Consider the following 72,089-nt stretch of genomic DNA (forward strand, 5'->3'; position numbering starts at 1 on the left):
TGACGTGACCCGTAATGGGATGTCCTCAGATCTTTGTTTAGCGGTAACGAGAACTAAGATCTGATGTTAATGAGATTGATATCCACCATAACCATCACTTAAGTCAAAGTATTAATTTACCCGTGAAGATCCGGGATAGAAAAGGTCTCCAGCAACCCGTGCTGGCTGTAAAAGGCGACTATGCCTGTCGTAAGAGGCGACTAACGGAATCTGGTGGTCAGGCTCGCTGACTTGGCTGATGCATCCAAATTGCGTGGATCGATGCTCTTGATGTCAATCACTGGATTGTCCGGTCCAGACTCGATTTTTTACAGACCGCCGTCATATAGCTGGAATATGGCTGAGTGCGGCGTTAAACAACCAACAACCAACATCCTCATGGACATCACTGTTGTTCTCGGTTGTTTAACGCCACACTCAGCAATATTCACGCTTTATGTCGGCGGTCTGTAATCGAGTCTGGACCAGACAATCGAGTGACATCGTAAGCATATCGATCTAATCAATGATCTAATCGATGATACGCATCAGCCAAGTCAACGAGCCCGACTACCTGATACCGTTAGTCACCTCTTACGACAAGCATAGTCGCCTCTTACGATAGTCTTAGTCGACCCCTGAAGATCCGGGGTAGGATTTCAGAAACCCGTGCTTGCTGTAGGAGGCGACTAACGGGATCGGATGGTCAGGCTCGCTGACTTGGTTGATGCATGACTTCGTATCAAAATTGCATGGATCGATGCTCATGATTTCAATGACTGGATTGTCTGGTCCAGACTCGATTATTTACAGACTGCCGTCACATAGCTGGAATAATGCTGAGTGCGGCGTTAAACAACAAACAACCAACCAAACAAACAGAGAATTAACTCGAACCTGTTGATTCCGGAAGCAGAACGAATGAGACCCGAAGGAAAGATTTCTCCTCTACATAAATTAAATTTCGTCGATGACCTCATACCCAAATACCAATACCAAGTCAAAGAACTACCACTCACGAGTCGTCGTAAGTAGCACAAAGTGCCAAGTGTTCAAGGAACGGAAAAGTATGTCCTTCCCCGACACCAGTCCTAAATGAAGGTCAAGGTCACAAGTGTGTAAATGTACTGTACTGTGTTCGTAATCTAGTTCATTCTATCAAAATACTGTTTGATAAGAGGATCGTGATCTTGCCCTGAGAGGCGTCCTCAGGGTTGTGAACACAGGCATTGTCTCCCTGTTATCTGAGTCCTATATCCTGGCCAGGACTGTGGCCCCGCTCTCCCCACTTCCAAGGTGTATTGAGGTTTCTGATCCCCTGAATGTAGGTCTCCGATCTCCCGTGAGCATCTCCAAGGAAACCTGTCCTTGGGGCTCTGATCTCCCGAAAGTGTCTTCATGGTAACCTGAGGGTAGGTCCAAGGTCTCTGATGTCCCCTATCTCCATGGAAACCTGAAATCTCTCATCTGAGTTCACTTCAAGGGTGTATTGAGGCTTCACAAACGTTTACGTCGCCAGTTAGCTCAGCTAGCTCAGCGGGGAGAGTGTTCGTTCAACATATCGGAAAGATATTCCATTAATCTGCTTCTAACGCAGTCCCTGGACTCTGATCTCCCCTACGTATCCCCCACGGAAACCTGATGGTGGGTTCCTGGTCTCCTTTAAGTGTCTCCATGGAAACTTGACCTTGGGTCTCTGGTACCTGATTCCCCTTAAGTGTCTTCAGGGAAACCTGATGGCAAGTTTCTGGTCTTTGATCTCACAAACGGAAACCTGATGGGTGGGTCTCTGGTCACCCTAACGTGTCTCTATGGAAACCCGATGAAGGCGGCTTGTCTCTGATCTGCCCAAAGTGTCCCCATGGAAAGCTAATGGTAGGTCAGTGATCTCGCCTGTCTCCAATGAAACATGATGGTAAATTCCTGGTCTCTGATCACCTCCACAAATTCCCACTGAAACTTTATGGGTGCGTCTCTGGTTTCTGATCTCCGCTTAATGTCTCCATGGAAAAACCTAATTTATGATTTCCTGGTCGGTGATCTCCTGCAATCTTGAGTAGATTTCCACACAGTGAGTTGGGTTCAAGGCCACTTTGAGCAGTATTTACATTAAACCATATGGTGTCTGTTATCTTGTGGCAAGAAAGACCAAGGTTACCAAGTTTATCACTCGGAAAAACATGTGAATAGGTATGGAACTGATCCTATTCAGGGCCAATATGGGGGTTCAAATACATAATTGGCAGATCCTGGAACGTTTAAGGGATGCGACTCTTCTCAGCACATTGCAAACTGTAAATAGTGAATGGGTGATACTCCAGTAATATGGCGGCAGTGAACACAAGAAATGAGCTTCACATATTGTACCCATGTGGTGAATCAAACCCAGGCTTTTGGCGTGACAAACGAACGCTTAACCACTAGGCTACCCCAACGCCCCCAAACCTTACATAACTGAAAGGGTAGAACACAGTGATTTGATAGATTTATTTATGAAATGCCTCTACATTGTTTTCATAATACATGTATACTGACTTCAAAAGAGAACGAACAGGAAAGTTTTGTTCGTCCATTAAAATGAAAGGATGTCAAAATATGCATAAAAAACAAAATAATTTTGACCAAACACTTCATCAAATATGGTAAAATGTAATCAAACTTGTGGCAGCGATAAAGGTGACTTCAGAGGACAAGTACAGATACTAGAAGATGAACACAAAGATTGTAACCAGGCAGGGTGATGTTCAGACGAGTGTCAACACAACACAGGGAGAACACCAGGCCTCTACACAAACATGGCAGGGTGATGTTCAGACGAGTGTCAACACAACACAGGGAGAACATCAGGCCTCTACACAAACATGGCAGGGTGATGTTCAGACGAGTGTCAACACAACACAGGGAGAACACCAGGCCTCTACACAAACATGGCAGGGTGATGTTCAGACCAGTGTCAACACAACACAGGGAGAACACCAGGTGTCTACACAAACATGGCAGGGTGATGTTCAGACGAGTGTCAACACAACAAAGGGAGAACACCAGGCCTCTACACAAACATGGCAGGGTGATGTTCAGACGAGTGTCAACACAACACAGGGAGAACACCAGGTGTCTACACAAACATGGCAGGGTGATGTTCAGACCAGTGTCAACACAACACAGGGAGAACATCAGGCGTCTACACAAACATGGCAGGGTGATGTTCAGACCAGTGTCAACACAACACAGGGAGAATACCAGGCCTCTACACAAACATGGCAGGGTGATGTTCAGACAAGAGTCAACACAACACAGGGAGAACACCAGGCCTCTACACAAACATGGCAGGGTGATGTTCAGACGAGAGTCAATACAACACAGGGAGAACACCAGGCCTCTACACAAACATGGCAGGGTGATGTTCAGACGAGTGTCAACACAACACAGGGAGAACATCAGGTGTCTGCTATTGGTGCATCACTCGAACATTATCTTGTAGACGCATAAATCACAGATTCAACAGAGACTCATCCAGGAATTCCCACGGATTTGTCTAAGCATGGTAAGAGATTTATATTTTCTGGGATGTAACACAAGAATTTATACCAATTATTTATCTCGACATTCCCAGAGATTTATCCAGGCATTCCCATGGATTTGTCTAAGCATGGTAAGAGATTTATGTACCTATTCTCAGGGAGGTAACACAAAAACTTATCCCAATTATTTATCTTGACATTCCCAGTAGCATAACATGGGTATTTATTTTGGCATTCTCATGGATTTATCCAGACATTCCCCAGAGAATAAGACAGGGAGTTATCTGGGCACCCCTAGTGGCAAACACTGGGATGTATCTAAGCTTTGCAGTCAATACATCAACATGCAGACCACATGCTGTCCGGGTCGGACCCTGGACATTTCACATTTTCTCACACATTCCTATATAGAAAGAAAATGATCTTTTCAAGATGAGGAAGTTATGAATGAAAGTATTTTTAGAACTAATTTGCTGCCACAGCTTGTCTTGACCCCTGTATGTTAGGAAGCTGTAGGGTTTTGTTCAGTGTTATCAAGCTGACAAGGAATCAGTCGACATGATACAGGACACAGGGTTGACACACTTCTGGGGAGTGTAGAAACTTGATACAAGCACAGCTGTGGAATACATCCAAGCTTCCGCAGATGAATTACATCAGTTAAACAGCAACAACCATGTTATCACCTGCCAATTGTTCATTTGGAATGACACAAGTCCTGTGAACATAAACTAGGGCATGATTAACAGTATATGAGAGTATGTTGTTTCATGTCACTGGTATGTGGTGTGTTATGTCACTGGTGAATGTTGTATTACGTAAGAGTTTTGAATGCTGTTTTCAGCAAGTGGTGAATGATGTTTGAAGCGTAAGTGTTAAATGCTCTCGTTAGCCTTTCAGCAAAACTACAATGGAAAGCAGCCCAAAGAAATGATAATTTGTTGTTTGATGCACATGGTGGCTAAGTCAAAGTGCTTCTAACATGTAACTGTGGTAAACACAAGTCTGTGAGCATGGTGAGGCAACAAGACTGACAGCTGATGAGCACTGAGGACAACATCACCACAATACAAGATATGACATGAATGTCAAGCAAAGGGGAGATAATTGCAATCTTGGGAAAAGGAGAGATAATCTCAATCTATAGAAAAGTGGGAGATAATCACAATCTATAGAAAAGTGGGAGATAACCAGTCACAAGAAAAGTGGGTGAAAGCCATAATCTATAAAAAAAAAGGGTGAGATAAACACAATCTCTGAAAATGGGAGATACCTAAATTTCCAAGCTCCCCACAGTGATAGCCTGTTCGCAGAGCTCTCTATACTATCGCTGCCACCCGTCAAAGCTCCTCACAGTGATAGCCTGTTCGCAGAGCTCTCTATACTATCGCTGCCACCCGTCAAAGCTCCTCACAGGGATAGTCTGTTCCCAGAGCTCTCTATACTATCGCTGCCACCCATCAAAGCTCCTCACAGGGATAGTCTGTTCGCAAAGCGCTCTATACTATCGCTGCCACCCGTCAAAGCTCCTCAACGGGATAGTCTGTTCGCAAAGCTCTCTATACTATCGCTGCCACCCGTCAAAGCTCCTCACAGGGATAGTCTGTTTGCAAAGCTCTATACTATCGCTGCCACCCGTCAAAGCTCCTCACAGGGATAGTCTGTTTGCAAAGCTCTATACTATCGCTGCCACCCGTCAAAGCTCCTCACAGGGATAGTCTGTTCGCAAAGCTCTCTATACTATCGCTGCCACCCGTCCAAGCTCCTCACAGTGATAGTCTGTTCGCAAAGCTCTCTATACTATCGCTGCCACCCGTCAAAGCTCCCCACAGTGATAGTCTGTTCGCAGAGCTCTCTATACTATCGCTGCCACCCGTCAAAGCTCCCCACAGTGATAGTCTGTTCGCAGAGCTCTCTATACTATCGCTGCCACCCGTCAAAGCTCCTAACAGGGATAGTCTGTTCGCAGAGCTCTCTATACTATCGCTGCCACCTGTCAAAGCTCCTAACAGGGATAGTCTGTTCGCAGAGCTCTCTATACTATCGCTGCCACCCATCAAAGCTCCTCAACGGGATAGTCTGTTCGCAAAGCTCTCTATACTATCGCTGCCACCTGTCAAAGCTCCTCACAGTGATAGTCTGTTCGCAAAGCTCTCTATACTATTGCTGCCACCTGTCAAAGCTCCTCAACGGGATAGTCTGTTCGCAAAGCTCTCTATACTATCGCTGCCACCCGTCAAAGCTCCCCACAGTTATAGTCTGTTCGCAAAGCTCTCCATACTATCGCTGCCACCTGTCAAAGCTCCCCACAGTGCTGGTCTGTTCGCAAAGCTCTCTATACTATCGCTTCCACCCGTCAAAGCTCCTCAACGGGATAGTCTGTTCGCAAAGCTCTCCATACTATCGCTGCCACCCGTCAAAGCTCCTCAACGGGATAGTCTGTTCGCAAAGCTCTCTATACTATCGCTGCCACAGCTCCTCAACGGGATAATCTGTTCGCAAAGCTCTCTATACTATCGCTGCCACCCGTCAAAGCTCCCCACAGTGATAGTCTGTTCGCAAAGCTCTCTATACTATCGCTGCCACCCGTCAAAGCTCCTCAACGGGATAGTCTGTTGGCAAAGCTCTCTATACTATCGCTGCCACCCGTCAAAGCTCCCCACAGTTATAGTCTGTTCGCAAAGCTCTCTATACTATCGCTGCCACCTGTCAAAGCTCCCCACAGTGCTGGTCTGTTCGCAAAGCTCTCTATACTATCGCTGCCACCCGTCAAAGCTCCTCAACGGGATAGTCTGTTCGCAAAGCTCTCTATACTATCGCTGCCACCCGTCAAAGCTCCTCAACGGGAAAGTCTGTTGGCAAAGCTCTCTATACTATCGCTGCCACCCGTCAAAGCTCCTCAACGGGATAATCTGTTCGCAGAGCTCTCTATACTATCGCTGCCACCCGTCAAAGCTCCTCAACGGGATAATCTGTTCGCAGAGCTCTCCATACTATCGCTGCCACCCGTCAAAGCTCCTCAACGGGATAATCTGTTCGCAAAGCTCTCTATACTATCGCTGCCACCCGTCAAAGCTCCCCACTGTGGGTGGCCACAACTATGCATGGAGTTGAACTCGCAACCAACTGAGCGTTACGTTGTCAAACAAGTGATGACTGTCGTGACGCCGAATACTCTTACTCCAGAAATTATTTTCTTTGTCAGTTTGAATTTCTACTTCATTACAAAGGGAAGCGATCATTATGGGATAGATAATCAAATCATGTGGACTACAGTAACTGGATCATATAGAAAATATACCTTTACATGTACACAACAAATATTTACAACAAACAATACTGTGGTATATAACATGTTAATTGTCTTATTGTACAGTGGTTGTGTGTGTTGTTTATGCAATTCAACCCACAAATGCTGCACATTGTTACTGATTCAATGACAGGACTTTGGTGAAAGCGAGAAATTATGGATGAGAAATATAACCATGATAATGCCTGACTTGAGCTGGTTCTGAAGAATCAGTCACAATTTCATAATTCTCAGCATCACTGTACCAGGTTGAGTATAGGTCTTATCTAACAATTATTTTTACAGCCAGGATTGGAGTGTAGAAAATAAAAGAATGATGTGTGACATCTTGCTGACGCAAGGGAGATAACTGACTGTAGATGTCCTGTTACCATCCTTGTCGAACTATGCTGGAATTTCTGGGCTAAATTGTAGTGCCACTAGTGGCTATTACAAGACGTCCATTCTATATCCCTCCTACTGACCAAACAGATTCCACCTCTCATATCACTTGCATTTGCTTCAAACAAAAGGCGGCTCCCAGTGAAGACGATCTGATCGATAGTCAAGATCTATATTGTAATGAAGTGAGTCTTTACTTCGCAAATCGCATCAAATAACGTGAGCACCTTGATTAAAAACATGATTTGACAAGATGTCTGTTGATGCCGATTTGGTGGTACACATTTTGCAAATCTTGCAATCGACAGAACCTGCACAGCAATTTACAAACCGGATATCGATTTGTGTTACACGATTTTAATTTGACTATGCATGGACTCATTAGTCCAGCCAAAATTCCAACTCAATTTCATAAGGGTGGAAACTGGACTTTTATAGTCAGTTAACTCCCTTGCTTCGGGAAGATGGGTGTGTGAGTGAATTTGGTTTAACGCGGCTCGGGTGACTGAGTGAGTTGGTTTAACGCCGCTTCTAACAGTATTCCAGTTATATCACGGCGTGTCAGCTTAATGTGGGAGGAAAGGCTGAAGTGATGCAGGTCTCAGACGTTTACCACTTCGGTGTAATCCGTGAGCACGGGTATGGTGCTGACAAACCTAGAAACAGGGCAAATCGAGATTTGAACCCAGGTTTCTGGTGCCCCAAAGGGAAGCAACTCTGCACACCCAATTCCAGCAGACAACAGAGCCAGCACCAGTGCTTCAAGGTCTACTGCATTAAGCCAGGTCCCTCCTCTCTTCAGATCATTCAGGCATGGTTTCCATGGTTACAGTTTCTTGTTATACAGCTGGAACTGTTTCAGCTGTGCGCACTGATCTCACAGATATTGTGGAAACAAGTTGCATCCCACAGTTGTTCCAATTTTGACATCGTCGTCCTCCCCCGCCAGCAGCAACACAGGGTCTCCTTCTTACACATTCGGGCACGGTTACCATGGTTACATGACAGTTTCTTCATCTTCTTCTCCGCCGATGTTGAAGTACGTGTCCAGGAGGTCGTGAGCCTGCTGCCGGATCATCTCATTCTCATGATACTCCAGCCCCTCGAGCCGAGCAACACCGTCACTCTCCTCAAACTGGAACTTGGCCTGGAATACCAATATATAAATATACACACATACATCAACACCGTCGTTTCCTCAACAGGGAACTTGGCCTGGAATACCAATATATACATAAACACACATACATCAGCACTCTCACTCTCCTCAAACTGGAACTTGGCCTGGAATACCAATATATACATATACACACATACATCAACGCCGTTACTCTCCTCGACAGGGAATTTGGCCCGGAATACCAATATATACATATACACACGTACATCAACGCCGTCGCTCTCCTCAACAGGGAACTTGGCCTGGAATACCAATACATACATTTACACACATACATTAACGCCGTCGCTCTCCTCAACAGGGAACTTGGCCTTGAATACCAATACATACATATACACACATGCATCAACGCCGACACTCTCCTCAACAGGGAACTTGGCCTGGAATACCAATACATACATATACACACGTACATCAACGCCGTCGCTCTCCTCAACAGGGAACTTGGCCTGGAATACCAATATATACATATACACACATACATCAATGCCGTCGCTCTCCTCAACAGGGAACTTGGCTGGAATACCAATATATACATATACACACATACATCAGCGCCGTCACTCTCCTCAACAGGGAACTTGGCCTGGAATACCAATATATACATATACACACATACATCAGCGCCGTCGCTCTCCTCAACAGGGAACTTGGCCTGGAATACCAATATATACATATACACACATACATCAGCGCCGTCACTCTCCTCAACAGGGAACTTGGCCTGGAATACCAATATATACATATACACACATACATCAGCGCCATCTAAATGTATATAGAGTATAAGCCCCCAATTAGACTAAGGCGGCCAAGTGCATTGTATAAACAGGAGGTGACAGCGCCTGCTATGTGTGTGTGTGTTTCTCTGCAACACTACGTACCGCTTCTACTTGTCTCAGCGCCATCTCTGAGAAGGACAGGGCTAGGTGTAGCATCTCCACATCGGGGGACTTGAGCAGGAGGGCGATCTGTGGCATTGCCCCCTTGTGAATCAGCTCTGTGCAGATGTCGGCGCCATGGCATCCCAGATTACACAGAAGGTAGGCTGCCTGTCATACAATGAGGAGAATTGGTTCTCAAGCTATGGCTTTTGAAATGAGTGTGCGGGCGGGCAGTGTTTGTATTTTGGGGATGGGGGCGTGTGTTCAAGACGCTGAATGATTTAAGATTTTTTTTTAATTTTGAAAATGGAAATAGAAACGAAAAGTGCAGCAGCCTTTATGATGATCCGGGCAGTGCCTGAGAATCCAGACTATCATTTTTTTAGCCTCACACAGGTGACAGCTCTAGGTCTTTGATGAAACCACGGAAAACTAAGTGATCATGGTGACCCTAGGGTATGGTTCAGACAGGCCAAGTGATCGTGGTGACCCTAGGGTATGGTTCAGACAGGCCAAGTGATCGTGGTGACCCTAGGGTATGGTTCAGACAGACCAAGTGATCGTGGTGACCCTAGGGTATGGTTCAGACAGACCAAGTGATCGTGGCGACCCTAGGGTACGGTTCAGACAGGCCAAGTGATCATGGTGACCCTAAGGTATGGTTCAGACAGGCCAAGTGATCGTGGTGACCCTAGGGTATGGTTCAGACAGGCCAAGTGATCGTGGTGACCCTAGGGTATGGTTCAGACAGACCAAGTGATCATGGTGACCCTAGGGTATGGTTCAGACAGACCAAGTGATCGTGGCGACCCTAGGGTACGGTTCAGACAGACCAAGTGATCGTGGCGACCCTAGGGTATGGTTCAGACAGACCAAGTGATCGTGGCGACCCTAGGGTACAGTTCAGACAGACCAAGTGATCGTGGTGACCCTAGGGTATGGTTCAGACAGGCCAAGTGATCGTGGCGACCCTAGGGTATGGTTCAGACAGGCCAAGTGATCGTGGTGATCCTAGGGTATGGTTCAGACAGGCCAAGTGATCGTGGCGACCCTAGGGTATGGTTCAGACAGGCCAAGAGATCGTGGCTACCCTAGGGTATGGTTCAGACAGACCAAGTGATAGTGGTGACCCTAGGGTATGGTTCAGACAGACCAAGTGATCGTGGCAACCCTAGGGTATGGTTCAGACAGACCAAGTGATAGTGGTGACCCTAGGGTATGGTTCAGACAGGCCAAGTGATCGTGGCTACCCTAGGTTATGGTTCAGACAGGCCAAGTGATCATGGCTACCCTAGGGTATGGTTCAGACAGACCAAGTGATAGTGGTGACCCTAGGGTATGGTTCAGACAGGCCAAGTGATCGTGGCTACCCTAGGTTATGGTTCAGACAGACCAAGTGATCGTGGCAACCCTAGGGTATGGTTCAGACAGACCAAGTGATAGTGGTGACCCTAGGGTATGGTTCAGACAGGCCAAGTGATCGTGGCTACCCTAGGTTATGGTTCAGACAGGCCAAGTGATCGTGGCGACCCTAGGGTATGGTTCAGACAGGCCAAGTGATCGTGGTGACCCTAGGGTATGGTTCAGACAGGCCAAGTGATCGTGGCTACCCTAGGTTATGGTTCAGACAGACCAAGTGATCATGGTGACCCTAGGGGATGGTTCAGACAGGCCAAGTGGTCATGGTGACCCTAAGGGATGGTTCAGACAGGGCAAGTGATCGTGGCAATGTTAGTCAGAGGAAAAGAAATATAAGAGGCATAAAACCTTTTTTTGCTCATTCAGTGCAGACGGTTTAATGCCTCTCTTATTTCTGTCCCTCTGATTATGACGGCAGCATCAAGGATGGGCTTCACACAGTGTAAAGTCTGTACCCATTCCAGGCACCAAACCAGGGTGCACCAACAACACTTACCTCTACTTTGATATCATAGGCATCCGACAGTCTCTCTATGATGTGGGCCAGGATGGGTCCAAAGGCCACAGACCGACAGACACTCTCATCACCTGCAACAACACAACATCAATGAGTTGGGTTTTGATGCTGCTTTTAACAGTTTTCCAGTTATATCATGGTGTGAAATCTTAATGTGAGAGGAAAGCTGAAGTAATGCAAGTCTTAGACTCAAAATCACAAGGATGGATTTGGTGCTTAAAAAAACTTGAAACATAATCAGGACGAACTGGGATTCAAACCAACAATCATAGGTTTCTGGCGTGCCCAATGGACACAAGCAGTTCTGCACAGGGAATTGCGGTGCCTCTGACGACTGGGATACCATTGCCCCTGCATATAACATGAGTGGTGAGACATATACTAAGACACTGTGAAAAAGCATTTTCATTTTTTTTTGTAATATTTGGCAAAATTGCCACAAAAATAAAATGTGCCTGTGTTGGGAGATAAAGAACTTACTGGTCATGTTGGAGAGCACCCACAGTGTCTCCTTGACAATGTGCCTGTGAGGGGAGAGAAAGAACTTACTGGTCATGTTGGAGAGCACCCACAGTGTCTCCTTGATGATGTGCCGGTGAGGGGAGAGAAAGAACTTACTGGTCATATTGGAGAGCACCCCAATGTCTCCTTGACGATGTGCCGGTGAGGGGAGAGAAAGAACTTACTGGTCATATTGGAGAGCACCCACAGTGTCTCCTTGACGATGTGCCGGTGAGGGGAGAGAAAGAACTTACTGGTCATGTTGGAGAGCACCCACAGTGTCTCCTTGACGATGTGCCGGTGAGGGGAGAGAAAGAACTTACTGGTCATGTTGGAGAGCACCCACAGTGTCTCCTTGACGATGTGCCGGTGAGGGGAGAGAAAGAACTTACTGGTCATGTTGGAGAGCACCCACAGTGTCTCCTTGGCGATGTGCCGGTGAGGGGAGAGAAAGAACTTACTGGTCATGATGGAGAGCACCCACAGTGTCTCCTTGACGATGTGCCGGTGAGGGGAGATAGAGAACTTACTGGTCATGTTGGAGAGCACCCACAGTGTCTCCTTGACGATGTGCCGGTGAGGGGAGATAGAGACCTTACTGGTCATGTTGGAGAGCACCCACAGTGTCTCCTTGACGATGTGCCGGTGAGGGGAGAGAAAGAACTTACTGGTCATGTTGGAGAGCACCCACAGTGTCTCCTTGACGATGTGCCGGTGAGGGGAGAGAAAGAACTTACTGGTCATGTTGGAGAGCACCCACAGTGTCTCCTTGATGATGTGCCGGTGAGGGGAGAGAAAGAACTTACTGGTCATATTGGAGAGCACCCCAATGTCTCCTTGACGATGTGCCGGTGAGGGGAGAGAAAGAACTTACTGGTCATATTGGAGAGCACCCACAGTGTCTCCTTGACGATGTGCCGGTGAGGGGAGATAGAGACCTTACTGGTCATGATGGAGAGCACCCACAGTGTCTCCTTGACGATGTGCCTGTGAGGGGAGAGAAAGAACTTACTGGTCATGATGGAGAGCACCCACAGTGTCTCCTTGACGATGTGCCGGTGAGGGGAGATAAAGAACTTACTGGTCATGTTGGAGAGCACCCACAGTGTCTCCTTGATGATGTGCCGGTGAGGGGAGACGAGGAACTTCTCAAAGACGGGCAGCAGGAATGGGTTCTCAAGCGCCAGCTTCGTGTTCTCGTCAGGGCCACTGCAGATGTTTCCCAATGTCCTCAGTAGGGGAGTCATGGCCTGTAACAAAAGGTTATTGTGTCATGGCCCATTAATATGAGATTATTGTGTCATGGCCTGTAACACAAGGTTATTGTGTCATGGCCCATTACATGAGATAATTGTGTCATGGCCTGTAAACACAAGGTTATTGTGACATGGCCCGTCAACACAGGTATTCCACTTACCTGTGCATCTTGACAGGGTTCATGGGACAGTCTGTGGAGGTATTCCACCTACCTGTGCATCTTGACGAGGTTCATGGGACAGTTTGTGAAGGTATTCCACCTACCTGTGAGTCTTGACGAGGTTCATGGGACAGTTTTTGGAGGTATTCAACCTACCTGTGCGTCTTGACGGGGTTCATGGGACAGTTTTTGGAGGTATTCCACCTACCTGTGCATCTTGACGAGGTTCATGGGACAGTTTGTTGAGGTATTCTACCACCTGCACCAGACAGCCTTGTGACACAATTTCGGATGTGTGTTCTCCACTGGAAGGAAGGAACTGTGTAGGTTTCAAGAAAATCTGAAAATTCTCTTTGAATTCAGGTAGTTTTGAGCATTGATGTGTTCCCTGAGTGAGTGAGTGAGTAAGTGAGTTGCATAGAGCTGCTCTTTATAGCATTGACATAATCTTACAAGAGTGACATACCTCACGTGTGACACCCACATCATGTGATCATCTCAAGTCATGTGACCATCTCAAGTCATGTGACCATCTCATGTCATGTGACTGTGATATCCTGCGACCAATCTCCACTCAATAAGTACATTCTTTACCCCATCTCAAGTCATGTGACCATCTCAAGTCATGTGACCATCTCAAGTCATGTGACATCTCATGTCATGTGACCATCTCAAGTCATGTGACCATCTCAAGTCATGTGACCATCTCAAGTCATGTGACCATCTCATGTCATGTGACCATCTCAAGTCATGTGACCATCTCAAGTCATGTGACCATCTCAAGTCATGTGACCATCTCATGTCATGTGACTGTGATATCCTGCGACCAATCTCCACTCAATAAGTACATTCTTTACCCCATCTCAAGTCATGTGACCATCTCAAGTCATGTGACCATCTCAAGTCATGTGACCATCTCATGTCATGTGACCATCTCAAGTCATGTGACCATCTCAAGTCATGTGACCATCTCATGTCATGTGACTGTGATATCCTGCGACCAATCTCCACTCAATAAGTACCTTCTTTACCCCATCCCAGATTTGCCACTGAATTGCCTGTCAAATGGATGCCCTGTTTACCTGGCAGTGAGATACGTCAGCATCCAGGCCAACTCGGAGACGAGTCTGTGGTTGTCTGTGCCCTCCTTCAGTCTCAGGGACAGGGGGTGGATGACACCGCACTTCACAATCTCCCTGCAACATACATTCAAGTCTTAAAACAAGTCTGTGCTCCAGGGGCTGCTGCATGTTTCTGCCTACATTGTAATCAAGTGCTTGTATACTCCACAGGGAGCTGAGAATGAAAAATGAACTGAGAATGAAAAATCACAGGCACACTGATCCACTGACTGTGGTTGTATACTCCACAGGGAGCTGAGAATGAAAAATGAACTTAGAATGAAAAATCATAGGCACACTGATCCATTGACTGTGGTTGTATACTCCACAGGGAGCTGAGAATGAAAAATGAACTGAGAATGAAAAATCACAGGCACACTGATCCATTGGCTGTGATTGTATACTCCTCAGGGAGCTGAGAATGAAAAATCACAGGCACACTGATCCATTGGCTGTGATTGTACACTCCACAGGGAGCTGAGAATGAAAAATCACAGGCACCCAGATCCTTTGACCGGGGTAATAATAAGGTGGCACTTTGAGCCTACATTGCATATGGAGTTATGAGCTTTACATGCGACTATTAATATCATGAGCTTTACATGCGACTATTAATATCATAATTAATTAAGACACAGTAAGACAGCACCTGATGAAACATCTGTCACCATTTGACCAGCAGTAGAGTATATTTTTATGCCGCTTTTAGCAATATCAGAGAGAGGGACACCAGAAATGGGCTACACACACATGGTGAGAACAGAACCTTCTGATGAGCAAACGCTTGATCCACTAGACTCCCCCACCACTCCTGACCAGCAGCAGAAGCACTTTGAGGCCATACCCACTTTAACTCATCTGTCCCTATGTGCAACATGTCTACTGTTCCAGTGTGTAATCCTAACATGAATCTGACAAGTGTTGAGAAAATACATTTTGTAAGGCTTAAAAAAATAATAGAATTAGTTCTCAGGCATTTCGGGAGGGCAGTGTTTACACTTATTGTTGTTCTTAAGCATCATAGCATTTAACTGCCGGGGTCAAGTGTTCGAGACGCGGAATATTTGGAAATAAAGCCAAAACGTGCAGCAGACTTTTATGGTGATGGTGGTGCCTGAGAACCAAGACTATTATTTTTTTAGCCTAAAATTGTTCTATGGTGTCTATACAAAACAATACAAGTACATGCAAGGATGAAACAGTATGAACAACATACTGTTACCATAGTTACCTTGTGATGTCAGCAGATTCGCGAGCAAGGTTGGAGAGAGCGAAGGCTGCACACTGCACCACGTCAGGCGTCGGTGACTGAGGACGACAAGAACACCTGAAGCTGTAACAACTGATGAGTCGGAACACAAGCTGGGATTTGCATCCATTCTAAATTGCTGAGGTCCCCGTGAATATCCGGGTAGAGAATAGGTCTTCAGCAACCCATACTTGTCGTAAGAGGCGACTAATGGGGTCGGGTGGTCAGGCTCACTGACTAAGGTGATGCATGTCATCATATCCCAAGGGCGTAGATCTTGCTCATGATGTCAATCACTGGATTGTCTGGTCCAAACATGATTATTTACAGGCCACCGGCATATAGCTGGAATATTGCTGAGAGTAGTGTTAAACAAACAAGCATGTAAAGAGGATGCAGGACATATTGTGTGGTAAAACCCTGTACCACAAGATACAAGAAACATTTTTAAAATTGGTGGTTGAATACAAATACAAAACAAAGTCTAAAGAGCCATTATTCCACCTGTTTTCAAAAATGTGTCGCTTGAGAACCAGTCAATGGTTCATTTATTCATAACGAGACAAGTTCAAGTACTTGTTTCCTGGATCTGTCGCTCAGTCTTCAGGTATTTTCCACACACCCACTAGAAAGCAAAATTACCCCAACTGCCAAAATTGTGCCCAGGGGAGACTACTCTGTAGATCAACTAGCAAACAGGCTTCACTCAGTTGCTTCCGTCGACTTGAGCATTGATGAGACATCGTGAATGGTCACTGGTTCATGACAATTGAGTCTGTCTGCCCAAACTTGTCTTTCTGCATAAATTTCAGTAGCTTTGTTAACACATGGTGTATTGAGGAAGAGAAGTTATGGATGTCAACTTCTTTATTATGAGGAACACAACGTTTCGGAGTATATGCTTACTCCTTCATCAGGTGAATGAATGTGATGAGACAGACAGCATATATATGTACACGTAAGAACAACAAAAGTAATAAGAAAACAAAAGGTGACCAGTGCGATTTCTATTCCTTTACCTATCAGTGCTAATACCCCGGGCTCCCGTGTGCCCATTGTACATTGCCAATAACCAATCAGTGATAATTACCCCCGGGCTCCCGTGTGCCCATTGTACATTGCCAATAACCAATCAGTGATAATTACCCCCGGGCTCCCGTGTGCCCATTGTACATTGCCAATAACCAATCAGTGATAATTACCCCCGGGCTCCCGTGTGCCCATTGTACATTGCCAATAACCAATCAGTAATAATTACCCCCAGGCTCCCGTGTGCCCATTGTCCATTGCCAATCAGTGATAATTACCCCCGGCCTCCCGTGTGCCCATTGTCCATTGCCAATTACCAATCAGTGCTAATTTAGTCCTGGCTTCCAGTTGGCCATAACAATTAGCGCTATTACTGTGAAGTGTTGGCCTCCATTGTCTGTTGCTATATGCCTATCACAGCCAATTATCTGTTGGCTTTCCTTGTTAAGTTTCCACCTTTCGTTATCTTATTACTTTTGTTGGTCCATAACATTCATTCACCTGATTAAGGAGTAAGCTTATACTCCGAAACATAATAAAGAAGTTGACATCCATAACTTCTCTTCCTTATGTGTATCATTTCTAAATGCCTTTCAAAGACTTGACATGGTGTATTGTTAGTTGAGGTTACTAGACGAAATGTTGACAAGACTCAAGCTTTGGAAAGGTGGTTGAAGTAGATGGTACTTGTTGTTACCCTGCCCGGCACACATAAAGGGGACCCCCCCCACACACACACACAGAGAAACACACACACACACAGACACAGACACACCTACCTTGATCAGCTTGACCAGCGAGGAGAGACACACACCCACACACATACCTCGATGAGCTTGACCAGCGAGGAGAGACACACACCCACACACATACCTCAATGAGCTTGACCAGCGAGGAGAGACACACACCCACACACATACCTCGATGAGCTTGACCAGCGAGGAGAGACACACACCCACACACATACCTCGATGAGCTTGACCAGCGAGGAGAGACACACACACACACACACACATACCTCGATGAGCTTGACCAGCGAGGAGAGACACATACCCACACACAGACCTCGATGAGCTTGACCAGCGAGGAGACACACACCCACACACATACCTCGATGAGCTTGACCAGCGAGGAGACACACATACCCACACACATACCTCGATGAGCTTGACCAGCGAGGAGAGACACACACCCACACACAGACCTTGATGAGCTTGACCAGCGAGGAGAGACACACACCCACACACATACCTCGATGAGCTTGACCAGCGAGGAGAGACACACACCCACACACATACCTCGATGAGCTTGACCAGCGAGGAGAGACACACACCCACACACAGACCTCGATGAGCTTGACCAGCGAGGAGAGACACACACCCACACACATACCTCGATGAGCTTGACCAGCGAGGAGAGACACACACCCACACACAGACCTCGATGAGCTTGACCAGCGAGGAGAGACACACACCCACACACACACCTCGATGAGCTTGACCAGCGAGGAGAGACACACACCCACACACAGACCTTGATGAGCTTGACCAGCGAGGAGAGACACACACCCACACAGACACACATACCTCGATAAGCTTGACCAGCGGGAGGAGACACACACACACACACAGACACACACACCTCGATGAGCTTGACCAAAGGGAGGAGACACCCACACCCACACACAGACACACGTACCTCAATGAGCTTGACCAGCTGGAGACACACACCCACACAGACACACATACCTTGATGAGCTTGACCAGCGAGGAGAGACACACACCCACACAGACACACATACCTCAATGAGCTTGACCAGCGAGGAGAGACACACACCCACACACAGACACACAGACACACGTACCTCAATGAGCTTGACCAGCTGGAGACACACACCCACACAGACACACATACCTTGATGAGCTTGACCAGCGGTAGGTGAGACACACCCACACACAGACACACAGACACACGTACCTCAATGAGCTTGACCAGCTGGAGACACACACCCACACAGACACACGTACCTCAATAAGCTTGACAGCGGTAGGAGAGACACACCCACACACCCACACACAGACATACGTACCTCGATCAGCTTGACCAGCGGGAGGACACATCCCTGTGCCTGGAGGATCTCCCTAATCTGCTTGCTGTCTCCCGCCAGGTTTCCCAGTGCCCATGCACACTGGTCCTGCAATCAGTCAGTCAATTAATGCGTTGTCCACATCCTTACGTAACTGAGGGCAAGCCAACAAGTGGATGAGGCATGAGCAACAATCCCCACTCAGCAATATTCCAGCTATAGACGGCAGTCTGTAGTTAATCGGACCAGACAATCCAGTGATTGACATCATGAGCATTAATCCACACAATTGGGATCGATGACATTCATCAACCAAGTCAGCAAGCCTGACAACCCGATCCCGTTAGTTGCCTCTTACAAAGAGCAGGGGTCCCTGAAGACCTATTCTTCCCCGGATCTTCACAGGTCTACTTGGGCATGATGGCAGTCAGCCAGGTCCCACTGTTTGCACGCTATCCTCAGTAGCTAACAGACTAACAGACTGAGAGACTAACAGACTAACAGACAGACTAACAGACTGACAGACAAACATGATTGAGGAATGAACCATTATTAGAGAATGCTATCCGAAAAACTCTCATTTTCTAAGTTTAAAGGAATGCGTAATGCAGATGGCAGAATTTCTATATTGTTTTGTCATGAATGAATATTTTAGCTACAGAGATGCCAAACATAATTTAGTTTTGCAGTAATCAGTAGGGTAAAAAAAGAGTAATTTTCACGTGAAAACAAATAATGTCGTAACCTTTACGAATCTCCGACCTCCACTGTTTCATTAGTCCTAGTTAATTGGTCAACGCTCCACACCTTTATAAAAAATTTCATGTGACACTAATTAATAACTGTTTTTTAAAAAGATAATGTGATGTTTCTACTTCCGAAGTAATATCGGTGTACATACAACTAGTTCCCTGTCTGCATCCACAAAGATCTAGCGATAAAATAACTTGAGTGTGTTTTAACATAACAAGTGAGTGAGTGAGTATGGTTTTACGCCGCTTTTAGCAATATTCCAGCAATATCACGGCGGGGACACCAGAAATGGGCTTCACACATTGTACCCATGTCAGGAATCAAACCCGGGTCTTCGGCGTGATGAAGGAACGCTCTAACCACTAGGCTACCCGACCGCCCTTTAACATAACAACCAATCAGAGATCTTGTATCACTGAGTAATAGGAATTATAACACTATGTGGATTGAAAGCATGGCTTTCATTGGTCAGCACAGTCTGACTGTAGAATGCTTCATGTCATTGGTGCATTAACAATTTGCTCTCCATGATTTAAGCATGTAAATAATTTGTGAACATATAACAAAAATCATAATTTGTGAAAGAACAAGCATAATAGCATAATTTTAGGTTCCAATTGGAACTTTTACATCAAAATCATAATTTTATCATCTCAGTAGTAGACTTTGCTTGTCAGTTACGTAGTCATTCGGTTGTACGTCTTTCGGGTGTCTCCTGATAGTTCTGTGATATGTTGTAGTACATCTCTAGTGACCCGTGAAGATCAGGGGTAGAATAGGTCTTAAGCAACCAGTGCATGCTGTAACAGGCGACTATGCTTGTCGTAAGAGGCAACTAACAGGATTGGGTGGTCAGGTTCGCTCACTTGGTTGATGCATATCATTGTATTCCAATCGCATAGATTGATGCTCATGATGTCAATCACTGGATTGTCAGGTTCAGACTTGACTATTTACAGACCGTCGTCATATAGCTGGAATATTGCTGGGTGCGGGATTAAACAAATCAACAAACTAACAAACAAACAAAGTCATACAGGCACTTTCTAAGGGAAATATACATTTGTCCCACACTGAGAACTGCCTTGCAATATTTAATGGTTGCACTAGGTAAGTACTGTTTGTTTGTCTGAATGTTGCTTAACGCTCTTCTCAGCAATATTCCAGCTATATGATGGTGGTTTGTAAAAAAATTGAGTCTGGACCCAACAATCCAGTGATTGACATCATGAGCATCGATCCACACAATTGGGATATGACATACATCACCCAAGTCAGCAAGCCTGACCACCCCATCCCATTAGTCGCCTTGACAAGCATAGTCGCCTTTTACGGCAAGCATGTATTGCTGAAGACCTATTCTACCCCGGATAAGTACTGAAAACTACTGCAAATCCTATAGACTGAAACAGAACAGCAGAATATGATCACATCATTCCTCCACGAAAAGTTTTACAAAGAAAATAGACCCAAGATTTTGTGTCAGGAAGATTCAATATGTTGCTACGCAACCTGCAAATGGCTGCCATATCTTACAGTTAGGAGATGGTTGCTACTGCCAAGGTAGGTGATGAGATAGGGTGCAGCGGTCTTGGTGACAGCCATGGCGTGATCGTGGGTGCCGGCTGCAATGTTGGTGAGGCACCAGGCAGCCTCGAGTTGGAGGTCAGCATCACTTCCTGTCAGGAGCCCCACCAGACACTGTAGGGAGTTGTCTACCCTGGAACATAGCAGGAGGATTAGTACTGAAGTCGGAGTCCCCCCAGACACTGTAGGGAGTTCTCCACCAGACACTGTAGGGAGTTGTCTACCAGACACTGTAGGGAGTTGTCTACCAGACACTGTAGGGAGTTCTCCACCAGACACTGTAGGGAGTTGTCTACCCTGGAACATAGCAGGAGGATTAGCACTGATGTCGGAGTCCCCCCAGACACTGTAGGGAGTTCTCCACCAGACACTGTAGGGAGTTGTCTACCCTGGAACATAGCAGGAGGATTAGTACTGAAGTCGGAGTCCCCCCAGACACTGTAGGGAGTTCTCCACCAGACACTGTAGGGAGTTGTCTACCAGACACTGTAGGGAGTTGTCTACCAGACACTGTAGGGAGTTCTCCACCAGACACTGTAGGGAGTTTATTCCTAAATTACAATTATAAAGCAATAGCTTATTCAGAATGCGACCATAAGTTTTGACCTTATTGTCCAGTTGCCATCGAAACATGGCATTATTAGAAAAGTAAACAAGTTTAATTTGTTTTATATATTTGGCAGTGCACTTGTATGTTGTCAACATATATGAATCCAGTCCCAGCAAACACACTGACACTGGGCCAATGTTGGTTGTAGGTTGGCATGTCACAGATGGCATGCTGATATTGGGCCAACATTGTTTCAACAATGCATTTGAAACTTCTATAATCCCAAAATATTTAATAATACAGTAGAACATGGATATAACGAACTAGAAGGGACCGGAGAAATCAGTTCGTTATATACATTGTTCGTTATATACCTTTCGTGAAATATGTATCCATTCTCTTGCAACTAAAGTTTGTTTGAAGGTGTCACCAGTGGTAAACTGACCGCAGTTGCTGTAAATAACGGTGAGTTGTGCGATCTCCCGATCACATCACACATGATTTCCCCCAAACTAATGTAAACAATATTGAATGATTAGCTGATAATGTTTTTGGAATTGGGGAAGACATCGTGTCATTGGAAAACTTAGGTTTATTAAAAATGTAAGTAAATTTTGGGAGCCATGCCTTACTGGCACTATAACCGAGTTAATAACTAGCGCTGTTTGGAAGAGCGCAATGGCGAGAAAACACTGCAATTGCTGCATTGACTTGTATTAGCAATGTTTGTTTTTCAGACAAGATTAGTCCAATTACATGGACAGGTAAGATTAACATAATGCAAGTTTAGTAAGCTTGAATCGTCACCAGTGATTGTGTTGATTCGCCGTTGATTGCGTGCAGTCTGTAGATCTGCATAATCACTGCAACCCTTTCGGCTTCAAACTTTGTGTGTGTTTGGCAGACAGATGTAGTATGTTGTAGGCAGTAAAATTATCTGAGAGATGAGTTTGATATTTTGGACCCCTCCCTCCCTTTTGGAAATGCTGGATCCGCCCTCGCTCTTGCTTTGGAGAAAGGTTAAACTTATCAACTGCAAATTATCAGATTCAATTTCATTTATATAAATAATCCCAAACTGGCATAAGCTAGGCTTGCACATCTGCCGACCAGCAACACACCACACAGTGTTGTGTATGCTAATCTTTATCAAGTGGACTAAAGCATGTGACTGCCACAAGTTGTACCATTATTCCATGATTTATTAACATTTTCAGACATAATGTTACCATGGTTACTGAAGTACTGGCATCATACATTTATACTGGGTTGCATGCATTTAACAGAGGGAGTTGCCTCCCTTGAAGTTGTCATGACTGCCAACTCAGTCTGGCCAGGCAGCTGATTACATTGGTAACATATAAGGCAGTAACTGCAAAAAGAAAAGAACTTTTAACACAAATAACATTCATATTGGTTGTACATTGTAATCTAATTAACAAAATTTGATTTATTTTGCATGATCATGTGAATCTTTGTAATCAACAAATGTTAAATGCATCGATGCATGTATAGAAAGTATTTGTTGAAGTTATGCAATCAACGTTTCCCCCAAAAGTTATTCCTTAAATAATCCTAGTTTAATGTATGTGAAATCCCCACGGTGGACTAATGTCATGTTTCCAACATTGGCCCACGGTGGACTAATGTCATGTTTCCAACATTGGCCCAGGGTGGACTAATGTCATGCTTCCAACATTGGCCCACGGTGGACTAATGTCATGCTGCCAACATTGGCCCACGGTGGACTAATGTCATGTTGCCAACATTGGCCCATGGTGGACTAATCATGCTAATGTCATGTTTCCAACATTGGCCCACGGTGGACTAATGTCATGCTGCCAACATTGGCCCACGGTGGACTAATGTCATGTTGCCAACATTGGCCCACGGTGGACTAATGTCATGTTGCCAATATTGGCCCACGGTGGACTAATGTCATGCTGCCAACATTGGCCCACGGTGGACTAATGTCATGTTGCCAACATTGGCCCATGGTGGACTAATGTCATGTTGCCAACATTGGCCCATGGTGGACTAATGTCATGCTGCCAACATTGGCCCAAGGTGGACTAATGTCTTGTTTCCAACATTGGCCCACGGTGGACTAATGTCATGTTGCCAACATTGGCCCATAGTGGACTAATGTCATGTTGCCAACATTGGCCAAACAGGAAAATGCTCTGCTGATATTATATTGGATCAGTATCAACCTTCCAACATTGGAACCACTTCACTTTGCACAAAGTATAATAACATGACCAAAACTCTGCAATTTTCGAACTCTTGACAAGTATCTCTTCGATAAGCAATGCAAACTTTCATTCAAGTAACGTCAGTAGTTTCTGAGACAACTTGTCCCTATTGCACACACTATGCTCTAAGTTGAAAAGCATGGAGCGACCCGTGAAGATCCGGGGTAGCATAGGTCTTCGGCAACCCATGTTTCCGTAAAAGGTGACTGTGTTTATTGTAAGAGGCGTTTAACGGGATCGGGTGGTCAGACTCGCTGACTTGGTTGATGCATGTCATCATATCCCAATTGCTGATCGATGCTCATGATGTCAGTCACTGGATTGTCTGGTCCAGACATTGTTTACAGACCGCCGTCATATAGCTGAAATATTGCTGAGTGCGGAGTTAAGCAATAAACAAACAAACAAAAGCACGGAGCAAGGGCCAAAACATAAATGATCCAATACAGGACTCGTTGTTGAATGTCACGGCTACTCGTAAGCACACACGTTCACCTTTTTAACTTCAGTGGTTTCTGAGAAAACTTGTCCCCATTTCACGCAGTATGCATGTTGAAAAGCGCAGAGCAAGGGCTATAACTGAATTCATGACACCAAATTCATTTGAGTTCATGACCAGTAACATCAGTGTGTAAAATTTTATTTCTCTGACTTAAATAGTCGTCCCCTCTGAGAAGCGGACGGGCGGACTAACTCCGTTCCTATATCCCACACCCCACTTCGTGGCAGGGGATAATAATTTTATGGTCTGGCCTTAGAAGGAGTGCTCATCAAAAAGGAAAAGTCTCAATGTCTGCTCACCCGAGAAAGACATCAATGAAGGCTGAGCCCTGAGCGAAGGACCTACGGAGGGTCTGCAGACTCCTGTGTCGGTTGTCCCCTTTCTTCTGGAGGTCCTTGGTGGCCTCGATCACCTGGCAGAGGACAGAGGAGAGTCACACAAAACATCCTATATATCATACAGGGATATTTACCTAGGACCCCACACAAAATGCCCTTGGCAGGCAAATTAGGGGAAAAAATTATTATTTTGTTAAACATTGGGATTCTCAAATTCTATCTCTCATCTCAATTGTATTTGCTTCAACAAAATGGTGGCTCATCTTATCAATAATCAAGATCTATATTGTAATAAAACAGGTCTTACCCTGCAAAGTGCATCAAATCACTTGAGCACCTTGATTATGTATGAAAAGATCTGCAAAATAACTGTCGACACCCAGTTGACGGTGAACATGTTTTGCAAATCCTGCAGTCAACAGAAATCTGTTGAAATCCATGTTGTATAGGAACCAGATGTCTATTTTGTTACGCGATTTTGATTGGACTATGCATAGACTCGTTAGTCCAACCAAAATATAACTCCAAAATTCCATCCTAATTCGGCAAGGGTTGAAACTGGACTTTAATAGTCAGTTAATGCCTCAGGAAGATGACTTGGAACCGAATATCAGCCTCTTGAGTATGTCCAGAAAAAGCCTGATATAATAGTGTGTAGAAGAGGTGTGATTGTGTGACAGTCAGCATGGTCTTACAACAGATGTCAAGGTGCAACATGTACATGATGCAGAAACTCCTGTGAGATCATTATCAGGGGTAGTGACTGATTGACACCACTGTGACCTATCTTTTAAAAGCCCCAAGTGATGCAGGTGTTTCCCACTTTGGGGAAACCTACAAGCACGGGTATGGTGCTGACAAAAACCATAATCACACCAGTGTTCGAAATACTATTAAAACCCAACAAGACAGTCAGGCAGGTGATCCATAAGTGTTGCCTGCCCATGTTGAAAGTCACCTGCTTGCATTCAGACATTATAAATATTGAAAAATCGCAAAACCTAAGAGACAAATCACTTCTTGGTTCAGTTGAAATAATGCAAACAATTACTTGAAAATCAATGAGACGCTATAATAAAACTGAATACATAAGTAATCTTAAAATAATCAGCCAGATAGTCGGGCAGGTAGAGGAAAATTTTGCGCAGTCTGACAGAAAAGTTACCAGCCACGGGCAGGGGGGCAGTTTTGAATATTGAATCACAAAGACCAGGGGCTGTTCATGGCTGCATTGTCTTCCCTACGCTATTGGTCATGCTGGATGTACCTGTTCACTGGATATTTCTGGGTATTCTGCAGAGCAGCGACGGAATCGTTTGGAATTCAGCAGCTGCTGTCTCTTGTCTTTTCTCACCACTGAAAAAGATTTCAACTACATCAACACAGACTGGAACAACAGTGGAAGGGTGGTGGTTCAGGCCCTGGCTGTCATTGTGTCATACCAAAGATGGTACTTGTTGCCTCCCTGCCTGGCGCTTGGCACGAAGTGGATAAAACAAGGACTGGGCATCGTGTAGTCAGCATATTGTCTGAGTCAGGTATCAATGTTAAACTGCGGCATGTTATCTCATTGGGCTCACACTTTAAAACTGGGCTAAGTCCGGACACACACACAGAAACACACACACAGAGACACAGACACACACACAGACACACACTTTCTCACACAAACACATCATGTTATAAGTGAGATAAGCTTGAACCCCATCTCACCTCATCTAGTACACACAAAGTCTGCATTGACCTTAATGACAGTTTAGATGTAGAACTAGCTGACATCAATCACTGACCACTTGTGTGTGTACCACACTATGTCTCCCCAGACTCAGTACGTCTACAGAAGTTGTCCTGAAATCTCCCATAGATATCGTGCACATTGACAGTTTCAGGAATAGAGGGTCTGAGTTTTGGTTGACAAGATGAGGTTTATTGAACTGGAACATATGCACAGTTTTATCATCGTCATACTGGACTATATCAGAGCAATCTTATCACCCATTACAAAATCCCTTGCAATCTTATTGACCCCAGAAAACATCACTTTATCTGAATGATTGATGGTTACCATGGTTCAAATTACAACAGTCTAGGGTTCGAAATTAACATAAGTCTTGGGAGTAGTGCACTTTACCGGGCGCACTTTTTAAGATTTCAATTAGCGTTGCATGGAGGATCGAACTCATGTTGCCAGCTTGAAGTTATGCTATGCTAATGAGTGAATCTGATTAGCCAACAACCAACACGGGCACTATCACAGTTAGTCAAGTCATCAGCCCCGATTGTTTGCCTTTATGTGCACGTGCAGTAGCCATTTTCTCTCTGCGAAACTTGAAGCTTGAATTGTATGGAGGTACATTGGATTAATATGTTAAACTAGATGGCTAACCCATACCCTGCCTCACAAGGGGTGCCTGACCCTAATGATTGTTCGTTGTTGGTTAATGCCGCACTCAGCCATATTCCAGCTATATGACTGCAGTCTGTAAATAATCTAGTCTGGACCAGACAATCCAGTGATTGATATCATGAGCATCGATATACGCAATTGGGATACGATGACATGCATCAACCAAGTCAGCGAGTCTGGCCTTGTACGGCAAGCATGGGTTGCTGAACACCTATTCTACCCTGGATCTTCACGGGTGGATCAGCCTTTCCTTGTGCATGTTGTGGGGACTACTGCTTTTACCTTAAGGCAGATGACATCTTTGTAGCAGATCATATTAATGTTTCTTAGCCTCCACCCTGTCAACAAGTGACTACAGGTATGTTCAAGCAAGTGACATTTGGTGTGGAACCGGGGCTGGTGGGCTTAGCTTCCTGTACTCGGAAAAGGAACTGGCTAATGACCGTCAACTTCTAAGTAATGCCTATCAAACAATTCTGGCTAAGCTTGTTATTTTTGTGTTTCTTATTGCTGCCCTAAGGCCAAACTGTGCACACATGTACAGGTAATAACTTTTGAATGCTTAGTTATTTAAAAAAAAATACCAAGTTACTATAAAAGTCTATGGTAAAACATTTAGTTGTCTGTAACCAATATATATATGCACATGTACATATGTCTTTCTATCTCGTAGTGCATCCGGGCCTGAATAATGAAGTCCATTGCTCTACACACCATGCAGAACTTGAAGCATTTGCAAAGAAAACTTGAAAACTGATTTGCATGTTAAATAAACATTTTTCGCCCCCCTTTTCCGCACTGTCCCTTCATCTAAAGGAGCATGCCTTTATTCCACATGTTGATATTCTAAAAGAGAAACCCCAAAGGAGCCTCAGTAAGTCTGGCTCGAGCACTCGTAAACAACTCCCCACGACGATCAGTGGTGGTCATATTGTATGCAGATATCTTGCTGTTGGCAACATTTGCATTTATGCAGAAACATCTTAGACAAACAACAAAGCATATTCCCTAACCGTTGTCTTCGTGTCGTCTCCTATTTCGAATGGATTCCACACTTTCAGCGGCATGTTTATAAGTAGCTTTTCGTTCCATTATTGACGCCGGAAATAGACTGAGCTAAAACTTGGAATGTATGTGTGAAAAGATGAACAGCAAATACGAAAAAGTAATAATTATCACAGGACCAGAATATTTAACATTTTCATGAGTGGGACAGTGACGATATAAGATAAGGACGTTATTTGACAGGAAAATTATTTTATATATTATACATGATCTCACATGGAAAATTAAATGAGGCAGAAAAGAAATTCCGACATAAGGTGATATTTCACGCGAGAGAAATAAAAACAAACCAAAAACATAAATATAGTATTGTATTAGGTATGTGTTTCACAGAAAATAAATACACAACTAATCTTGCCAGCTCATGAAAGGATGTTAAACATAGGCACTTCTCACCACATGTAACAAGCATCAACCAAGTCAGCGAGCCTGACCACCCGATCCCGTTAGTCGCCTCTTACGACAAGCATAGTCTCCATTTACGGATCTTCACGGGTCGACGGTATTCGTGATTCAAGGGAGGAGGAGGCTAGCACCCTCATTGGTTGGCATTTATAATTAATACACGAACACAATTATATAGAATACACTTTATTATTGAGTCTCAGAAGCATGCAAACACACAAATCCAATATGGCCGCCACGTGGGAACACATGTCTAATGCTCGTGTAGAAATGAACGTAAAGCGTTCGCTCGTTACACCGATGGCCCGAGTTCGATTCCCCACGGGTACAAAGTGTGAAGCCCATTTCTGGTCTCATCCGCTGTGATATTGCTGGTATATTGATAAAAGCGGCGTAAAACTATTCTCACTCACTCACTCAGTGTTTGCAGATAACATCGATAACTGTTGATTTGTTCCAGAGGATGAATAATCGATTATAATCAGTCACAAATATTTTGTGAATTTCCAGATACTCCAGGTCAAAGTACTTGTGTTTTTTACTTGAGTAAGTTAAAAAGAAAATCTGTAAATAACTATGTCAGGAGTGCTTTTTTCTTCTTGCTGACTGATGGCTGTATATATGCAAACATGGCCGACTTGCCTGAGTGGTAGCCTAGTTTCAATTGTAGACTCAATCCAATATGGCGCTTGAAAATATCAGATTCATCTGAAACTCTTAATGTATCCCGCAACTTACACACACACCGGAAGTCGGACTGGGACCATTCACCGTCGATGTAGTCGACGCAACAACTTGCCGTGGAATCCGTCCTCTCTCTTCGATGACATAATATTATGGGCCTATCTCTCGGCGACGTGGGTCGGGTGTTGTGGATAGAAAAAGCATTCCATAAAACGGGGTGCAAGATCAGGAAATAAATAACTTTGAAAATCCCGTTTTAAACTAGGAAAAGACAAAATCAAAGTAGCGACCCTTAAGTGAATATGCATAAAACATTCATTGTTGAATTTTTAAAACCGAAATCCACCTTCGTCTTGTCAGTTTTCTTCATTGAAATTTAAAATCGTATTTAAAAATTATAATTTGCAAATATAAGATGAACAGCTGATGATATATAAGTTGGATTTATTGTCCTCTGTACATTTTAACAAAGAATACATTTATATCGGAGAGGTTCAATAATTTTACAACAGGTATAAGCGAGCACTGCTGTGACGACTACATGTCTCACTATGAGACGCGGGAAGAATACGAGTTATCGTTCTTTTTCATACGCCAATATGGAAACGTTCGAGACGGGCTCGAGTTTCCATTCGGCGTGTCCCGGAATGGCACGAGTTGGTCACCAATGGGGGTGTTAACAAGGCGATAACCCGTCTGTGTAGATCTCTGTAATATTAGAAGTAGTCTAACTGTAAGTTAGATACCTCTTATTTTTATTTGGAACCGAGTGCTCTAGAGCGAGGTTTCAAATGTATAAATGTATTTCATTCTACCATGACGACAAGAGCGCTTCACAATGGTGCACTCTTGGGACGCACGCCTACTCGTGGGCAAATAGGCCGGTGTCACGAAATATATTCGCCCCCAGAATAAAGTCTCCCCCCGGCGAATTTATACCGGTACAGTTCCGCCCCTCTCGAAATAAACTCTCCCCCACCCTACGAAATAAAATCTCCCCCCAGAATATTTCCGCCCCCGGTCGTTTTATAAATACTTGCCATGCAGTTCAATAGTTGATGTTATTTTGGGTTAGGTAATGTTGTAATCTATTTTTAGCCATTGATTCCATTACTTTGCATAAGTTTGAAGTTGAGATATTGGTCGATATGAGTTAGCTTGATTAGCTGGTTTATTAGGTTTAGGGATTGGTATGACTAGGGCCTGTTTCCAGGGAGTAGGATATAGTTTTAGGTGGTTTTTTTTAATTATTTGTTAAGAAGTTAGGTCTTATCCTGGGGCTGTGCCCTTTTTCCTGTTTTGGATTACGTAGAGGAGCTCCTCCATTTTGTAGGGTTGGTTTATTTCTAGATTGTTAGCCTGCTTTTGTTAGGTCGTTGGAGCTTTTAAGTATTTGGTTTATTAATTTAGGTCGTTTTTTGGTATTTTTGTTTTGGAGGGCTTTGTAGCCCACTAAGCGAGTCAGTGAGAATTAGGATCTTTTTGTTGTTTTTTGATTGTTGGTTATGCAGGGCTGAGGCCATGCCCATAAGTTCGGCCGTGAATATAGATTGGTTGTTAGGGAGTCGGTAAGATTGTGTGGATAGCACACGGTCAACTTACTTTCTTACTTACCTACTTTGGAGATTTAACGTGCGCTTTCCGACTGATGCGTATTTCGCACACGGGCCCGGCCAGGCCATTTAATGTGTTTCCGAAAGGGGCGAAAGTGGTGTGTGCAACCCAAGAGGGGGCTTTAGGGGTTGCTTATATAGAATTTGGGAATTTTGAGATTTGGAATAGATGCCGATGGGGTAGGGGAGGAGAACTAAGGGAGCTGGGTATGGTGGATGTTTGTGTGTTTATGTAATTTTGATTTGGTGGATTATAGTGTTTTTAGATGCGTTTTATTAGTTCCGTTTTGATTAAGAATACGCCTAAGGCCTTGAAGTTTTCTAGTTTATTTTGTGGGTTTAGTATTGCTTCTAGAGTGAGAGCCTTGTTTAGATTGAGGGTGGTTTGTAATGCGGTTCGATGTGTTAGGTAGTGTGTGCAGTAGATGAGTGCGTGTTCTGGGGTTTCTAGTTGTTTGCAGTGTGGGCAGTTACCTGTAGTATGTTTTTTAATTTTTTTTAGGTGGTTATTTAGGTTGGTGTGTCCTGTTTGGAGTTTAGTGATTACTCTGTCGATTTTTTTTGATGGATGGTGAATTTTTGGTTTGGTTAGTGGTTTGCTGAGTACTTTTTTGATTTGGCTATTTGAGTTTAGATATAGGTTATGCCATTTTTTTTTGGATTCTTGACTATGGAGGGCTGAGGCCATGCCCATTAGTTCTGCCGTGAATATTGATTGGTTGTTTGGGAGTCGGAAGGATTGTGTAGTTTTAGTTGGTTGTGTGGTATGGACTCCGAAACCTGTGTGTTTGGAGGTCGGATCTGAAGATCCGTCCGTGTAAATGTGACACCAATTTGGCCAATTTTCGTGTATGTATGCTAGTGTGGTGGTTTTAGCTATGTTTGGGTCGGTTTGTTTATTTATTTGGCTAGCTAGTGTTGTGTCTATTTTGGGTATTTTAAGTTTAGGGGTGAAGATATTTGATTGTTTGCAGTTTTGTTTAAGATTTTTTATTTGGTGTTCATTTAGGTAGTTTGTTATTCTTTGGGATATTGGGGTAAGTAAGGGGTGTTTACGAGCTAGAGCTTGGTTTTTGGGGCTGATATTTTGGTTTATTAAGTTTTGGATCAGAGGGTTTGATTAGGATGCGGCCCAGAAATTTAAGCTTAGCTGTTCCCTGCGTAGACTTAGTGGCATTTCTCCTGTTAAGGCCTGAAGTGAAGTGTAGGAGGTGCCATGTTGGGTGCGTGTAATTAGTTTGAGAGCCTGATATTGTATTGAGTCAAGTTTTTTAGATAGAGAGTTGTTTAGGGTGTTGTATATGGCGCAGCCGTAGTCTAGTTTTGATCTAATTAGTGATATGTAGAGTGAGAGGAGGGTATCTTTGGAGGCTCCCCAGTTTGAGCCAGTGAGGCATCTTAGGGTGTTTAGGTCTCTACTGCATTTAGTTGTTAGGTTTTGGATGTTAGCATCCCAGGTGAGATGTTCATCGAAAATAAGTCCTAAGAATTTGGTTTGTTTTTGAAATTTGATTGTTTGGTTGTTTAGCTGGAGGATTGGGGAGGCGGGTTTCATGTTTTTATGTTTGAATACTATTCCTGTTGTTTTTTCTGAGTTAAGGGAGAAGCCCCGTCACGGTCAAATCAGAGACGATGTTTATATGCTAGTCGTTAGGTACAAAGATTGTTTAGTAACTTAAGAAGTTATTAACACGTGTCGTGTCAGCCCTATGCCATTCGCGATTGTCCACTTCCAGAAAACATCCTGTGTTGGTTTAACATGAATTAGTAAAGGTTCATTAGGGATGCCCAACACGTTAATTAATGAAAGAGGAGTAGTCAAAACACTGTCATTTCCTGCCCAGGATATCACACCCCTGCACGCTAAGGTCGGTGAGAAACATTCTCATCAAAGAAAACACAGTCAAGACTATAGATTCCCGTCGTCTAGCTACACATCCTGTGATGAATTAAAGGTTGAAGAATTGCAAACTGAACTGTCCTAAGTTTATATCTAAAAATTTGGAATTGGATACAGTGATAAAGTCTTATATCAATATGTAGACTCATAAATATTGGTTTTATGTTTTATGTTCTTATGAAATATCGCGTATTAGTGTAATATGCATGCTTAACCATTCATTGTACCGTTCTAAACCATGTAATATCAGTCAATCGGGTGGGAAAACAGCCCAATCCTCGCTCTATAAAGGACTATGTCAATCATTTTGCAAGTTGAAATGACCCCTGATACTTTATGAATACTTTATGACAGTTTATGGAGTCAAAATCAATGCTGACTTTTTCATAAACTTAATGCTTCGTACTATAGCATGGTGTCTCTTCAGTGCTGAATAAAGATTGAAAATACATCAGTCAGTCAAAGATGAAGGAGTTCTTGAGAATTAGTTCATATTTTGTTTTTAGACTTACATTCGATTGTGTTCACATGTAGACTCAAACTGGTATTTAAAAACATGTATACAGACAACAAAAACTGTATTAGAAACAACAAACTCTGTATTTATGGATAGCACTTTCATAAGCATGATAGCATATTTTGGAAAACAAATTCAAGGTCAATTGCTTCAATACATCATGTTCATTGGACATAATTTCTAGTTTAAATATGTTTATCTAATTTCCGATTATCATTCTTAGTTTTACTTTTTTCTCTTCGGCTGCGGTGATATCCATCCGAATCCAGGACCTTTGCATAGTCCAGATTTAAAGATTATATATCTAAACGTACGCAGTCTTAAAGACAAAGTAGATTTTATCAGTGCTGAATTAGATAGTTATGATGTTGTATGTTTAACAGAAACCTGCTTGCACCATGATATTCTAGCCACTGATATTACACTGATACCATTTTCAAATCGTAGCCTGTATTAAGGAATATATTTTAGATCTTAAATCAGAGTATAACGGACAGCCTGAGCTGGAGGCGCGCGTGGGTATGTTGACAGTTTTTACGTAGTTAGTGGTAAAACCGAATGTTTGCGAGGATTAATAAGATTTCTGAATTCTGTTACAACAGTAACCGTACATGTATTTGTGACATTAAGTCATTTCATTCAAATTTGTTTGGTGTGATTATGTCTTATAATTATTTTAGGATGGAAGGTACAGTTACCAAATAAAATATGCTGAAATATCAATTCATTATGACCATATTTCATAATCTATTTTTTAAAGTAACCCTCCTTACATTAAAGATAACTATTTAAAGAATATAGTACTGAAAGACATTGCAACAAACCGAATAATCAGGGGGGAGACTTTATACTGAGGGGGGCGCGAAACATATCCGCCCGGGGGAGATTTTATTTCAGAACAGATTCTCCGGGGGAGAATCTGTACCGGTATAAACTCTCCGGGGGGAGAATTTGTACGGGGGAGAGTTTATACCGGGACACCGGCAATCTTAGAACTGCCGATAAGGGTTCACAGGCACTGGTAAACATACAAAATATATCTCAAGTTCAAGATGAATTACATAGACTAGTTCAAATTGCATGAACCCAGAGGACAACCATGATTTGTAATTATGTTCACAATTAACGTGAGAGTTTAATGCTGAAAAGGAGCGTGCTGACACACACTTCTGTCAACGGAACCAGCCTGAGGTATGACTGAATACCGCCGTTTTTAGCGGAAGACAAGGGAGTCTTAAAGGCAACCAACACTTCAAATTTACAAGTATTGAAATATGGATCGGCTTTTTCTTTGCGGATTCAAAATTTGCTTATTATGGACAATAATATCGATTTGTGTACGGCGCTATTCTCGCTGCATGGCATTTGGTGTTTCCGCGGGACTGCTCATTTATGCGATGATTTTGTGGCCCCGACACTGTGGCTTATGTGCGCATTGCTTGATTGTGTGACCCCGACACTGTGGCATGTGTGCGCATTGCTTGATTGTGTGGCCCCGACACTGTGGCTTATGTGCGCATTGCTTGAGTGTGTGACCCCGACACTGTGGCTTATGTGCGCATTGCTTGATTGTATAGCCCCGACACTGTGGCTTGTGTGCGCATTGCTTGATTGTGTGGCCCCGACACTGTGGCTTGTGTGTCCATTGCTTGATTGTGTGGCCCCGACACTGTGGCTTATGTGCGCATTGCTTGATTGTATAGCCCCGACACTGTGGCTTGTGTGCGCATTGCTTGATTGTGTGGCCCCGACACTGTGGCTTGTGTGTCCATTGCTTGATTGTGTGGCCCCGACACTGTGGCTTGTGTGCGCATTGCTTGATTGTGTGGCCCCGACACTGTGGCTTGTGTGTCCATTGCTTGATTGTGTGGCCCCGACACTGTGGCTTGTGTGTCCATTGCTTGATTGTGTGGCCCCGACACTGTGGCTTGTGTGCGCATTGCTTGATTGTGTGACCCCGACACTGTGGCTTGTGTGTCCATTGCTGGCTTGTGTGGCCCCGACACTGTGGCTTGTGTGTCCATTGCTTGATTGTGTGGCCCCGACACTGTGGCTTGTGTGTCCATTGCTTGATTGTGTGGCCCCGACACTGTGGCTTGTGTGCGCATTGCTTGATTGTGTGACCCCGACACTGTGGCTTGTGTGTCCATTGCTTGATTGTATAGCCCCGACACTGTGGCTTACGTGCGCATTGCTTGATTGTGTGACCCCGACACTGTGGCTTGTGTGTCCATTGCTTGATTGTGTGGCCCCGACACTGTGGCTTATGTGCGCATTGCTTGATTGTGTGGCCCCGACACTGTGGCTTATGTGCGCATTGCTTGATTGTGTGGCCCCGACACTGTGGCTTGTGTGTGCATTACCTGATTGTTGTTACGCTTATTTGAGCGGAGGTTTCGGAGGTCAGATCTCGAACACACAGACGTACAATGTATTGAGCCAAAATGGTGTTGAGAGAACACTTGGTGATTGTAGTCATCGCAGTTATCGGTACATAGGAAAAGTCCAAGGTGAAGGTCAGATACCATCAATAACGCATATGTCCGCCGTTGGAATCGATAGCAGCCTGACATCTCCTGCCCATGGAAGAGACGAGTATGCGAATCACATCCTGGGGAATGGTAGCCCACTCGGCCTGCAACGCAAAATCAAATTACTGCAACGTCTGGGGTTGTGGTTGACGTCGGCGTAGCCTTATATCCAATTCATCCCACAGGTGCTCCATCGGGTTCAAATCCGGGGATCATGAGGGCCAGGGGAGAACATCAACGTTGTTGTGTAGACAGGCACTTGTGGTCCGTGCTGTATGCGGTCGAGTGTTGTCCTGCTGGAATACACCTTCCAATTGGGAGGACGTGTGGAAGGAGAATTTCGTTGATGTTTCGTTGAGCCGTAAGATGATTGCCCTGGATGTGGACCAAACCTGTCCTGCCATGATGAGAGTAGTCGCCCACATCATAACGCTACCCCCACCAATGTGGTTGTTGTTGGCATTGTTGTTGACTCAATATGACGTGTCGAACAGGACGTCTTGCTGCTCTTTAAAGGTTTCGTACAGTCCGGTTGGAGATTCTGCGCAGTCCGGGTATTTGGGATGCGGTTGAGGTGGCTGTGGTTTTCCTTTCACGTAGTTGGCGCAGTCGGATGTAGCGATCTTGTGCGGGAGTGGTTTCTCTTGGTCTTCCCGACCTTGGCCGATCACGTGTTGACCAATGCTGTTGAAACCGATCCCATAGCCTTGTGATGGTGCTGGGCGCTACAATGAAAACCCTAGCAACAGCTGATCGTGATTCCCCTGCCTGCAAGCGGCCTGTGACGTTGTTTTTTGCGCTTCTTTTAATCTTGGTATGTTGTTGAACTGTCACTGTTCGATTGACGCAGATGCCTGGCAATAAAAAACCCTGCACTTTAATACCGTTCATACTGCTGCTGCACATGCAGTACGTGCAGTTGCTTGGCCCTTTTGTTAATGCACATGGTGCGTTTTTCCGAATCGTACGTGTTTCCCGACTAATGGTTTGCATGTCCTTGTTGTGATAATTTTGATCCGGGTAATTTGTCACTGACACTATAACACATTAAACCTCATCATTTTGACCTCTTGGTCCGCTAAGTTTGCTTTTATGGCCAAAAATACCCGTATTGCGTTTCTTTATTTGAAGAGTATAGTATTTTAGTATGTAAATGGTCATACTCATAGACGAATATGTGTGACATTGGCGTATATCAGTACAATGTTATGAAGATATTAACATATATTTTACCGTATTAAATAATTTGTTGGTGTCTATAGTAATGACGTTAGACCCGCAATTTACCATGACAAATCCTTGAACCGACAGTCTTATTTGAATGGGACGACCCGGAACCCACAGGCGTGGATGTGTACTAACTGTGTATTTATAAGTGTACAACGAAGGTTAAGTAATAGACCAAGAACCTAGCGGCCAAAAAACAACTTCATCTGAAACGGATATACGTCTGATAACATCACATGTTGATTGTGACCGGTGAAGATGCGGGGTAGAATAGGTCTTGACGCAAAAGTCGACTATGTTGTCGTAAGAGACGACTAACGGGATCGGGTGGTCAGGCTCGCTGACTTGGTTGATGTATGTTATGGTATCCCAATTGCGTTGATCGATGCTCGTGATGTCACTCACTGGATTGTCAGGTTCAGACTCGATTATTTATAAACCGCCGTCATAAAGATGGAATCCTGCTATGTGCGGCGTTAAATAACAAACAAACAAGCAAACAAGCAAACATATATTGATTGCAAGTACTCTTCAACAAAATCTGAACAGGCATGAAACAATCGCTGGATAACAGACAACGTGCCCTAATTATTAATACCTATAATTAGTTCAAGGTTCAGATACGGTGTAGACTTCTAGCGTGCTAGGTCCGTTTTGTAGTGACCATTGTCCAGTTTTTGTTAATTTGAAAGAAACTTTACCTCATGTCTCTGCCCCAAAACGGAGGACATATTATCATGAACATGTCGATTATGGAAATTGTCAAGAATGTGTGCCTTATGATACACTGTTTTCGAAGTTGTTTCAAATATCGTGTATCTCGTACAACTGTAGAGACTTTGTACAGATCATTCTTCTTTTAATATTTAATTATTCAAAAAACTTCAACTGGATGCTTCAAGAACAATTTGTTGGGTTCCAAGAACCACCGGTCATGACAAAATATATATGAGGAAACAAAGTCTCTTGTAAAAAGGCGAAATCATTTTAAATGACACTGTACTATAAAATGGTACATAAGTTAACTTCCAATTATCTTTCTGATAATTTCACATTAAGCAATTACTGGCTGAGGAACAGGTCCAACCAACACGTTTATTAAATGCAGACCTGAATACTATGCTAAATCATTTATTCCAACTACAACTAAATCATGAAAAAAGTATCGTCAATTTAACCAACGCAGATTCGTGGGGACATTTAAAGGAATCCGAAATAAAACTTACGCTTATACACAACATGCTAACTTGGACTGCGGATCGAGTCCGCCTCAGACTCAAGACTTGGATGTAGTGACTTGGATGCTCACAAGTGTGATAGACACATCTCTGAAGACCCTTGATGTTCCTGTGGTTCCATATAGTTCCATGTAGTATCATAACAGTACCATAAGATGAAACCCACACGTCTCTACCATGCGGCACAACCTCACTTCTATACTGCATGGCAATTCCTTCGAAATACCAAACGTTAATCAAACAATTTTGGAATCTATTCATGACTATATTAAACAGCCAAAAACAAATAATTAAAAATGATTATTAAAGAGTTTATATTGCTTATTACTCGTTTAATAAGCCTCCATCATATCCCCGTGTGTTATCTACAAGTTACACCTATAGTCTATACCTTAACTGTGTTTTCATTTTGGATTGCAGGTATTACTGGAGCGGTATGTATATCAGTCGTACGACCTGTTTTCAAATCCAGTTCTTGAATAATGTACGAATTGAAACATATGTTTAAATTATACCGAACTTGAACGTGATTGTCTCCATAAATATGTGTACACGGTACACAGCTGACTGCGTGTAGGTGAGACCACGAGGACACAGTGTCTAATCGTTGAAATGGTTAACACGGGAACTGGATTTTTAACACATCATGCTTATAGTTATAAATACATTATTTCTTGGTTTGTAGCTGAAGAATTTCATAATCTCGATAAACATTCCAAGAGCGTTGACTCGTTCTATTACATTTTCCAGTAGTCAACTTTCCCTTTATGTCGAGCAGTACTCCGACAGTCCAGCCTTGGCTGTCAACATTTCACAACTTTTGAGTCTGCCGTTTCTACAAACATTTCAAAGAACGTCATGCGACTCGTGCTCCAGATTCCTCGGGTAGACAATAAGGTTGAACAGTTTAGAGGTAACTTAGTTTCTAACACGGTCCAAGATCTACCGGAGAAAGCAGTTGACACATCACTTGATATATCACAGATGAGTTATGCAATTGCAATAAGAAACCCCATCAGCAATGGTTTAAAAACCCAATTCCAAGTCCTGAAGAAAGAACGATGTGTATGTTTGAATACGTTAAGTAAGAATAAAGACATTGAATCATAAAACCCTAACCTTGCTAGGGACGAATACAATGGTGGTCTTAAAAAGAAACATGCATATTAAAACGCAAACAAGAGATTCTAGAGCCCCGGATGAACAATTCTAAACAGTTCTGGCCGACTGTACAACGTTTCAGTTCAAATAGACTCAGAACAAGCTGATAATAGAAGATTGGTATATACATTATCAAAACATATTTTCTAATTCTTATGATGAAAACGAAGATGATAGCGTCACAGTGAGCGATATGACGTAGTAATGGTGTTGCTGCGTCACAGTGAGCGATATGACGTAGTAAGGGTGTTGCTGCGTCACAGTGAGCTATATGACGTAGTAATGGTGTTGCTGCGTCACAGTGAGCGATATGACGTAGTAATGGTGTTGCTGCGTCACAGTGAGCGATATGACGTAGTAATGGTGTTGCTGCGTCACAGTGAGCGATATGACGTAGTGATGGTGTTGCTGCGTCACAGCGAGCGATATTACATAGTAATGGTGTTGCGGGGTTTAGAACGCAAGATTTCCATAGCTCGCTTAGTTTTCTTTAGGGGTGCCCACTTCATGTTAGTTAACCAGCGATTACAGGCTTTTGTCCATGATTCTGTAATTCAGATCGACAACACACTCAAAACAATGGACTCCACCCATGCCGCTTCACTCAATATGTTTGCTGACACCAAAGAGTTCGCGTTTTATTGGTCATGGTAGAATGGAGATAAACATACTGTGTTTATCTCCTAATTAAATACTTCTTAAAATTACGAAAGATGTCAAATTCAAAATTTCCTAGCGACACAAGTATTTCCATAATCATAAGAGATCTCTACTAAACACCAGAGCCTATTGTACCATTGCTACTCTATCATAAGCATGTGTTTATAAACCACTATCAAATAGTGATGATGCGAGGCGTTCGCGAAAAGGTGGACGTATCCTGCCCTCCTGCAGGCCGAAGCTGTTTGATCAGGGTTGCAACATTCAAGGCCTCAGTAAAGCTTTCAAAATGTCTTGGTTGACATGTGGAGGACATTACAAATTTGACGCATCAGTGACAAAAATGATGTCATTTTTTTACTTCTACCACATGTTCCCGTGCTTTTTTCAGGCGAACAGTCGACTTGCCTTGCATGTGTTTGTGACGGATGACACGAGGTACGGGTTTGACCGGTTCAGTTATATCGCTAACCCTTGTCCCACGCATTCGTCACCACTCGTATTTTTCCGTAAACTGCAAACAACCGTTCGGTATGTCCCGAGATGACACGACAGGGCTCGAATGTCAACACACCACACGCGGACGTACTGCTGAAGAATATGTTAATTCTGTATGTGTGCCACAGTAACAATTACTGGATCAAGCGCCAAGACACGCCCGGCGGTGCTTCCGTTGGTTGTCTGGGTCAAGGGGTGACGCTGCATATATTCAGCCTCAGGCCAGTTTGTCTGACGCTGTCCTGGCTGAGAAGTTCGTGCAACGTAAGCGTTTTTTTCAGCGGTGACCTTGACCAACCAGGCTGGATTAGCGGTATATAAAGCACATAACGCTGCAGTAACCTAGGACGAGTGATTTATATTTGGATTTTGTCTTAAAAGATAATCTGTTCCTGAAAATGCTTGAAATGTTTTTAGTCCGGAAAAAATATCGTTTTCAGGACACGCTGGATCATTCTGAACAAATGTGATGTGGATCCCAAATACATGAGCTCCTCTCCTCTCTCATTGACTTTCCTCTTGTTTGTGTGCGGTCGGGTAGCCCAGTGGTTGAAGCGTTCGCTCGTCACGCCGAAGACCCGGGTTCGATTCCCGACGTGGGTACAATGTGTGAAGCCCATTTCTGGTGTCCCCTGCTGTGATAATGCTGGAATATTTCTAAAATCGGCGTAAAACCATACTCACTCACTCCTCTTGTTTGTAAACAAACGCGCTTATTCTGAAATCATAATTATATAGATATGCTACTACAACTGCAACATTGAGATGCATGACAATGCATGACATCTTTATACATCAAACTCACCGTATAGCAAGCTCTCCGTAGGTCTTCTATGACAGCACGTGGAGCCGTACAACCAACGTAAACAAAGGATAACTACGCAAATGGAAAAGTTTTTTCACGTTTTAAGATATTATATCAGTGAAAGTTAACCATTCTATGACAAAGGTTTATCTAAATGTGTAGGCTCGTTAAAAAATGAACCAGATGAAAAGCATAACCACTATCTTTAATGGACTGTGTAAGATGTGAGGAATCGATACATGGCGCTGGCCAGTGGCCAAGGTACAAGGCTGGCCTCATGGAACTCTGGGTAGGAGAGTGACGAGAATAGAACAGTCCTTTGTGCATCGTATGTGAGACGACATGAATACTGGTTTTGTGCATGTGTGGTTATACCAAGATGTTCGTGAAGAGAAAATGGTTTTGTCTGCATTTAGAAGACGTTTAGATATTCATTTCTAAACATGGCACCAAAGTTTGGAGTCTTCTACATATTTTGTGCATTATTTTAATGTTGCATCTCTTCTGCAACCCAAATTATATATACCTTTACTGAGAGACCGACGATTAGTTGGAAAAATGTATACATTTCAAATATCTCTTCGAAACAATCTGTGAACATTATTCGAAAAAATTATTTAGTAGAGGATGAATACCATGTACCATTTGTTTGTAAGAAATTACTCACTTGAGAATTTGTATGTTATTACAGAAATATTATTGAGGTAAAATAACTTTTGCAGATCTATTTAACTCATGTGATATTAATGTTTCATATTAATGTAACTTATTTAAATCGACATCAAGAAAGTTGTAACATGTGACTTGCATATAAATGTATTTTAACTTTGTATGGGCCATGTGCCCTGAATTACGAAATATACCTGATATGTCTAGATCCATCCTGACAGTCGACACTGTCTGAATCAGAACTAGTCACGTGGCTTGGAACAGGGGTGATGGTGGGATTCGGCAAGGCAAGCTACCCACAAATGTTGGGGTGGGGTGCGGTGGCGGTGGGGTGGGGTGGGGTGGGGTTGGTCGGGTTGGGAGTCATGTCGGTTCTACCCCTTCAGTCTGTTGCTGTTATATGCTAGTCCAGTGTACTTAACCGGTGAAGAGAGATTATTAGGGTATCAGAGTTAACTGTAAGCTCTCTGAGAGAAGCAATTACAGTGTATATGTACACGTGTGTCAGTGTTCTGATGAAAAGTAATTGAGCAATTGAGTTTAAACAGGATTGTTAATTATTCTATTGTTGGAGATTTACCAAAGCTACATTTAAGACTTCCTAAATTAGAATTTAACAAAGCAATAATTTACCAGTTTATATTGAGTTCTTACCATTAAAGATATTTCCCCTTTATTATCCCAACAGAACAGAACTCTTGTCTTGCATGAGGATGCACGTACCGCAGGTGTACAATCAAGACAGATGGCGGAAGCAACTCTCCCGATGCCGAAGCTCTTTTAGCTTGTTTGTTTGTTTGTTTGTTGTTTAACGCACCTGTCGGCAATATTCCAGCTATATTACGGCGGTCTATAAATAATCAAGTCTTGACCAGACAGTCCAGTGATTGACATCATGAGCATCAATCTATGCAATTGGGATACGATGACAGGCATCAACCAAGTAAGCGAGCTTGACCACCCGATCCCGTTAGTCGCCTCTTACGCATCAGAGACAAAAATGATGTCCGATGCATTTCCCTATTTTGACTTGTACCATATTTTCCCGTGTTTTGTTTCTGGTGAACAACTGACTTGCCTTTGCATGTATTTGTGGCGGGTTCCACCGGATGGGGCAGGTAACGGTCACCGTTTCGCGAACACCTGGTGTCATAAAGATTTGATAGTGCTTCATAACCACATGCTCGTGATATGGTCGGTGTCGTACAATCGACTCTGTGTTATGGCCAAGGTTTCTATTGGATAATGGAAAGAGTTTTGTCGCTTTTATTTTCCTATTTGGTTTTGTGGATATATTCATGGAGTCGTTCTTAACATCCAAAACGGTTTTTCAGTTACAAAGTCCTTCGGTTGTAAGTCTTTAGAGCGTCTCCCGATCGTTCTGAGATATATTGTAGTACATCTATATGTGGCCCGTTAAGATCCGAGGTAGAATATGTCTTCATCATCCCATGCTTGCCGTAAGAGGCGACTATGCTTGTCGTAAGAGGCAACTAACGAGATTGGGTGGACAGGCTTGCTGACTTGGTTGATGCATGTCATCGTATCCCAACTGCGTTGATCGATGCTCATGATGTCAATCACTGGATTGTCTGGTCCAGACTCGATTATTCACAGACCGCCGTCATATAGGTGGAATATTGCTGAGTGCGGCGTAAAACAACAAAACATTTATATGTCTGTTTGACCTGTTTCTATAAAGTAACGCTACAGCACACTGTGTGTGAGGGTTTTGACTCATCAACCACGACGGATTTAAACAATTTGCTGATTTCACTAACTTTGTCGTTTTGAAGGCCCTCGGGAGTTGGGGATTAGACCCTTTAAATATACACTAACACCATTTGTTATTCTTACTGTACATCTGGCTGCATCCAGTTATCTGTAGGCCACTTGTTATCTATTACCTGTTGTTGTCAATGTTCATCTGCTGCTTATCACAACGTGTCATGCATGTATACCTCTCATCACTTGGTTGTTGTCACTCCAGCTTGACCATATAACTAGACTCCACACGGGTCACACAAACCTAAACAGTCATAAGCACAAACTTAAAAAGCATCGTACAGGCCACTACCCTCACTGTCCTATAATGGAGGACATTAACCACGTCATTTTCCAACGTAAGCACAACAACATACCCCGCTACAAACTCTTAAGTGAAATAGGCACAAACATCACCACAATTCAGCAAATCCTCACTAATTCCTCCAACTATTACCACCTAGGTAATTACTTAATCAAAACCAAATTAAACGGCAGGATCTGAATGCCCTACCCATAAAAACAAACAAGAAAAAGCAACTCGAAAATCACACTACCACATCAATTCCGTCAGCTAGTTTTCAGGCCCCTATTCCAAAATAACCCTACTACTCTTGAGTAATCACTTATTGCCCTTTTACGCCCGTCGTGGGAAATGATTTTGGGAACACATTTGCAAATTTACCGGAAGCGCTCGTTAAATCTCCAACATCATCATGATCATCAACATCATCATCATCATCATCATCATCATCATCATCATCATCATCATCATCCAGCTTGTTGATAACGGTGTAAGAATCTACGTCGAAACGTCGCTATATGCAATAAGCCAGAAGCTGTTATCCATAAAGATGTACGGTTTTCTTGCATACCTTTAACACCCACTGTTTCCACTGTTCATAGTCATTTTACTAAATATAACTGTAACGCACAGGATATATTTATAACCGGCAATTTCAGAGGCGTAGGATGTCATAAGTGTCAAGTGCATATGCCAAAACTTATCTGATGTGCCTGTAATAGATCTATAACATCTCTCGGAAATGATTTACGGACGCCCTTGTGTGAAGTGTACCTTTGTTGAGTCTCAAGCCACTCTTGTACCGTACTCGTGTTAGGGTTATTGCCTTTTGTTACACGCTTTATGGCAATAATAAGTGGTTTATTACTTTTTGTCGTATGTTCTGTGGGAGTCATAAGTGCTTTCACAAAGCCATGTCTAGTAATATTTTATTTATTACTTTTTGGCACGCTCTTTATGGCAGCCATACATTGTTTTTTAGAGAGCCATGACTTGCAGTATTAGGTTCAATATTTAATCAGCCCACACACCACTGAGATGTTTCATAAAAACTTTACCGAAAGCAATCTATGGTGTATAAGAAATGTTTAGACAAACATAAAAAACAAAAACGATTTATGAAATTTATTTATTGACAATCGAAAACATAATTCACGTAATTTTTGGAACACACTTAACAAGAATAAGAGTAAGGTGAATAACATTGAGCCTGATATTGATATTTTTTATGAACACCATAGAGATATAAATCTTAATTCCTAATCTTGGTGCTTGTGCAGTCTATTATTACAGTTGATAATTTTACTGTATGCCGATGATACTGTCATATTTAGTAGATGCCCCGCCTAATATAGAAAACTCTCCACTCGTTTAGAATATACTGCACTGAATTGAAATGATATGTAAACATGTCAAAGACAAAGGTTATGATATTTGGCAGTGACTCTGCTAAACGAAGTAAATTCCAGTTCATGTTTGGTGGAAAGCACCACGAGATCGTAGTTATGTCTACATGAAAACAACGTTCCATAGCTATCGAAGGGTGATAAGCGCAGTGAAATCTATTGCCTTTAATGCCAAGAAAGCTATGTGCTGTCACCTGAAGAGGAACATTAATTTACCCCTCGAGTACCTCATCTCGACTTTTGATTCTATGGTATCACCTATCTTGTTATATGGTTCAGAAATATGAAAATCTACAAATTATTTTGAGCGAGTTCATTTAATTTTTTTAACATTTGCTACTGGATTAAGAGTATCAACTCCAAATTTTATGGTGTATGAAGAAATTGTCAGAAAACCTCCACACATTCGAGGTTTCAATAAATTTTGCAACTTCAATATAAGACAAAGTCGCAGAATATCTTTTGCACTTTTATTTTTCAATATAATCTCCATTCACTTCAAAACACTTATTCCATTTCTCATTCAAGCTTTTAATACCACTTTTATAGAAATCCGCAGATTGGCCCTCTAACCACGCCTCTGTGGCAGCCTTCATGTCCTCGTCATCCTGGAAGCGTCTTCCACGAAGGGCAGATTTCATTTGCCGGAACAGGAAATAGTCACTGCGGGCTAGGTCTGGGCTGTACAGTTAAATCCTCCACCATACAGTCCCGACTTAGCCCCTGTTCAGGCTTAATATCCAAGAAACTTTCATGATCGTAACAATGGTAATGATCCCCCCCCCCCCCCCCCCCCCACCCCCCCACCCCCCACCCACCCCTCCTTCCAGCTGAAATGTCGTCATCGTCATTTGCATAATTTGCATAATGCTTACTTTAAGTGTGAACACGAGGAAATCTAACGTTGCCAATCTGGAAGTCCAATGGGTTTGAAGCCACAGTAAAAAAATGCATGGCTGCCGACTTATGCAAAGGTGCATTGTCCTGGGGAAGCAACCCGTCTTTAGTGAGTTTTCCACGACGATTAGCCTTGATATTCTCAGTGGGTTGCCTAACAGATTCGCATACTATTGACCATTGATGGTCTGACGTGTCGGGAGGTGGTCCATCAAGGCAATCAGTGAGTATGGTTTTGCGCCGCTTTTAGAAATATTCCAGCAATATCACGGCGGGGGACACCAGAAATGGGCTTTACACATTGTACCCATGTCGGGAATCGATCCCGGATCTTCAGCGTGACAAGCGAACGCTTTAACCACAAGGCTACCCGACCGCCCCGTCAACGGACAAGGTAATGACTGGAATGGTATTGCTTTTCACAGTCCATTATTAAAGTGGATTGCCTGGTGAAGGACGTGGTCACCAGCACAGTCCCAGGAATGTGAATTCTCTCAAGGAACAGAAATAGCGTGCAGTCAGAATCACGGACCAGCACAGTCCCAGGAATTTGAATACTCTCAAGGAACAAAAACAGCGAGCAGTCAGAATCACGGTCCAGCACAGTCCCGGGAATTTGAATACTCTCAAGGAACAGAAACAGCGAGCAGTCAGAATCACCGACCAGGAGAGGTTATGCTTTGCCCGAGCATCAGCTGTTGGTCTTCTTTATGTTAGAAGACCTGTTCAAATTTCAACGGGTTGACTCTTTGACTGTTAGTCAGTGAATGTACGGCACTAGAAAAACAGCTGAACGTACACCTCAAGATATTTGCAATAAGCTTTTTCACAAGAGGAAAGTGGTGAACCTATCTAAGATCATTCACCTTTACCACAACAGCAGCCACTCTGATGCCATAGCATCCATGTCTGCTTATAGAGTGTACAGTGAATATTGTAAAGATCGCGATAGGTTTCAATAATAAAGAAGACAACTGCTATCCCAGGGAAGTCAGACGTCATCAATGTCGGCGTCCTTGCTATGGTGGTAAAGGTAAGACGGAAGGCATTCGATGTCTTGACTGCATGAAGTGGTTTCCCAATGCGGTTGTTATCAACTAAGCTGGTACTACAGACAGTTCTTGTCACACCCTACATCGGTGTTCCTGCCATCAAGGGATTTCTAACCCTTTGTCGACAAAAAAGACGGAGAACACGTGTCTTGGAAGTTCGTTGAAAAAGACAGGAATGGAGAGTTTTTCGTCAAGTATACATTGTCTTCAACCAACATTTCACTTGGGATTGACTGCACTATTTTTATTTGTTTTGCGGCAGGGCTTGGTGCACGTGCACCACGTGGAGAACGTATTCCTCGTGCATCACGCAAGGGCGACTCACACAGCATTAATACAGACTACAAAAAAGTTCTGGTTTATTTTTCAAATATTTTCAACAAGAGAATGTTTAGTCAAAGTGTAAAAGTATGCGTTTTAAGTAGGGAAATATCCTCGTAACTCTCCATTCCTAAAAATGGTTAGTTATTTAGTTAGTTAGGCTCTGTTAGTTTTCAGGAATGGAGAATTACGCGGTCATTCCCCTCTACGTAATGGCCACAGCTCACACTTATCGGGGGTCTGATGCTGCTACATTGTTGCAACAAGCTCATTGCAACAGGCTGATACTTCACAGAATGTGATAGTCTTCGAGTCGGTCATCTGCTGGTGTACGACCCATGATAAGCCTGATACTTCACAGAATGTGATAGTCTTCGAGTCGGTCATCTGCTGGTGTAGGATTCACGATAGGCCTGGTGCTTCACAGTATGTGATAGTTTCCGAGTCGGTCATCTGCTGGTGTAGGATTCACGATAGGCCTGATGCTTCACAGTATGTGATAGTCTCCGAGTCGGTCATCTGCTGGTGTAGGATTCACGATAGGCCTGATGCTTCACAGTATGTGAAAGTCTCCGAGTCGGTCATCTGCTGGTGTAGGACCCACGATAGGCCTGTGTGGTTTTTATAGTATAATTTGTCCCAGATAAAAATACGTTGCCTCCGCTTTAACCAACACTGCTAGGAATGTTTGCTGGACGTCGCCGATGCTGGACAACTTATGTGTTGCGAATATAGTTAAAACTGTTCGGCTTTCACTTTCTGAGAAAATAGTTGTAGGTTGTCTTTCTTTGTTGTTTAACGCCACACTCGAGCCTGTACCATACAATCCAGTGTTTGAAATCATGAACATCGATCCACGCAATAGGGATACGATGACATGGATCAGCCAAGTCAGCAACCTGACCACCCGATCCCGCTAGTCGCCTTTTCCAGCAAGCATGGGATGCTTTAGACCTATTCTACCCCGGATCGTTACGGGTATTGTAGGTGAGCAGTGATCAAAAGTAAATTATGCCTCTGATACCCCCTCCCCTCCCTCGAAAACATGACAGCATGTCGATGGCATGACACATTCACAAACTTAACGAACGGCTAGCAAATGAGCATAAATTACATGACAGGTCCAAATATATAAATTATATAAATTAATTTTGATAAAACAAAACATGCCCGTTATTGTGCTTTAATACCTCAAACTTACTCCATTTCACATTTCACAATCATGATTTGTCCAAGTTTTTAACCTTTAGGAAACACAACTGTCATGTCTGGTAATATACATATTAAAGTTGTTTTGTATAAGAGTGCCTGTGTCGTTTAGCTATGCTGGTTAGTTCATTGTTTGTTGTTTAACGCCACTTCCCCAGCTGTATGACGGCGGTATCTCTGCTGATAGCAGCACATGCCGGGTGGGCTGGATTAGACACGCCATGTTGATGGAAGACTTGGCAGTGAGTGGTCATAATGTCGCAGATGGTAAAGAAAACAACCTTCGCAACCTCCGTAGAGAACAAAGTAAAAAACAACGCATTTGTTTTCATTGGAGTAATTATTGATGTAGTATATGTTGTCGTACCGCAGTCATTGTCACCCTCCGTTGATATACTCAGAAGAAGCTAAAGAATACCCGATATTTCATACGACTATAGGCAATCTGTGTACAGTCATGTCATTATAGTTAATCTCGCTAACATTTCTAAACTGTCGATATCACAGTTAATATAGGCGTCAGGAGAAGAACCAGTGTCTATTATCAGACGACAAAGATTCCATTGAGTTTAAAAGGAAAATAGCGGTAACAATTATACGAATAGATCACTGAAAGTCAGTACGTGTTTTTAGCCTGTCACCGCATAGCAGTACTCCTGCCGCACAGCGGCGACATGTGAAGGAACCAGACAGTACTGATTCTGGTGAAACTCAAAACGATATGTTAATTTTGAAATACTTCTGCTATGTATAAGTGCCGAGATTCTGATGCTTACACGCAAAGAAAAAAACAATGAAAGGGTTTTCTCGACATGTCTTGATATAGTCTTGGAACTGTCTATATCACACGACTCGTCACGATATGGCTGAAATATTGCCGATGTGACGTAAAGCATAAACTCACTCACTCACTATACCACACGCAGGAACTGCTTCAGTCGACATAACATTTAACTGTCTATATTGTTTGTTGGAAATAACAGATTAGGCTTTTGTGTGAAAAAAAGTCCTAACTGCATAAAGTTTTCTCGTCTTTTTTTCTCTCGTCTTAAAGTAGCCTCGGAACTGTCGTCAGTACATACATGTATGTAGTTGACGAGTTGATTCAGGATATTACATGTCAATACTCATGACGTCAATCACTGGATTGTCTGGTCCAGACTAGATTATTTACAGACCGCCGTCATATAGCTGGAATATTGCTCAGTGCGGCGTTAAACAACAAACAAACAATAACAACTTGTCAAACATTACTTGGCATTTATAAGTATGGATATAATTTCCAAAATGAATAAAGGAATGCGAGTACCTACACACCTTGACAGTGTTTACAACATACTCTGTTGTCATATTTCATTGTATTATTTATATTAAACATTCTGGACGAATAATTGCATTAGCGTTTCTATTGGTAAAACCATCAACAAATAACAGCCGAGATTCTGAACACACGAACTGAAAGAAACCCTCTGTTGTCCATCTGTTTACCTGACGAAATCCATGGTGGTTTAACCAGATAACACACCTCCACACAAATGACATAACTTGCGTTCACAGGTACCTCGTGGTAAAACTTTCCGTAGCTATAACCGGTGTTAAAGGTCCAGGCTTCCAGATGGGCAGTGTCTCGAGCGGTAGTGACCTCGAACTCTGTAGACACTGTATATCATTGAAAATCAGTGTGGTCAATTGTCTGGTTGGGAGAGATAAGTGTATTTCAGTGACACTGTAAGGCCACGGGCCCATGGCACATAATGTTAATATACACATAATGTAGTAGCAATTATATTAAAGGGGCGAACCATTGACTGTACAGTAAACTACGTTTGTAACGAACACGCTTATAACGAACTGACCCATATAACGAACATATTTTAAGTCCCGATCATTTGTGTATATATGCTGTATGTATGCTTATAACGAACTACGGTTATACCGATATAAAATAGTGGTCCCCTCGAATTCGTTATAACCGTAGTTTACTGCAATCTCATTTACTTGCACATATCCGTTTACTTCAAGTATTCACGCACTGAACACTCAATGCCATTCATGTCATATTCACGTACTGTAATCATGACTTTGCAAACAACACTATAGTACGTATTTCCCTACAGAAGCAGAAACTGGTGGTCAAAAGAAAGAATACCGAGTTTGTTTTTTATGTAAATGAAAATTGAAGGAACAATAGGTTAAATTGGATTATGTTTATTTATCCATCACTCATTCCAATAGTTTGTAAAAAGTAATCTGTGGCCGGGTAATTGTGTGTAAATATATTGGTGAAAGGAAATCTGGTTTAGGAATGAATTTGAAAAGTTCTAAATTTTTGCCATTTAATGTGAATTTTACGTGAATTTATTTTTCTAATTTTTAAAAGTTTAAAATCAAATTACAGTAAAACAATAAAACCACGTAGGCGTATTCTTTGAGTGCTGACGAAGCTCCGGTATACTCCATGTTTTGGAAATAATGTTACTAACTCCAGATATGTTCAGTTGATGATTGAACACATGATACCATCACCCGAGAGGTGAAGTTTCTTTTGTTCCTCAGTTTAAGAGAAGACACTGTGTCTGTATTATGAAGTGTGTGTGTGTGTGTGTGTGTGTGTGTGTGTGTGTGTGTGTGTGTGTGTGTGTGTGTGTGTGTGTGCGTGCGTGCATGTTTATGTAAACATCTTAAATGAATACGCACGTAAGCATGTACCATAAACAATGTCTGTTACTGTTACTTTTATTGTTTTCGTCATGGTTTTGCACAAGCAATTAAACTAAATATGTTTTACGTGTTGTACTAAATAGATAGTATTAATAAATGCAACAAACCCGCTTTGTCTATTGTAATAGTTTCCGACTATATCAGGAGCACGAGTTAATGAATCACTATCAAATAGTCATGACAAGAGGTGTTCGGGAAAAGGTCCGTCACAAACACATGCAAAGGCAAGTCAACCGTTCACCTAAACAAAGCAAGGAACATATGGTACAAGACAAAATTAGGTATTGCATCGGACATCTTTGTAGTCACTAATGCCTCAGATGTGGAAATGTCCTCCACATGTCGACCATAAAGAGTTTTGAAAGCTTTAATAAGACCTTGAAAAGTGTAACCTTGATCAGTCATCCTTTGAGCAAAAGTTGTATGAAGCACTTTCAGATCTTCACAGAAAGAGCATGCTCTGTTGTACCTCAAAAGTCACCACGCGTATGGATATTTTTTGTTACCCTGAATCTTCATGCATTGATATAAATATGAAACAGTTGAGGCGGTTTTTTTCACTGTTCTCTTTTATTTCTAGCTCAGGTGGGTACATCAGTGGAAGGGAATTAGCTATTTAACCATTATTGAACGACATCAGATCATCGATATACTTGAAGTTTAAGTTAAACGTCTTGGCCAAATCCCCTTGTTTTCTTTCCAATCAAAGCAGAAATTCTGACTCGTATAACAAATAACAGAACAACCACATAAGGTATCGTGACGTCACATATTCCATCTGAAACATACATATGACCATACATTGAACATTAAAAGTAAATAAACAAACAAACAAACAACATATACACAACATTATCAGATAATAATAAACAGGTTCCCTTTAAGTTGCGAATCTCCAGTGTATACAATCCAGGTGATCCTTCCCGTCCCTTCCTACAATACTGCCAAATAAGGACGATATGAATATGGTATGGAATATTTGTTCTCAATACAACAACACGGTGGAATTTTCCTCGTTTAAAATAGACGCTTGGACCTCTCCAAGGGTCAGCGTCTCTCTGAAACGTGTGCTCGTGTTCCAGTTTATCGTCTCCAGATAAGATCACGTGGAATAGACCATACCCTTGAGTCGGCAAATCTGATTGGATGCTGTTGACCTCGGCTTTGGAGGTCGATAGTATAAAGCCAGTCAGAACCCTCGTTTCATCACTCTCCCGGGTCGACGCCTTACGGTTACCAGCTACGTCCACAGGTATGTCGGCTTGTGTTTTTAACACTGACGTTATTGGCAGTTTGTTGTGAAAGGTCTATCTACGTCTGTCGGTTTGGAATTTGTTTCTGTTATGAGACTGTTGTCATCAAATGCTTTGTTTAATTAATGAGTAAGTGGTTTTTAACGCAGCTTTGAACAGTATTCCAGTTATATCCCAGCGTGGCACTTAATGAGGTAGGAAAGCCCGAAGTGATGCAGGTCTCAGACGTTTACCACTTTGGTGAAACCGACAAGCACGAGTATGGTGCTGACAAACCTAGAAACATAATTGGGGCGAACCGGTATTCGAACCCACAATCATAGGTTTCTGTCGTGCCCAAGGGACGCAACTCTGTCCCCCGCTTGATTAATGTATTCATGCATATTGCACCTTGTTGAATCATTATCATCCCTGAGATCCCCATCCCCCTGCTGGCTGTCCCGACTTCAACTCGGGTTGTGCACTCGCTGATTCAGAAGACGCTTGGGTCTGCTTGGTATTGCAACCATCTTTCTGAAGCTAACTGATGTTGCTGACCTCTACAAAAACACAATTTCACGACAATAATTGACTAATCTTTGACTAACAAACGCAAATTGATTTCCGAATAATTTGCCGTCACCTACCGTTTATGTCTTATTTTAAGCGCACCACCCTCAGCGCCTGTTCCAAAGGTTCCCCCGCCCCCGCCCCCGCCCCGGCCCCCGGCCCCATCTCCACCCCCGAACCATTTTCAAAAACGTCGTTCCTCCACCTCAACCCTCCTCCTGTTTCTGCGCTTGTTGGGTGGTCACTCCAGTATGTATGCAAGATAGGATAACTTTAACTGAACATCTATTGTTGACGTGGACATTGTTTCACTGACGCAATTTGTGTTTCCATAGTGTTAACCAAGTGTTTCCATAGTGTTAACCCAGTGTTTCCATAGTGTTAACCAAGTGTTTACATTGTGTTACTAAGTTCCTGGACATGCTGGTGACTACTGTCACCGAGAGCACAGCGCGACCTACTGGTGGAGAGATTTTCACCCTGTGTTGAAATTTACATAAATAATAAATTCGCTTCAACATCACGTCAGGCTCGGACGTGTAGCGTATGCTGTAGTCTGTATTGCATGCATACTGATTTTTCACATTGAATATTTAACTCATCCATTTGAGTGAAACATCAGTTTCTGTGGCTAATAATCTATTTTCATTGTTTCGTTTTAGGACTACGATTAATGACAACGTTTGAAACCGTTGCATAGGATTCTTCATTTCATTTCTCAAGGTAAGTCAGGATGAGTGAGTGAGTGAGTGCGTGAGGGAGGGACTGAGGGAAGTGGGTTTCACGTCTATATTTCTGGTAAATGAGGGTGTGTCAGTTGAACGTGGGAGGTAAACCCGAAGTGGCACAGTGGGTAGATTTCCATCACTTTAGTGACGTCCTTGAGCAAGGAAATAACCCTGACAAACACATTATCAGGGCCAACCCATGATCAGGCCCCGACCCTGGACTGCAAAATGCGGCGCCCTACGTCACTGGGTCGTCCGGTTAACTGCACATAGATTCAGTGACATACACTGGGTCGATCTTAGACCATGGGGTGAGTGAATGAGTACGGTTTTCGCCACTTTTAGCAATATTCCAGCAATGTCACGGCCGGGGACACCAGAAATGGGATTCACACATTGTACCCATGTGGGGAATCGAACCCGGATCTTTGGTATGACGGGCGAACACTTTAACCACTAGACTACTCCACAGCCCCTTAGGACCCTTGGAGCAACAAAGCAATACCTAGAGAAAGAGTCAATTTTAACCCAAATACATGTACCTCTGATCGTTGATGCTCGTTAATGTCTATTGAGGAAGTTTGGAGGTATATTTCGGAACCGTCTCACCCAGGAGGGATGTTTGTAGTAGACACCGCAGTCAGAAATATTCAGCTGTTTTGCGGAGGCTTGTACAAGATCGATTCTTCATCAGACAAACCGGCGGTTGAGAGTATGAAGTGTGATCACTTGGTCCACTTGCCTCTCACAACAATCATAATGTATACAGTTTGTTTTTGTTTATGAAATCATGAAACCGAAATCAGTGATGTTATGATATATGTTGTAACTATCCAGAGGGGGTTTATTGTGGTTTGATACCTCTGATTGACCAATCAAAATCGAGTATTTTCCTAATTCATGGTAGAATAGTTATTTACTTCCATTTCAATTGCTTTGTCTTCTTGCATGGTCAGGCTCTCTGACTTGGTTGATGCATCTCATCGCATCCCAAATGCGTAGATCAATGCTCATGACGTCAATCACTGGATTGTCTAGTTCAAATTATTTACAGACCGCCGTCAAATAGCTGGAATATTGCTATTGCGGCGTTAAACAACTTACTAACCCACAATCTTCTTGCATCACATGATGTGACCGTGTACTTATGACCACATGGAAAGACATACAGTGTTTTTGTACTACCTTGTCAACAGGTGCCTGTGGTATCTTACACATGTCAATCAGGTCAGTGTCCTGTGTAATTTATGGACATGGACGAGAGGTGGAATGTAATCCTTTCCCAGCTGTATATCTGTGGGATTTATCTCTACAGGAATGTTACCAGCAGTACATGTTTGTTTCTAGTTTTCAAGCCAAAGCTCCAGCATGTCTCTAGTAACACTTCAGGACAAGGAAGGCCACAGCATGAAGGTGTTGTCGTCGAACGGACACCTCTTCCACTCCGTCGCCCTTCCTATCTCCTACGACGAACACCTCGAGAACGTTAGTGACCTCGAAGTCCGACATGACGACGTCTTGTTCTGTGCTTACCCGAAATCAGGTAAATAGAACACTCGCTTAACCTGTCTCTCGGTATTCCGATGCTTTGTCTCCATCAACTTCTATAATGCAGCGCCCGTTTGTAACCAGTACATTAATCCGATATAATATCTACTCCCACTTTTGTTGAAATACGACACCCTTTTATACCGGCCATGCTCTAATCTGACACTCAAGTCTGTCTGCATTGGCATTGTCCTCAATCGACCTCTCCGCGCGCCACATTCTATGTACCGGTATTTTTCCAAGCCGATATTATCTCAACGCCGCCTTATCGAGGTCCGGGTTGCATGTATACCAGGCACTCTGAAATCTAACACCCTCTCCATACCGGATGTTTTTCATAATGAGCTTTAATAATTCACTCATAACTATACTCTATCTATACATATACTATATTTATACTCTATACTCTATCTACACCCAATAAATACTCTATCTATACTCTTTCTATACTCTGTCTAGAGTATTCCGCTTACTAAAAGCTATAAAAAACACTTTCAATTTCATTGTATAATTCCGACTACATCCTAAGCATGTGTTAAGATAGTACAACATGAATGGACATTAATCTACTGGTAGTCATCTCTGATACGTGTACCAACCTTCTCCAGTCAAGCAGAAACACGAATGCTAGCTGTGGAAGTAGGCCAACACACTCACTGTCCACAGCTCACTTCAAGAAACGCCTTGTTCTCCACTGCTGGCGACTTCAGTCGACCCACTGTTCTCGGGGTCATCAGCCTCGATCTGGAACATACGTGTATTAATGGCGGTGTACTTTTTACCTTATCTAATCCTCCTGTTCAGAGACCGCCTCTGTGGTCTGGTGGTAGAGCGTCCAATGTGTGAAGCCCATATCTGGTTCCCCCGCCGTGATATTGCTGGAATATTGCTAAAAGCGGCATTAAACCATACTCACTCTACTACGTGTTGGTTCTGTTTATTTCAGCGTTACAGTTAAGCCCACGTGCTCAAAGCATGCTTTCAAATGGAAATGAGCCCGTGTTTGAAAACATGACTTGCACAATCTTGAGATTAATTAGTTGAGATTGTGTAAGCTGAGGGCAAAGGTGTGGAACGAAGGTGAACCCAGTTCTCACACACGGACCATGTCCCACACACGGACCATGGGTCTGTCCCATACACGGGATGGTCAGGTTTGGAATTGTGACTGTCCTGTTTCGCATTCTCGCATTGATGTACTTATATGTTATATATACTGTTCATCGTTTGATAGGGATACGGAAATAGAGAACACATGTTAAAGTACTTAGAGTATCCCTATGAAAAGTTGACCAGTATATTATGACGCTGCCTGAACGACGTTTGCTCTTGTGCGATTCTGTAGGTAATTCTGTAGGTTAAAATTCTGAAAGTCAAACTGGATTGTAAATTAATTCATTAATTGTACATACAAAATTCAAATACATCCAAGAGTGGAATCATAGCATGAAGATGTCGCAAACAGAATCGCATCTATGGGAGGTCCTTCTCACAGCGCCACTGATGTAGTTCCTTGGCATGTGTTGCACTGTCGCATTGTCGCATTGCCAATGTACATTTCTCGCATTGCCAATGTCGCATTGTCGCATTATCGCATCGCCAATGTGGCATTATCGCATTGCCAATGTCGCATTGTCGCATTATCGCATTGCCAATGTCTCTTTGTCGCATTATCGCATTGTCATTGTCGCATTGTCGCATTGCCAATGTCACATTAAACCCCGTGGGTGTAGCACGCGATCTGACCCCCAGTTATCTCCCACAGGAACTCACTGGTTGTGGGAAGTGACGAACATGGTGATGAACGGACGCGCTGAGTACAGCAAGGACAGGAACGACGTCGGAATGTTGGACTTCATCCACCGCGACAACATCGACGGCCTCTCATCTCCACGCATCCTCAACACCCACTTCCGCCCCTGCCATCTTCCCGAGCAGGTGGTGGACAAGAAGCCCAAGGTCATCCTCGTCGTCAGGCACCCCAAGGACATCGCCGTCTCCTACTACAACATGGTGACGGGGAAGAAGGACGCCGCCAACAACACAGTGGACAAACTCAAGCCCCAGGACAGCTACGAGGGGAAATGGAAACACTTCCTCGACATGTTCCTAGAAGGCAAAGGTGAGAATCAAACTCTTCTCTTCTCCTCTCCTGTCGCTGTAAACTATCTCTCCTTCCTCTCTCCATTATTGTAGTATCCTCCTTACATCACAATCTTCTCCACCCCACCCTACCCCATACCTATCTTTTCCTCTTCCTCTTCTTCTTCCCCCTCCTTTCCTTCTTCTTCCTCCTCTTCTTCCTCTCCCTTGCCTCCCTTTCTCCCAACCTCCCCCGGATTTCATTCCATCTCTCCACCCCCTTCTCAACCCCCCCTCCCCCCTCCAATACCAATGAAGGAAACATGCTACAGTGATTGCTTCTTCGAATGACAAGAGTTGCTTCCCCTCCCACCACTCTAATTGGGTGAATTATTATCCAATCAAATCTTATTCTAATCCAAACGGAACAGACAGGAGTTAACCCCTCACCCAACTGCTTGTTATAGTGCCCTACGGATCCTGGTTTGACTACATCGAGTCCTGGGACACAATCATGAGGGAAAACCCCGACCTGCCCGTGCACATTGTGAAGTTCGAGGACATGAAAAAGGTGAGCTACGCCACTGATTAAACATAATAAACACAATAACACACGAAGCACTAAAGTGTACACACTTAATTGTTGTTTTACCACTCTCCACTTTCACGATGAAATATGGATGATCAACAGCTGTTCTTTGAGAGACATTTAGAAGTTGAAGTACTCAGTAAGGATGAGATATATGGATGAACAACTTCTTTATTACAATTAGGAGCGACGTATCGGAGAAGGTTCTTACACCGTTATTAAGCAAGTGAAAATAACCTGCTTGATGACGGTGTAAGAACCTACCTACACCTAAACGTCGCTCCTAATTGTAATAAAGAAGTTGTTCATCCATATATCTCATCCATATATCTCATCCTTACTTATCAAACAACTCGACATGACGTCACGACAGAAAACATTGTAACCATTCACGTCACACAAAAACATGATGCCATCAAATGGAGAACTTTCGCCGGCAATCATGAACGAATAAATAGTTAATACTACCCAAGACATGCCATCATGGTATAACTCGATGATATAGTTCCTTGGTGTTGATCCTAACGCCGTTGCAAGTCTGTAAGTATATCCGTTAAGCCAGGCATAGCGCTAAGGTCGCTTTGTGAAACCGGGCCCTCATCATGATATTCAAGAAATGATTTAAAAAACATATTTTATTTATTCAATTCAGTATATGATGCTATACATTACATTGAGTAGCATGACATGCTATATACTTATTTGGTGTAGGTTACATACCTATACAGCAGACAGCAAGTTTTAGTTGGCTACTGGTGTACAACAATGTTAACAAGTGGCGAATTCAAGAAATAACTATTAATACTTTCATAAATGAATCATGGTAGTCTAACCACCACTACAAGTAACACAATGGCCCTTGTGATGAATAAGGCGACTTGTGTTTATAGGACCCTGCGGAGCAGGTGAAGAAACTGGCCTCCTTCCTGGGGTCGGACATTGGTCCCCAGACCTGTGAGGAGATCGCCGACGCCTGCAGTTTCCACAAGCTTAAGAAGGCATGTCACGGAACCAAGGACATGTTGTGCGCCATCAGCTGGAAGGCCGGCGGAGGACTCTTCAGGAAAGGTGAGTTACAGTGTCTGGAGCATCGTCACGACATTCAGGTTTTGCATACACTACGTTCATACGGCTTGAATGCATTACCGCAATTTGCAGTGTAGTCGCCATGTTTAACCAACGAATCAACGCAACCTGGTTCACGTTACGTGGAAACCAGCAAGCCTTCTGACCAATGAGCGTTCAGATTACATCGCACGGCAACATTTCTCGTGTAACACGTGTCCAGCCCACCGACTATCTGCAACACATGTTGCTTTATTTCAGGCACAAGTAGGGTTTTCATCAAGTTCATGCGTGGAGTGGCTTTTTTGACGTCCATGAATTCTACGTGGCCTCATTTCATGTGTTGACTGACCCGTGAAGATCCGAGGTGGAATAGGTCTTCAGCAACCCATGCTTGTCGTAAGAGGCGACTAACGGGATCGGGTGGTCAGGCTTGCTGACTTGGTTGATGCATGTCATCGTATCCCAGTTGCGTGGATCGATCTCGAAATAATTTAATCTAAGCCAGACCGCCCACAGATTGAAAACATTAGCAGCAATTCACAATGTCTCATGTAACTGTCAAGACAAAACCTGTTTTTTATGAAGTTCATTGATAATATCGTTTTTCAAACTGACATAAAACTTATTTCAGGGAAAGTTGGAGAATGGAAGAATTGGTTTGACGACGCTCAGAATGACCAGTTCGATCGAGTTTACAACAAGAAGCTATCTCAGTTATCCTACCTAAACAGATACCAGATGTAATCCAGCCTCCCCATCTTATCTCATCACCTTCTTCATCGTCATCACGGAAACGCGCATTTCCTGTCCACTCGTGTCATTCCGACACAAGCCGAGTAGTGACGGAAATCGGCGTTTGGTGACGAGGGGAACCTGACATTGCCTGCTGGGTAATGATTCACTGAAGATTTACCACAAGGATCTGCTGACAATCGATCATTGATGATGACACAACCATGATAATCCACTGGGAGAGGCGTGAATATTCAGTTATATCTGATTCCAAATTTGGTGATATTTTCAATACTCATTGAACTCTGTGGCTTCCTGTCTGAACTCCTTGAACTATCTTTCTTTGGCATCGTTCATGTTCACATTGTATATATCTGTTCGAGCCAAAGTTATAGGTGTTTATTTGGTATTAAGTTTTAAAACTGTAAGACGGAAGATGATTTTCTTGAAGGAAGAAAACGTTTCTGAATGTTGACAATGTGCAAGTACCATGGCTGAAAATGTCCATGTTCTTTGTTTTTAGTGTAAATATTCCCTTGTTAATAATTATTCTGTTATGATTTTGTTTTGTTTGTAAATAAAACATACTTGGCTCTACTTCTGTCTCATGTTCAGTGTTGAATAGTTCACCTACTATGGCAACAAAGCCATATCGATGTCAACTTTAGTTTAATCTGCGTTCGTATACCAAGCACACAAATACTTTCATATTTACAAAAACACAAAAATACTGAGCAGGCACAATGCGACGAAACAAAAAAGTACACACAAGCATCTCAACGAGTGACTTTGAACAGTATTCTAGTTCTACCATGTGTCACAAGGTAGTCAAAGGCGACAATGCTTCTCGTAAGAGGCGATTAACGGGAAAGGGTGGTCAGGCTCGCTGTCTTGGTTGATGCATGTCATCGTATTCCAATCGCGCAGATCGATGCTCATGACATCAGTCACTTGATTGTCTGCTCCAGACTCGATTATTTATAGACCGCCTTCATAGAGCTGGAATATTTGCGGATTGCGGTATCAAACAAATCGCAAACACAGTTATACAGGCACTGTCTAAAGAAAATGTACATTTGTCTTGATATTTCACTGCTGTTAAGATAACACTTTCACGGAATTATTGTCATACAAGAGTTACCTCCCCTCAAATTGTCTTCCTTGATCGTAAGTGTCTGGCGCGAACACAAACTGTTGACTACCTTTTTACGTAAGTTCCATATTGACAAGACAAAATAATGACAGATGGTCATTTATAGAGGTAATATCGCCTCATGGCGTTTGTTATTCTCTTGAAAATGTTCCGTTATAAACAGTAAATTTCTCACTTAACTCTTCAATCGACACCGTTCGTTTCGCAAAGCGCCATTTTTATTACTTGACCAGCTTGTATTCTTTCAACAGCGGTCTCGAAGTTTTCAAGAATATATTTTGTTAGAGTTGATTATGTATATAACCATTTCTATATATATGATGCTGAATTTTTGCGACCCTAATGATTTATTAATGATTTTGCAAACACGAAACTATTGTTTTAGACGCAAATACAACGGCTGGTGACCGCCCCTGTTTGTAAGGTAGGGAGAATTTACGTTTCACAGTTTTACATTTGTAATGAAATAACTTAATTCTCCCGTAGTCATCTACACAAAGTATATAATAAATAGGATAATCCATGTGTCGAGTGAAATATCATGTTTCTCTTATCGAGTGACGGGGGAAAAGGAGAGAAGCATGTTATTTCACACGACACATGAAATATCCTCTGTATATGTGTATGCAGTATAAGTTACCAAGGAGGCACGGGTGGCCCGGTCATCTGAGTCCCTACAATTCGCTGTGCAGAGTTGCGTCCCTTGGGCACGCAAGAAACCTATGGTTGTGGGTTCGAATTCCGGTTCTCCCCGATTATGGTTCTAGGTTTGTTAGCACCATACCCCTGCTCGTGGGTTTCACCGAAGTGGTAAACTGACCTGCATTACTTCGGCCTTTCCTCCAACATTAAGCTGACACGCCGTAACTGGAATACTGTTAAAAGCGAAGTTAAACACAACTCACTCACTCACTTACTATAACCAGCCAAAAGGCCTCAAGTACAACTGATTGAAACTATAAACTCAGTCACGTGAGGTTAAGACATGGGTGAACTGCTGTGCAACTGACACATCATACAGAAACTTGGCAACAGAGCAAACATTTTCAGTATGATCAGATTTTAATAAGTTTGCTATTGATTGTGTACATTTACCCATATCGACAATACATTAAATTCTTAAACTTGTCGTTCTCATACCAACCATCCATGGAATTCATCCTTAAGTTCTCCAGATGCACATGGAAACAAGTAGACGTAATAGGATTAACATTCAGTAAACTACGTTACAACGAAGACGCTTATAACGAATGACAGATATAACGAACTGTTTTTGGTCCAGGTCATATGCTGTATATGTGCTGTGTGTGGGTTTATAACGAACTACGGTTATAACGAATACAAATTAGTGGACCCTTTGGGTTCGTTATAACCGTAGTTTAAAACTAATACAAAAAAAAAGAAACGCACAGGTAGATTTTTAGTAAATTAATTGTACCTAATAAAAAGGATATATCAAATTCAATATCATGGGACAAATATGTAATTTTGGAGCTGGATAGTCACATGTTGTCGCGGTACAAAGGCATTGAGAACTGTTCATTGTCATGTCACATAAGGCCACAAGGTGGCGCTGAACTCAGTATCTCGTGTGACCGCCCCGGGCAGCAATCACGGCTCTGCATATCCTCGGCACTGACTGGATAAGTGTACGAATTCTGTCTATCTGAATTCTGCGCCATTCTGCTTGTAACGCGTTGGCCAGTTGTGGGAGTGTCTTCGGCGTGTTCTGAGGTTGACGTACACGTCGATCGAGTTCATCCGAGAGGTGTTTGATTGGGTTGAGATCTGGAGATCTCGACGGCCAGGGGGAGACGTTGATGTTTGCATTAGTTCACCGTGACACGAGCTGTGGGCGGTGGAGCGTTGTCCTGTTGAAACAGCTCCCTCTGGGGGTAAATGATTGGAAGAAGGTGAGGTTGAAGAAATTGCAATTGATTCGTGTAGCGATTTGCGGTCAAATTTCCCTGAACCACGACCAAGTCAGATCTTTAAAAGTCCAGTTTCCACCCTTGCCGAACGAGGCTGGATTGCGTGGACTCGATCGTAGCACCACCAATGGCTATTGCGAGTTATGTCCCTTCTGAGCCTCTCCTATGGACCAATCAGATTCCACCTCTCGTACCACTTGCATTTGTGTCAAACAAAATGGCGGCGCCCAGTCAATACGATCTGATCAATAATCAAGATCTATATTGTGATAAAACGGGTCTTACATCGCAAGTGCATCAAATCACGTGAGCACCTTGATTAGAAACATGAAAAGACTTGGAAATTATCTGTTGACAACGAGTTGGTGTAACCTCCATGTGTAATACTTCCATGTGTAATACTCCATGTGTAATACCTCCATGTGTAATACTCCATGTGTAATACCTCCATGTAATACTCCATGTGTAATACCTCCATGTAATACTCCATGTGTAATACCTATATGTAATACCACAATGTGTGATACCTCGATGTGTAATACCTCCATGTTATACCTCCATGTGTAATACCTCCATGTAATACTCCTGATGTAATACCACCATGTGTAATACTTCAGGTGTAATACCTCCATGTAATACTCCATGTGTAATACCTCTATGTAATACCTGGATGTGTAATACCTATAAGTAATACCACAATGTGTGATACCTCCATGTGTAATACCTCCATGTAATACCTCCCTGTGTAAAACCTCCATGTAACACTCCATGTGTAATACCTCCATGTGTAATACCCCCATGTGTAATACCTCTATGTAATACTCCATTGTAATACTCCATGTTTAATACTCCATGTGTGATACCTCCCTGTGTAGTAACCCCCTGTGTGATACCTCCCTGTGTGGTACCCCCTGTGTAGTACCTCCCTGTGTAATACCCCCTGTGTAATACCTCCATGTGTGATACCTCCATGTGTAATACTCCCTGTGTAATACCTCAATGTAATACTCCATGTGTAATACTCCTTGTGTAATACCTCCATTGAACACTCCATGTGTAATACCCCATGTATCATACCTCCATGTGTGATACTCCCTGTGTAATACATCAATGTAAAATTCCATGTGTAATACTCCATGTGTGATACCTCCCTGTGTAGTACCTATATGAGTAATACCTCCATGTGTAAAACTCCATGTGTAATACCTCAATGTAATTCTCCATGTCTTATACCTCCATTGTAATACCTCCATGTGTAATACTCCATGTGTAATACTCCATGTGTGATACCTCCCTGTGTAGTACCTCTATGAGTAATACCTCCATGTGTGATACCGACATGTGTGATACATCCATGTGTGATACCGCTATGTGTAATACCTCCATGTGTGATACCTCCCTGTGTAATACCTCCCTGTGTTATACTCCATGTGTAATACCTCCATGTGTAATACCTCCCTGTGTAATACCTCTATGTGTAATACTCCATGTGTAATACCTCTATGTGTAAAACCTCCATGTGTAATACCTCCATGTGTAATACTACATGTGTAATACCTCCATGTGTAATACCTCCCTGTGTAATACCTCCATGTGTAATACCTCCCTGTGTAATACCTCTATGTGTAATACTCCATGTGTAATACCTCTATGTGTAAAACCTCCATGTGTAATACCTCCATGTGTAATACTACATGTGTAATACCTCCATGTGTAATACTCCCTGTGTAATACCTCTATGTGTAATACTCCCTGTGTAATACCTCCATGTGTAATACTCCATGTGTAATACATCCACGTGTAATACCTCCATGTGTAATACTCCATGTGTAATACCTCAATGTTATTCTCCATGTCTAATACCTCCATGTAATACCTCCATGTGTAATACCCCCACGTGTAATACTCCATGTGTAATACCTCCATGTGTAATACCTCTATGTAATACCTTCATTGTAATACTCCATGTCTAATACTCCATGTGTGATACCTCCCTGTGTAGTACCCCCCTGTGTGATACCTCCCTGTGTAGTACCCCCTGTGTAGTACCTCCATGTGTAATACCCCCTGTGTAATACCTCCATGTGTGATACCTCCATGTGTAATACTCCTGTGTAATACCTCAATGTAATACTCCATGTGTAAGACTCCCTGTGTAATACTCCATGTAACACTCCATGTGTAATACCCCCTGTGTCATACCTCCATGTGTGATACTCCCTGTGTAATACCTCAATGTTATACTCCATGTGTAATACTCCCTATGTAATACCTCAATGTAATACTCCATGTGTAATACTCCGTGTGTGATACCTCCCTGTGTGAAACCTCTATGAGTAATACCTCCATGTGTAATACTCCATGTGTAATACCTCAATGTAATTATCCATGTCTAATACCTCGATTGTAATACCTCCATGTGTAATACTCCATGTGTAATACCTCCATGTGCAATAACTCCATTGTAATACCTCCATGTCTAATACTCCATGTGTGATACCTCCCTGTGTAGTACCTCTATGAGTAATACCTCCATGTCTGATACCGCCATGTGTGATACCTCCATGTGTGATACCTCCACGTGAAATACTCCATGTGTGATACCGCCATGTGTCATACCTCCATGTGTAATACTCCCTGTGTAATACCTCCATGTGTAATACCTCCACGTGTAATACCTCCATGTGTGATACATCCATGTGAAATACCTCCACGTGTAATACCTCCACGTGTAATACCTCCATGTGTAATATCCCCATGTGTAATACTCAATGTGTAATACCTCCATTTGTAATACCTCCATGTGTAATACTCCCTGTGTAATACCTCCATGTGTAATACCTCCACGTGTAATACCTCCATGTGTGATACCGCCATGTGAAATACCTCCACGTGTAATACCTCCCTGTGTAATACCTCTGTGTGTAATACCCCCATGTGTAATACTCCATGTGTAATACCCCCACGTGTAATACTCCATCTGTAATACCTCCATGTGTAATACCTCCTAGTGTAATACCTCCATGTGTAATACTCCATGTGTAATACCTCCATGTGTCATACCTCCATGTGTGATACCGCCATGTGTAATACCTCCATTGTAATACTCCATTGTAATACTCCATGTGTAATACCTCCATTGTAATACCTCCATGTGAGTGAGTGAGTGAGTTAAGATTTAACGTCACATCGGCAGTATTTCAGCCATATCGTGACGAGAAGTACATTAATAATACATAAATGTATACAACATAAAAAGCTGTCAACGATGGACAGTAAAATTACTAGAATATCACAGAGTTATATGTAAAACTAGCATACAACTATAAAAGATATCACTATATATAACGGTACAATATAAAAAAGGGCTATAGATCGCCAGCAGCTGAAGGTAGATCACCATGCTAGGGTCCATGGGGAATTACAGTACTTTTGCTACCTGCATGAACCCAAGCCGGATTTACATCATCCCTTCCGCTGTTGGCGATTAGTGACAAATCTAGCCAGAACAAATGAACATATATACTACGTCTTAAAACGAGCAGAAATAAACATACTTTGAAAGACGTGGTCTTACATACCCTCTCAGGGGGACAATAATTTTACACTACTTTAACCCCCTTCGAGGATATAGCCACTAACGATCTCAGTTACTGAATAATTCTACCAATTATAAAAGTTATTTATTTAATTACAAACTATAACAATCAAAATTTATGCAGTAATTCGATTTCCTTTAAAAAAACAATAATTAAATGACTACTTACCTGATAAAAAAGATCCTTGATACATGATACCTTGAAATATTTATCCCTTGTGATGGAAAAATCAATGCAGTCAAGCAGGACATGCTTGACCGTGATTCTTTCATCACAAGGGACGCAGAATGGAGGATCTTCACCTTTTAAAATATATTCATGAGTATAACGTGAATGGCCAATACGACATCGTCTTAAAATGACCTCTTCAAATCTGGACTGACAACCCAAGTAGGTATAACCGATATTCGCTTTTATTGCATGTAATTTATTTATACCAACTTGGGTGTCCCACTTCTTCTGCATTAGATCTCTGATGTAAGATCTAATGACAGGTTTATAATCACTGTATGGTAAAAGAAGTGGTGTCACAGATTTGTTGAGTGCTGCTTTTGCGGCAGCATCAGCCAGTGTGTTACCAACAATCCCAACATGGCTTGGTAACCAACAAAAAACGGTGTCATATTGGCCAGTCGCAAGATCATTAAATAACTCAAGAATTTCAATTAAAAATGGATGTTTACATGACATATTTTTAATAGTCTGAAGGCACGAAAGTGAATCTGAAAAAATAATGAAGTCTTTATATTTTGATTTCTTCTTGATATATTGTAGTGCTGTTAAAATTGCGTGCGCTTCTGCTGTGAATATGGAACTATTATCGGGTAAACGTGAAGATACTGTTCTGGATCCAATGACGGTGGCACTAGCAACTGCGCCACCATCCTTGGATCCATCTGTAAATATAGATTTATATGTGTCATAAGTGTTTCGTAATTGATTGTATTCTTGTTTATAAAGAAGTGGATTTGTATCAGATTTCTTAAGTTTTGTTAATGTGAGGTCTACAGTTGGTCTTACCATCTGCCAAGGAGGCGATGAAAAAGGTTTTGTGGGAGCTATATCCTGAAAGGTAATGTTCGCAGCAGAAACGACTGATTTAATTCTTATTCCTAGTGGTGGAACAAGAGCTGTTTTCTTATTGTAAATATCTTCGTACAGAGGATTAAATACGCAATTAAAGGCTGGATTTGACTGATTAGAATATAATTTAGTGATGTATTGTAATGATAGTTTCAGACGGCGTTGTTTAAGAGAAGGCTCATCCGCCTCAACAGACAGACTTGGAATAGGAGAAGTGCGAAAGGCTCCAAGGCAAAGCCTCAGTCCTTGGTGATGGATAGTATCAAGTTTATTTAAATTACTTTTACAGGCTCCACCATAGACGATGGAGCCGTAATCAAGTTTTGAACGGTTCAGTGACCTGTATAAGTGTAGGAGGGTTGTCTGATCCCCTCCCCACTTGGAATTGGATACAACTTTCAATAAATCAAGCGCCTTCAGGCATTTAGCTTTAAGTGATTGAATGTGTGGTAAGAAAGTTAAATGGCTATCAAAGATGAGTCCCAAGAATTTGGCCTCCTTTACAACTTTGATAGGGGTGCCATTCAAAAATAATTCAGGGTCTTTATGCGGCTTATATTTTCTGCAGAAGTGTATACAGTTAGTTTTAGACATAGAAAATTTGAACCCGTTTTCGAGAGACCACTTATGAATTTTATTTAGACAGATTTGTAACTGCCTCTCTATGGTATGCATATTTTTACCACAACAAGATGCATTAAAATCATCCACGAACAGTGATCCATCCACTGAATCACTTAAAACCTTGGACAGACTATTAATTTTAATACTAAACAATGTGACAGACAAAATACTGCCTTGTGGGACACCCTGATCCTTATTATAATGGTCAGACAGGGTTGAACCCACTCGGACTTGAAATTGTCTGTCTGATAAAAATTTCGATATAAAATGAGGCAAACGGCCTCTCAAACCAAAATCATGTAAATCCTTTAGAATGCCATGCTTCCAAGTAGTATCGTAGGCTTTCTCAAGATCAAAGAAAATTGATACTACGTGTTGTTTGTTTACAATAGCATTTTTCACAAAGGATTCTAATCGTACTAAATGGTCGATAGTACTTCTATTTTGTCGGAAACCACATTGGATATTTGTAATTAGATTATTGGTTTCCAGATACCAAATTAATCTATTATTAACCATTCGTTCCATGGTTTTACATACGCAGCTTGTTAAGGATATAGGTCGATAGTTAGAGGGATCTGTATGATCCCGGCCAGGCTTCGGTATTGGGACTACAATGGCATTATGCCATGAAGTAGGAAAATTCCCTGATGTCCATATTTGATCAAATATGTCTAAAAGTGTCTCCAGACAAGAATCTGGTAAATGTTTTAAAAGCTGGTAATGAATGTTATCAGCTCCTGTTGCTGTGTCATGAGCTTGCCCAAGGGCGGTATGTAGCTCATGTAATGAGAAGACTTCATTATAGTCTTCACCATTATCAGAAGTGAAATTAACTTTGATCTTTTCCTGTTGTTTCTTAAATTTTTGAAACTCCGGGACATAATTAGAAGTTGAAGAATGTTTCGCTAACGTTTCTCCAAGTTTATTGGCAATATCTGTTTTATCCGTTAATAACGTGTCACCTTCCTTAAGATGGTGAACAGACGATCTTGAACCTTTGCCTTTTATTTTCTGCACCATATTCCACACCTTGGATATGGGCGTGCGGGAATTTATTTTGGAGACATAGTTCCTCCAAGACATACGCTTATTTTGTTTAAAAGCACGTCGTGCCTTGGCATTTGTAATTTTGACTCGATCTAGATTATGGACTGTAGGATGGCGGCGGAAATACTTTTCCGCTTTCTTCCTATATTTTCGTGCCTGTTTGCATTCGTTGTTAAACCATGGTTTACGAATATGAGGAATTGCAGAGGACTGTGGAATTGCTTCATCAGCAATTTCATTCAGCAAGTCCGAAAACAACTGTATCGGATCTTGAACATGTTGAAAAATGTCAGGTGTTAATTTTTCAGTGGATAATAATTCATATAAAGACCAATCAGCCTTTGTAAAATTCCACCGAGTTGTTGGTGGACGATCAGTAGGGTTAACAGTTTTAAGGATGGTAGGGAAATGGTCACTCCCACAAAGGTCATCATGAACTGACCATCCAAATTCATTGTAAAGATCTGAATCTGTGATGGAGAGATCCAGTGCTGAATATGTTCCTGTAGCAGGATGTAAATAAGTGTTTGAATCGTCATTAAAAAGGCAGAGATTGTTGTCCGAAATAAAGTCTTCGAGCACTTTTCCCTTTCTGTTTGTATGTGGACTTCCCCATAGAGGGTTGTGCCCATTTAGATCGCCCATGATGATACAGGGCTTTGGTAATTGATCATAAAGATTCTGAAGATCAGCCTGCTGAAGAGTAGTCGAAGGAGGAATATATAAGGAGCACAAAGTAAGTGCAATGTGCAAGGTAAGTCGGACAGCTACAGCTTGAAGATTTGTATTGAGGGGAACAGTGCTATGGATGATACCTTGCCTGATCAATAAAGTAGAGCCTCCAGTAGCTTTATCACCAGGAGGTGAAAACGAATGATAGCAATTATATGGCCGTAAATCAAATATATCGGTGTGCTTAAGATAAGTCTCTTGGAGACACACTGCTGATGGTGTAAAGTCCTGAATGAGCAATTGTATCTCATTAAAATTTTCCTGAGTCCTCTGCAATTCCACTGAATCAAATGAGGCGTTTGAGTCATGGCGGCTCAATGGGTGACCTCACACGCGAGCGTGAAGAACTCCTAACACTGGCCTCTGAAGACGGAGTTACCTCCATATCCAAAGGTCCAAAGGAGTTATGGACAGGCACCTCTGAAGGAGAGGGTGTCCTAAGATGTTGTCTATTAAGTTTTTTTCTTTCTGTCTTTGAAATGTGAACATTTCCTGGTTTTTCAATTTCTGGTAAACATTGTGAATCAGTCTGTGATTCTGAAGATGATGTAGTGGGCTGACAATCTGATTTCTTGGGCTGAATGACAGATGTTGTTTCTACTGGTTGATCAGAGTGAACCCAGGTCAACGCAGTCTGACATTCGATTGATGAAGTGGAAACAGAGCGTGACACTACAGCAGAGTAAGTTGTAGTTGAAGTTAACTGGTTATTGACTTGGTTACTGACTTGCTTCTTGGCTTCCAGATATGAAATATTGTTGGTGTGTTTCAGTTTCAATATCTGTGACTCAGTTTTCCATACAGGACAGGACTTTGACCAAGCTTCATGTTGGCCACCACAGTTGATACACTTGGCATCTGCCCTACATTCTGTGCTGTCATGTTTACCACCACAACGCTGGCAAACATGAGGTCGATCACAAGACTTGGAACCATGGCCAAACCTTTGGCAAGTATAACATCGGAGTGGATTGGGGACATACACCTCCACCCCGATGTTAACATAACCAGCTTTAATTGAACGAGGAATGGTTGTTCGATCAAAAGTGAACAGATAGGTGTTCAGGGGAGTGATAACACCATTGATTTTTTTTGTAAAACGTTTTACAGCTGTCACTGCTTGATCCTTCAACTCTGTGACGATATCTTGTTCTGACATGTCAGAAAGGCATCGAGCTCTGTCACGAACAATGCCTCGACTGGAGTTTAAAGTCTTATGTGCTGAAACAGCAACCTCAACATTAGCAAACTGACTGATGGACAATAGATTCAGAGATTGCTGCTTCTTCACACATTCAACAAGAATGGAACCACTACGGAGTCGCGTTACATTTTTTACTTCTCCACAATGTCCGTTAATAGCTTTTGAGATAGCGAATGGGTTGAGTTTTATAGGTTGTTTGTCAGCAGCCTCGATTACCAGGAATCGGGCCCATGAATCATATTTGTTGGGAATGTTCCCAGAATCATCATCTTCAAGACGTCGTTTTTTGTCATTGCGAATAGAACCAGGTTGTTGGGTAGACATAGTGAAAGAAAGGTGTTTCAGCATACCTGCTCCCCACCCACCATGGAGTGTCAACAAGGACAGTGTTTTAGCGCATCGGATGTCCAGCATGCAAACACCAGGGATACAGGGATGTAATACTCCAGCAAATATGACTTGAATAGCTATATTTATCTACCAGATGTAGTGCCAGGCAGGTTCAGTCCATGACAAGAAACTGGAGACATA

The 72,089-nt window shown here is 42.7% G+C and overlaps 2 protein-coding genes across 2 annotated transcripts; one reads left to right on the forward strand and one right to left on the reverse strand.

The window, feature by feature from the left end:
* Positions 1 to 2,451: 2,451 nt before the first annotated feature.
* On the reverse strand, positions 2,452 to 28,092 carry LOC124151879 (importin subunit alpha-9-like). The gene is made up of 12 exons (XM_048396501.1): positions 28,000 to 28,092; positions 25,847 to 25,935; positions 24,541 to 24,653; positions 20,884 to 21,067; positions 18,598 to 18,702; positions 15,462 to 15,538; positions 14,192 to 14,305; positions 13,318 to 13,414; positions 12,774 to 12,942; positions 11,171 to 11,262; positions 9,256 to 9,423; positions 2,452 to 8,338 (listed from the first exon to the last, which is right to left on the reverse strand). Exons 1-12 carry the CDS (start codon positions 28,076 to 28,078, stop codon positions 8,189 to 8,191), a joined length of 1,437 nt encoding a protein of 478 aa, XP_048252458.1. The 5' UTR covers positions 28,079 to 28,092; the 3' UTR covers positions 2,452 to 8,188.
* A 24,719-nt stretch (positions 28,093 to 52,811) lies between these two features.
* Positions 52,812 to 60,779, forward strand: LOC124151880 (sulfotransferase 1B1-like). The gene is made up of 7 exons (XM_046524559.2): positions 52,812 to 52,885; positions 54,098 to 54,158; positions 55,511 to 55,706; positions 57,477 to 57,833; positions 58,261 to 58,364; positions 59,273 to 59,450; positions 60,082 to 60,779. The coding sequence occupies exons 3-7, from the start codon at positions 55,532 to 55,534 to the stop codon at positions 60,192 to 60,194; spliced, it is 927 nt and encodes a 308-aa protein (XP_046380515.1). The 5' UTR covers positions 52,812 to 52,885; positions 54,098 to 54,158; positions 55,511 to 55,531; the 3' UTR covers positions 60,195 to 60,779.
* The last annotated feature ends 11,310 nt before the right edge of the window (positions 60,780 to 72,089 follow it).

The sequence above is a fragment of the Haliotis rufescens genome, unplaced genomic scaffold (genome assembly GCF_023055435.1).
Source record: "Haliotis rufescens isolate VD_foot unplaced genomic scaffold, xgHalRufe1.0.p SCAF_15, whole genome shotgun sequence".
Lineage (NCBI taxonomy): Eukaryota > Metazoa > Mollusca > Gastropoda > Lepetellida > Haliotidae > Haliotis > Haliotis rufescens.

Excerpts from the sequence above, each read along its gene's own strand:
- LOC124151879 (XM_048396501.1), bottom strand. The coding sequence starts at position 28,078 with ATGGAACGAAAAGCTACTTATAAACATGCCGCTGAAAGTGTGGAATCC. Across the intron at positions 25,936-27,999 it reads GAGACGACACGAAGACAACG|TGGTGAGAAAAGACAAGAGA; the intron begins GTTAGGGAATAT and ends AATCTTTTTCAG. Across the intron at positions 24,654-25,846 it reads CAGAAATATCCAGTGAACAG|GTGATCGAGGCCACCAAGGA; the intron begins GTACATCCAGCA and ends GTCCTCTGCCAG.
- LOC124151880 (XM_046524559.2), top strand. The coding sequence starts at position 55,532 with ATGTCTCTAGTAACACTTCAGGACAAGGAAGGCCACAGCATGAAGGTG. Across the intron at positions 55,707-57,476 it reads CTGTGCTTACCCGAAATCAG|GAACTCACTGGTTGTGGGAA; the intron begins GTAAATAGAACA and ends TATCTCCCACAG. Across the intron at positions 57,834-58,260 it reads CATGTTCCTAGAAGGCAAAG|TGCCCTACGGATCCTGGTTT; the intron begins GTGAGAATCAAA and ends TGCTTGTTATAG.